The 64,358-nt window shown below is 38.8% G+C and overlaps 3 protein-coding genes and 1 pseudogene across 3 annotated transcripts; all 4 read right to left on the bottom strand.

Moving 5' to 3' along the window:
• Positions 1–19,031: 19,031 nt before the first annotated feature.
• LOC111345811 (uncharacterized) lies at positions 19,032–20,507 on the bottom strand. The gene has a single exon (XM_088737020.1). The coding sequence runs from the start codon at positions 20,505–20,507 to the stop codon at positions 19,032–19,034; it is 1,476 nt and encodes a 491-aa protein (XP_088593146.1).
• Positions 20,508–25,275: 4,768 nt separating this feature from the next.
• Positions 25,276–30,224, bottom strand: LOC148722220 (uncharacterized). Its single transcript, XM_088737019.1, has 4 exons — positions 30,210–30,224; positions 29,838–29,946; positions 26,941–27,044; positions 25,276–26,261 (listed from the first exon to the last, which is right to left on the bottom strand). The coding sequence occupies exons 1-4, from the start codon at positions 30,222–30,224 to the stop codon at positions 25,917–25,919; spliced, it is 573 nt and encodes a 190-aa protein (XP_088593145.1). The 3' UTR covers positions 25,276–25,916.
• A 9,482-nt stretch (positions 30,225–39,706) lies between these two features.
• On the bottom strand, positions 39,707–41,365 carry LOC111326024 (uncharacterized; annotated as a pseudogene).
• Positions 41,366–56,639: 15,274 nt separating this feature from the next.
• Positions 56,640–58,302, bottom strand: LOC148722219 (uncharacterized). Its single transcript, XM_088736627.1, has 3 exons — positions 58,120–58,302; positions 57,421–57,483; positions 56,640–57,233 (listed from the first exon to the last, which is right to left on the bottom strand). Exons 2-3 carry the CDS (start codon positions 57,436–57,438, stop codon positions 56,805–56,807), a joined length of 447 nt encoding a protein of 148 aa, XP_088592753.1. The 5' UTR covers positions 57,439–57,483; positions 58,120–58,302; the 3' UTR covers positions 56,640–56,804.
• Positions 58,303–64,358: the final 6,056 nt, after the last annotated feature.

Here is a 64,358-nt window from a genome sequence, read left to right as displayed (position 1 = left end):
TTTTTATATCAACCAACTTAACATATATTGTAATCAGCTGCTGAGATATATGCTCTATCTGCATATCCGGCATAACAGGGTCATATTAGTATATTTACTTTATGAACTTACTACGCAATTGCTATTAGTTGTTTCGACGGAGCCTTCAAATTGTCCTACATAAGTTTTGAATCCGTATATGCGAAATATTCATCTGTAAATTACTTTGTTGTGTGAATAAATTTATACACCAGGCGTCAATAAAGTAATTACATTTTTTCCAATGCATGTTAATAATCTCTCTTCACTTCACTACAAATGAAGAAAAAGTGTTCTGAACAATTTGTAACTGCATGAAAAAATAGGAAAATAAGCCGAATACTTTCCATTCAACGATCGGGTAAAGTGTCGCCAATGTGGTCTTAAAAAACGACTGGGCACTAGTGAGCTGTGAAGAGGTACGAAGTTGCTTGCTTTATCGATCGATAACATGTAGATCTGTCTTACACTGATCCAGGGCAACAGAACCTGTCTGTATCTGACATTTGAAGCTGATCTAACTTTCACAAATATGAGATATCGAGACCGTCTTGGCGTGATTTAACTCCTTTTTTTATCAAGCTTAAATGAATGGACTGAAAACAAGTAAGGTGATTTCTACCCACCATAAGAGCCTGCGCTAATAATTATAAGAGTGGACTGGTAATCGATAATGCAATTAGCAACCAGCTATAACAATGCAACCGACAACCCTTTCCCAGGAGGTCCTGCTTTCAGCAAGAAGATGTATTTATCAATTTATCGGCATCATTCCGTATTTTGATGAAGCTTTCTATTTATACGCCATGCGCCAAAAACTGTTTGAACGACAGGTTTAAACGTGAAAGTTAAAAGGGAAAGCGAAATGACACAGAACATTGCAGAATTCCTTATCAATTTACTGTAGACTCCTTGAATGATCCCTTGCGCTCAACTGCATGTGACCTTTGACTTTCTTACCTTCCTGTGATATGTTATACTGTCATGCTGCTTCTTAAAATAAAGCAAAGTCTGATTTGGCTCGTCAATAAAGACAAAAAAATTCTTAGGAGTCGCTTAATAGACAAAGTAACCCATAAGGGGAAAGGCGGCGTTAATGACAAAGTAACCCACAAGGGGGAAGGCGGCGTTAATGGGAGGTCGTAAGGTGAGGGCGGTCCTAGTCTTGAAACATTACAGACACTTTAAAAGGCTGAGACGCTTAAATACAGGGAAATGCTATACCTTTCAAAGATATTGAAATAAATACTGCTTTCAGCGAAAAGATTTATTTATCAATTTATGTGCTTTTAATCATTGAGCCGATCAGGTATACGCAAAATTTCACAAAGGCATTTTCACAGGATTTCTGAGATCTCCACCACGTTTCCAATCAGACCGTTCGTCCCCAAAAGAAACGTTTCAATGAGAAAAATGTTCATAATCAATTATCAAAAAGTATTTTAGAAGGAAATATTTTGACTGCTTGATTAAAAGGTGAGGGTTTTCAATAAAATGAAAGAAGCTTTGATAGATATCTATATTCCTTTGTTATAGCATGTAATTTTGTTGTCAGCAACTTGAAAAATGACTTTTGCATCTGGAAATACCTCGAGGATTTCTTGAAACCAAAACGCTGCTGGAAGATCAGTCACTACGTCAACATTGTTGTACATGGCGGCAAAGTCGGGTGTCTTGCCCCCTGTGAAAAATATGCAGCCACTCGTCTACATGAATGGTGTGCTGTTCCGGCCAGTCGTACACGTACAGCGAAGCCGAGAATTCGCAAAGCTGCCGCCATGGATGTGGTTCCTGTTTTACTCAGTCCTGCACAGATCACTTGCATGTTTATGAACGACTTTCACTTTGAAAAGAGGGAGTATAAGAAAAAAACCAAATAATCTTTATCAACTGACCTTGGCGAGCTTGGGTCAGTCTCGTGTCAGAAGATGATGCACTCATGATTTCCCAGCAGCTACCCTTTGATCTTCTAAGACTTTGAAACTAGAGATAAAAAAGTACTATAGTGATATAGTTTTAATTCAAATAATGGGGGCATTTTAATCAAAGATTTATGTTACATATGTCCGTTTTCGCGCAATTGTAACTACTTAAGATTTACACGTAAAAGTAACATCACCTCAAGTTTCTTGCTGGTGTTACATCATACCCTTGTTAACATCTGATTGCGAATTGATGGTAGTCCATTAGTTAACTCATGTAAGATTCCACCAAATCACCAGACCACCTTATTCTCTTGATGGTAACTACTAAAACCACAAGACAAATGACTCGAGTGAAATTTAATAAAATACAATGTGCAGAGTAATAATTTATACAATGAGTAATGTAATGATATAATGTAATGGATAAGAAACTTTTTTTTACAATTTTTCAGTCAAGAATGGCACACTTCTTTGTGTCATCTTCAAATGGCCTTCAAACGGCCATTTAGGCGTATTTTGAACTTTTTGATATTTCGGTGAAAAAAAGCGAGATAGAGCTCTTAGGACTGGACTGGACTGGACTGGCTAGTAAAACGCTGACTAGTAAAACGAGGACTGGTAAAACGCGGACTAGTAAAACGCGGACTAGTAAAACGTGGACTAGTAAAACGTGGACTAGTAAAACGCGGACTCGTATAACGCGGACTAGTAAAACGCGGACTAGTAAAACGCAGACTAGTAAAACGTGGACTAGTAAAACGTGGACTACTAAAACGCAGACTGGTAAAACGGGGACTAGTAAAACGTGGACTAGTAAAACGCAAACTAGTAAAACGTGGACTAGTAAAACGCGGACTGGTAAAACCATGACTAGTAAAACGCGGACTAGTAGAACGCGGACTAGTAAAACGAGGACTAGTAAAACGTGGACTAGTAAAACGCGGACTAGTAAAACGAGGACTAGTAAAACGAGGACTAGTAAAACGCAAACTAGTAAAACGTGGACTAGTAAAACGCGGACTGGTAAAACCATGACTAGTAAAACGCGGACTAGTAAAACGCGGACTAGTAAAACGCGGACTAGTAAAACGTGGACTAGTAAAACGCGGACTAGTAAAACGTGAACTAGTAAAACGAGGACTAGTAAAACGAGGACTAGTAAAACGCGGACTAGTAAAACGCGGACTAGTAAAACGCGGACTAGTAAACGCGAACTAGTAAAACGAGGACTAGTAAAACGTGGACTAGTAAAACGTGGACTAGTAAAACGCGGACTAGTAAAACGAGGACTAGTAAAACGCGGACTAGTAAAACGCGGACTAGTAAAACGCGGACTAGTAAAACGAGGACTAGTAAAGCGCGGACTAGTAAAACGCGGACTAGTAAAACGACGACTAGTAAAACGCGGACTAGTAAAACGAGGACTAGTAAAACGCGGACTAGTAAAACGCGGACTGGTAAAACCATGACTAGTAAAACGCGGACTAGTAAAACGAGGACTAGTAAAGCGCGGACTAGTAAAACGCGGACTAGTAAAACGCGGACTAGTAAAACGCGGACTGGTAAAACCATGACTAGTAAAACGCGGACTAGTAAAACGCGGACTAGTAAAACGCAGACTAGTAAAACGCGGACTAGTAAAACGTGGACTAGTAAAACGCTGACTAGTAAAACGCGGAATAGAAAAACGCGGACAAGTAAAACGAGGACTAGTACAACGCGGACCAGTAAAACGTGGACTAGTAAAACGCGGACTAATAAAACGAGGACTAGTAAAACGCGGACTAGTAAGACGCTGACTAGTAAAACGCGGACTAGTAAAACCATGACTAGTAAAACCATGACTAGTAAAACGAGGACTAGTAAAGCGCGGACTAGTAAAACGCGGACTAGTAAAACGACGACTAGTAAAACGCGGACTAGTAAAACGCGGACTAATAAAACGCGGACTAGTAAAACGCGGACTGGTAAAACCATGACTAGTAAAACGTGGACTAGTAAAACGGGGACTAGTAAAACGCAGACTAGTAAAACGCGGACTAGTAAAACGCGGACTAGTAAAACGCAGACTAGTAAAACGCTGACTAGTAAAACGCGGACTAGAAAAACGTGGACAAGTAAAACGAGGGCTAGTACAACGCGGACCAGTAGAACGTGGACTAGTAAAACGCGGACTAATAAAACGAGGACTAGTAAAACGCGGACTAGTAAAACGCTGACTAGTAAAACGCGGACTAGTAAAACGCGGACTAGTAAAATGAGGACTAGTAAAACGCGGACTAGTAAAACGAGGACTAGTAAAACGCGGACTAGTAAAACGCGGACTAGTAAAACGCGGACTAGTAACACGCGGACTAGTAAACGTGGACTAGTAAAACGCGGACTAGTAAAACGAGGACTAGTAAAACGCGGACTAGTAAGACGCGGACTTAACAACAACAACAACAACAACAACAACAAAACAATTTCATACGAAGGCGATCACAAGACTTAATGGCGAACCAATTTAGTGAGTGACAATCCCTATTTGACCTTTAAGCTACAAATGGGTTTGACATGCGCCAGACACAAACGATTTTATATCTTTGGGCTAATAAAGAAAGAATTTTATTCAACAGCAGTTCAAAATCTTAAAATACACTTTCGTCGTAAATTTCGCAGCAGAAACGCAGGTATTCGATGAATAAAAGTCGCATTAAATCTCCTTATGTCTAGGTAGAAAGAGTCGCATTGACGTCAGCTTTTCGGTGGAAGAAAAATCGATTTACACACGCATACGTCATTAAAGAAAACAAACAAGCAGACTGACAACTCCAAAACACATATTTGCATCCACTTACAATTTGACTTTCCTTGACATTTTAAAACGGAACAGAGGTAAATCTTCGAAGATTAATCGTCGTTCGAAATAAAAATTACCTTCCGTAAGATCTCTAACTGTTTTTCTTTTTACGAGAAAATCGTCGCATGATCATTTAACTCGTGTGTGTTTGTCACACCAGTACTGCTGTTTCTTTTAAAAGCGTATGCTTCTTTCCTCTTCAATTGACAGGTGTCACATCGTGACAGTTACTTATCAAAAAAATGTTTCACAAATAAAAATGTCTCGTTGAAAGCATTCTCTTTAATTTGAATAATGTTTGTTTTCTTTATAACTCACTCGCCATCAAATTGTTAAGTTTAAGGAGGATTCTCCCGTAATTAAACTCGTAATTGTAACCCTAAGTCATTCGGGTTCTTTTAGCAATCAATTTTTTATGTGTTAGAAAAAAATTAAAATGTTGTTCACCAGCATAGGTCGGTCCGTATTGGGAACTTCTGAACTGTTCGTATTTCTTAACTGTTCAGAGATTTGTGTAGCATCCCGGATTGTTAGTTAAGGCGCGGGTCGCATTACAACCGAATTGTTTACTCCAGGGATTAAAATCTGTCAACACAAGCATTTTCTAATGCGACCCAATTTTTGCAGTTTCCAAAAATGTTCAAAATTCTAAAAATCATCAAAGCCGCCGGTGTGCTTGGGTGGTGCTGACCGATTTTGCCAAATTTTTTTGAAATAGAATGAACAGCGTCCGTTGCGGTCAAAGTTGTCATTTGTGCGCGCGTATGAAAAAAGATTAAAAACCAAAAAGAGCGGGAAATTTCTCCATTTCTCAATTTGTTCATCTCTCCATCAGCAAAACAAAAGCAAGCACTTGATTGTGTTTTTGTTGAATAACTGAAAACAACAGCACTATAATCGCCATGCAAAGTGTTTTGTTTCGCCGCATGGTTAGTTCGCGGGAATGTTTATTTTTGCCGGATGTGAGATTGCCTGCGTGAGTGATGTTTCCATTTTAACCCGGTTAGGGAGGGTGCCACCCCCCTACCATCTTTTGATAAACAGACACTTCTATGAAATGGGCTGCAGCTGTACCTGAAAGTCTTTCCTAACCTTTTCAACACTAATGATCTACTAATAATGATGTACTGCTCCAGATTGCATTGGAAGTGACTAGCTGAAAGTACTTTTGCATGAACAGCATTATTGTAAGCATAGTTGCAGTTTATTATTATTGCCATTGACAGTGACAGGCCAGTGAAGGTTGTTTTCTGGTCAGTGTGACATATGGGAAAACTCATTATGAATGGCCGCAACTCAGTTATTGTAAAGATACAAATAGGACTGAAAAAATTACATATGTTCACTTTATAAGCGTACAACTCCCATGATTTGAAATCTCTTCCTCTAAAATTTTTTTTAACATTGTTTTCTGCAGCATTTTATAAGCGGAATTCAACCTATTCGAGGGCATTCAACTTAGTGGTCTGTCACCTGGACCTCATGTTGAGGCTGTGGGGAATGGCTCCTTCAAAGTTGTTGGGCAAGTTATGGTTATGTCAATTATCCAGGAGGGTCCACCACCTGCCTTTTTAGCCAACTGGGTATACCGCTATCTGTGTACTGCTGATGTCACAGTCATATCACTAATAGATGATGACATTGTTAATCCAGACATCAAGACTTTAGTGAAAAGGGTAGTAATATGTCTTGTAATAACTGTACAAGAAAGTTGCCCATTTCTATGGGTAGAATTGATTTGAAATGATCCTTTCAATGATTTTTTGCAATAATTATTGTTACAATTGCCTTTATATAGCCTTATGATTTAGCAAAATAATCTCCAAGCAAGACTTTCAAATTTTATGCTAAAGATCTGTTTAGGGAAAAGTTGATGGCAGTACTTACCCTTTTTACCAAACTCACACTAGCAGATGACAAAAGCAGCCATTTTAATGCTAAGAAGCAGCAGAACAAGATAATCGAAGTATGCATGTCTAAAAGCTTAACAAACTTAACACCAAAGGAGGCTCACAACAGTTTCCAACACATTCGAGCTTTTATACTTCGATGGGTTTTTAGCGTGATAAACATTTATACATGAAAGTCACTTGTACAAAAATGGTATCAAATAAATGCCCTATCATTTATAAACAAAGAGTGGTTATTTTCTTGACATCAACAGTAACCATAGCAATGGTAAAACCTATTAAAAACAACCTTAATTTTAGCTTTAAGTGCTTATAACTCAAAAAAAAAAATTCTAGTGACCACCATTTTTATTATCGAATGATGATCAGCATGTTAAGGTACTGACTTATTGCAAAATTACAAAACTGGTGACGTAAAGAAAATAACCACAATTTGTTTATCAATGATTGGGCATTTGTTTGACATCATTTTTGTTGCGGTAACTGATAACATTAATGCTTTTAATCTGTTTTTAACCTCCCTAAGAGGCCGTGACTGTAAAATATCGAGAATTGCTGGCCAGGCTAAAAAATTCGAAAATTCTGATAATTTGCCTGGCAAACCTCTTGAGGGAGATGTATTAAACACGAAGGCGCGCTATAAAAAGAGCCTTAGGTCCCACTGGACCCTTTGTCAATCAACCGTCGTGTGATGTAGAACTCTTAGAGTCAAGTCAGCTTGAGCTACAGCTACTCCAAAGCAGTGAACAGTGGGCGCATTCTTCAAAATTGTTTTATGTCTTCATCACAATACAAGAATTTTTGAGATTTGTGTTTCCTTTCTCCAATGGAAACTGTCTTTATTTGTGGCGGTAAATTTGGGATCGAAGTAGGTGGTTCGCATGTTACCTCATATCACCATGCTGGCGGAAGTAAACAATAGATATCTCATTAGCTCCTCTTGTTTGTCTACCAGCATTTAAATTTGACCCGCACACGTCAATGGTAGGCATTTATAGATTATGCTAGCATAATTTTTGGCATAATTCGAGCAAACTGGCATAATTTCTGCCAAGTAGCAATGCTAGCATAATTTGCGCATTTTGATAATCATCAGATCATTTTTGATGCCATTATTGGATAATTTTTTGTCTCTAGTCCCAAGCACTTGGTGACCTTAATCGATATGTAAAGTTTTAGTTAAACTAGTAGCAATTGTAGTTCACTGTGAAGCACTGAGCCCGGGTCTAACCTGAACCACATGTTTATTTGAAATTCATTGTGGATTTGTTGCGTTTCTTTCCTGTAGACGAACGGCTCCTAGTTAAAAAATATATATTTTGGACTTATTTACATTTTTTCAAAGAGCATAATTTAAAAAAACAGTGGCATAATTTGGAAAAAAGAACATAATGTTAGCATAATTTGGCCAAAAAAAAAGCAATGCTACTAGCATAATATGCCACTTTTACCAGCATAATCTAGAAATGCCTAGTCAATGGTGAGTGACAAATGAGCCTAGGTCTTCCCAGGGAAGACTTCCTTATATAGCGCGCCTTCGTGTTTAAAAAAATATTTCAAAGTTTGAAAAAATAAAATGTGTCCGAGGAAATGGGAAAAAACGAAAATTCGGGTTTTACCTAATTAATTATGCAAAAAATACAGTAAAATTAAGCAACTTTAGCGTGCTAGTACTAAAGGACGATGTTTCGTAAGAAATCGAGGGTGTTTTTACTTCAAAGTATAATTAATGTGACTTTTATATGTGGCATTTTAAGGAGCTTTGGTTTAATTTTAAAATTCACATGATTTTTTAACTAAGTGCTGTCAAATGCTTGTTGCAAAAAGCGAAAAATCGACCAGCGTCAAACCTTCAAAACGTGTCTTGGTATGTGTGGCATCATGTCAAACTACATGCTGGCACAAAGTTTGGTCCTTATACTAAAATAATATGTAATAAAAAATTTGAGTAATTCAGAAACGTGCCGGCAAAACATAAAGCTTTGCGACGCACTGTGGCCAGAGGTCACGAATTTGCATGATGCAAATCAGTTGTAGAAATCGTACCGCCTAACGGTTCTGGTGTAGGAAGGGCTCTTTTGACGGCTTCAACATAAAATGTACAAGAATAATGACCAGTATTTAATAGTGTTTAATTATTTTTCAAGCCAATGAGGTTTTTGTCTTTTATCTCGATACTGTCTTGAGGAAAAGGAAAATGTTTCAATTGCGTGACAATTGTCGCGTTGGATCAAAGGTGAAGTTGCCGAGTAAAGCGGACACGATCCTTTTTTTCGTCAAAACTCCATTCTAAAGCATCCAGTCCTATATATCTCGTTTTAAATTATTTGTATAAAATCTTTAATGAGTCTTTCTCGAACAACATCCCGCCGGTCTGATCCCGTTTGACTTCAGGCTGACGGCCATGTGCGGTTCGAAGGGGACTTTTTCATTTCCGGTTTGCGCCTTGAATACGGGGACCGCGGAGCTATGGGGTTGAGTGGGCTGTAGCCCCACCAAGAACAATTTATTATTATCATTATTATTTATTTTAATCTTTGTAATTTAAAAAAAGTTGACAAATTTTTCCTAGGACTGAAGCGCGTTTCCTGTGATTTCAGAAGCTCTAGATTTCAAAAATTGCGGGGGGTTGGGGAGCATATCCCAGGACACCCTATCTAGCAGTCTTTCTGAACCAAGAAAGGCGTACTAAGAAACAGACAAAAGGAGGCCCCAGGACCCTCATAGATAAGTTGGTGTCAATGAGCTCACACTACGCGGGAACTAAGATAGCTCCTCCGATCTAAAATATGCTCCATGGCCCCCATTTTATATCAACGTTCATATAAAACTCAATTTTTTTTATGCAGCCTTTTGCCATTTGCCTTTTGAACTGCACTGCATGAGTAGCATCTAACAAGGTCTTCGAGCAGAGCGATGTAAGATGTCTTTTTTCTCTGATCAACCCCAGGTTACATCTGAATTTAACTGCTCAAAAATAGACTCCTTAGCGTTTGACAAATTAAATTAACTCTTCTTCCATAGCAACCAAATCTTCCTCAGTTACATCTTGTGCGCAGAGGGCTGTCTGCTGTTTCACTTTTGGTGCCATTCTGGAAAAATGAAGCTACTTATTGAGTCGCCAAAAACTCGGAGACACTGAAAAAGCGCTTCCCTTTCGATCCCTTTGCTCTTCTCATTTCTGTTGCAACCATTTCCGCGTCGACCTTTTTGCCACTTTCTTGTTTGATGGTAAATCTAACAGTCAGATATTCTCCTTGCTTTTCGTTAAACTGGTAAGCTTTCTTAACTTGTTTAAAAGCGAAGCCTTCAGTGCTGCGAGGACAGGTTTCAGGAGGTAGAGGAATAGTTGGCACGGAACTTGAACCTTCTTCGAGCCTTGCGGCATATTTAACCTTCGCTTTATCAAGAAATGTCTCCCTTTCAACCGTCTTTGTGCATGTTCCGAACGCGAGATGCTTTTCCAGAGAAGAATGCCTTTGGAAACTACGCGTGCCGCCCTCTTTTGGACATGGAAACACTTGAACATCGCCTTTCGCTTCACGGAAAGTAGGCTTCACTTAGTAGGCTCTTTAAGTTTTCTCCTTGGGGCGATCTCTTTAAATTCGCCGAGGGAATATCTCGGTAATGGCGTTCTGTGGAAAATAATAACATGAAAGATGATTAAGGACAAAATCAAACACACCTAAAAATTGTCCAGAGCGAGATTTGGTGCGTTTCCCACAGCGAAAATAGCGTTAGGTGCAGCTTTTGCACTGCTACCTTAATGAAGTCAAAGTTTCTTTTTGCACTATAGCGTTCGAAATAAAAAAAAAACTTGAAATAAATCATTATAACAAAAACTAGCGCCAGGTTTGATGTTTTCAAGTGATCTTGATTTCAAGCTTTCCCTCGCTGAATTTTTCAGTCTCAAAACTAAAGAGAGATCATGCTACATTATAGCTAGAAACTGGAAAGAGAATATAACGTAAGGTTTACCATTTGTTCCTTCCAAAGAGATGCATTTGCCGGGGCCTTTATCAAATGTCTGCCACACTCTCATTCCACTAGGATAAAATCTGAAGTTGTTCAGTAACCTGATGTCATTAATCTTCTTTTGCGTGGGGAAACAGTTTCGCGTTTCCCAAGACTGTCTAAAACTAGTCACTACACGAATCCCAGAACTTGCACCACAAGCCGCCCCCCCCCCCCCGCCAAGAAGAGAAGCAAAGCTACAGAATGACATCGTTTTCTTTTTATGCTCTGTGAAAAACCTCGCACGTGTTTACCTTTAAGAAAAAGACCGTGATTACATCATAGAGAATTATCGCCCAGACTGCAACACGGTATAATTGTTACCGTGACATAAGTCCTTTTTATCAAGTTTTATGTCAGAAATGTGGCCCTTTTTCCGAAAAAGATATTAGTAAATAGCATAAAAAATAGTTGGGCTGTTATCTTAGGTGAAAAACTACACAGCAGAAGCTAGCGGTGTTGCGTGACTTAAGCTTTGTTTACTCCCACAACATTTATCAAGATATGCAAGATATTTTAAAAGAAATATTATCGCAGTTGCGGAAACGTAGCTATTCAACTAAGAATAATGTCGATAATAAACACCTAGTCAACAAAAATGGTGAAATATACAGCGGCCCTTATCTATAGTTAGGTGTAGGTAGTGCTGTTGAAATAGCGAGTCAACAATAACAAAGTCTTCTGCAATTAAAATTAACAGAAAATTTCGTATTTACAGCCCTCTTCAGCAATGTCTATGGATTTTTTATTGTATATTTTCATATCATTTCCACATCAAATAATTGTTTTAACTATCTTTGACTATCTTGTTTACTTCGTAGCTCTCAAGTACGATTTCTAGAACTGATTTGTATCATGCAAATTCATGACCTTGGCCACATTGCGTCGTAAACTCTTATATTTTGCCGGCACTTTTCTGAATTACCCAAATTTTTTATTTGATATGATTTTAGTATAAGGACCAAACTTTGTGCCAGCATGCATTTTGACATGATTTCTCACATACCAAGACGCGTTTTGAAGGCTTGAAGTTGCTCGAATTTTCGCTTTTTGCAACAAGTGTTTGAGAGTACTTTGTTAAAAAATCTTGTAAATTTTAAAATTAAACCAAATATCCTAAAAGTGCCAGAAATAAAAATCAAATGAATTATATTTTCAAGTAAAACATCCCCGATTTCTTACGAAACATCCTCCTTCAGTACCAGCACGCTAAAGTTGCTCAATTTTACTGTATTTTTTGCATAATTAAAGGTGGAGTATGACGAATTTATTCAACGCGGGCGTAGCGCAGTCTCCTAGTATCCTTTCTTTGCGCCTGGTGGATGGCACGTATAAAAATTCAGGTATTCGAAGGTCTTGGTCTCTTTGTAATGCGTTTGGACTTCAAGAGTCGATTCCAAGTTAAACCTCTCATCATTAGCTGGGCTAATTCACTGTTTTCCGTGAAAGGCATCGCTTGGTGGCCGAGATGAGGGAATCATCTGACTTCTCACTAGAATATGCCTTCTCCAGCAGGCCAGGTGTAGCCGAAACCAGGCTAAAATGTTTCAAAATAACAGCTATTGGTAGAAGAAACTGTGAAAAAAATATCTGTTGGATTGAGTAAGTTACTGAATAGAATGGCCCAGGATAAGAATCATGTATACCCACAACTTTGGAAAGGTGGTGTCACCTTTCCATGGTTTGAGACGATAGAATGGTTTAGAACAACTGCCATTGATAGCAATAACTTTGAAAAAGAAGATTCGATTCTTTTTCGTAAAACAGGTTTTTGTTATTCGTCGCGGTAAATAATACTTTAAAAGAGAAATGTAATCCTTTGTCTCACGGTGTGGTCACTTGGGATGTGGATCGTGACGTTTTGGCTGCATACTGCTAGTCTTCTTCAAGCTATGGGGTGGCCTGAGTACGCGTGACCTATTTGCTATTGTCCTCAGCTGCGATGGAATGGAATTCCACGGCTGTGATTGATGTATCTTCACCCTAACAAGATCAGCAGGGACATTGGAATTGAAATCCCAAAAGCCTGGATGCCGACGATCATAAAACACAACAGCAGAAGAGCGTTGCTTTAGCGGACTACATAGGGAACTTGTGAGACAAATGATTCACTTTTTTTAAGATTCAGTTTGATTAAAGAAAGGGATCACCCACTTTTTACTGGACGTCTCAGTTTAACCCACAAATAACCAACGCCATTTGAAATTAGGTACCTTTCTTCTTTTTGATTCTGGCCCTACGAACTTATATGACTCCTTCTCATGGCTGTTTATCACCTAACCGGCACTGCGTTTCAGTACTCACTTTCACTGCAATATTTATCTAAAAATTCAAGTGAAGGTCTTGTCTCATCCTCAAGGTGATTCCTCTGAAAAAAAAAATTATTGAACAAATTTTTTTAACTTTCCTTAAATGTTCCTTACCAACGTCTGTTTCGAAAAGAGAATTACGGAAAAGGTAGTTCATTGTGCTTGTTTAAGTGATATGATGGGGCAAACTTAGCCCATTTCGGACTGTTCTGGTATTTCATCGGGTTACGGTAGATTTTGCGGTAGCTGGAAGCAAGGGTTTTTAAGGTTTTTGAACCCATGCTCTCTGCGATACCGGTGCAGAGCTCTACCAACTTAGCTAACAAGCCAACTGGGAGCTGGTAATTAGGCTGGCTCGTAGAGAACGACACCGCGGAAATACTTTTTCGTGACGTCACAGTAACTGGTCAGTGGTCATCAACTTTAGGCTGGCAAGCGCTTCCATATGTTTGTAGACTGAGTTCGACGAAAACATCGGCCTTTTGCGTGGTTTTAAGTTGGAAAATATGCATGATACTTCTCCTTGTTTGTTATATTTGTTCCTTTGAATGGGTTTTTAATACTAAAACCACGTCTTAACAAATAGCGGTATAGGGGAGTCATTTTGTTTGGAGTTGTGTGCTGTTTGCTGACTTAGGCTGGCCGTCCAGTTACGAAGCGCGATCTTGGTTCTTCAGTCGCTCTCGCCTTCAGAATTGTCAAAAACAGCGATAGTTATCCAGACAAAGCAGGAGATTAGTTTTGTAAGATACTTTTCCAGTGAGTCTGAAGACTGGTTGGATTTTTAAGTGTTATTAGCATGAAGTGATACAGGTAATTATTGTGTTGTGACAATATTCATACACTCACTTTGCGCCGACGTGTGGTGCCTTTTCATTTTGGTAATTATTCGCTTGGATGAGAATTTTACCTTTATAGACTGATTTTTCACCATTCCACCCTTCTGATTTTCTGTGCCTTTAAGAACGGGTGTCCGTAATCAAAATATGAAAACATTTGTTCATTTCATATACTTGCAGTTTTATCAACAAGTTATCTCGTGAACAGGCACAACCAAACGTACTAAAGACATGTAATAGAGATCTACTATCAACTGCTGTCAATAAAGGCTTAATTCAAGATAAATTATAAATGAACCGATCATGTTGAACGGTCTCAAATATTGCATATTTTTAGCGCCCTCAATCAATCGCCTATATAATAATCTTTGTCGAGCCTTAGCGCAGCAAACAATTCACAATTTGTTCGATTTCCACCTCCTTTGTAAACATCACTAAACAAGCGTTATTCTTTTGCAACAACAGCTACTTTAATTTCCCAAACAGCTCTAATTGTTTTACACGAAAGCATTTTCAATGAAACCCACTTTATTGTTATTATTATTATTATTATTATTATTATTATTATTATTATTATATTTTTATAACTCAGTCATTTGAGACTTTTACAGGCACATGTATGTTTACCTGAAGTATATAGACCACTTTCATAAATGGCTGCCGGATTAATGTATTCTTTTGAATTTTGTACTGGAGAACGAGGCCACCCAGGCAAATTTATATGTAAACAAAAGAATTTTAATCCGGCAGCCATTTATTATGAAAGTGGTCTATTCCACTATCTTGCATGTGCATTGCATTAATTTATGCAAATAATCAACTACCCTTCTTCCATTCAATTTTTTTAAGATTAGCTTTGCTTTGCTTTACATACACATCACATGCTCTGCCCCTGTAAGGATAGTTATGATCCCCATCAGTAATATTACATCATATTCCTACAGAACATTGTTATGAAACATTCCTATTTGACTTGTAGCCATTTTCTTTCAAGGTGGTAAAGTATATGTATATTGCTGAAATTAGTAAGAATTTCTTATTGACTACAACTAGTGTAGTCATACCAGTGCTCCCCTCCCCAGTAATAAGTTGGGAAAAGGACATTTGTATGGTGCTATCATTGTTTACGTTTGGGGATATCCCATCCCTGATTTTTATTTGACTGGATAGGCACAGCAGTACATAGGCTAATTACAAGCTTTTGGTTACTCCTCATGACTTAGTGTTAACTGGGAACTGACAGCTGACTTAATCTAATCAATTTTCTCCTGAACATTTTTAACAAACAACTTTGACTTCAGAAATACTTCTGATAATTTCCCTCTGACATTTCTAATTTGGAAGATTAATCATCATAATCATTATGTTCTTTCCACCTCCATAAACACCCAACATAAGTTCTTTGTTTATAATTCAGGGAGCTTCTGAATATAAGAAATCAAGTTTAGAAGGTAGTTAATTTATTCAAGGCTGTTGCAATATGAGAAAAGACAATACGGTGCTTTATTCACATAAATCGATTAAATTATATTATTATAATTATTTTACCTTACAGTACTTTTGTTTTTAAACATTTGTTTTTTTAAAAATTCGTTTTCTAGTAGGACCAAGATGGTAATGTTACTTTGTGAATCAGGGAGCTATATAAACCAGAAGTATTCTGTTAGCTTACTACATTTTATGTTGCAGATGGCGGTAAGTTAGTAAAGAAAGAAAAGGAAAAGCAAAAAGAAAGAAATAAAATAAAACGATTAGTGAGGGAAGAGCATCATAAAAACATAGACATACAACAAATTATTCATAATTGTGATGGGAAACAAATACTTGTTAGGAAAGTAAAATTATTGCTCGGAAAAAAAATTACAGCTTAGAAAAAAAAAATTACAAACTAAGGTGGAAAGTGAAAACTTAATTTATTACCATCACAATGGACATTTTGTACTTAAACATACCTCGGTTTATTCTTCCTCTGGTTGAGCCAATTTTTGTATTTTTGGGGGCTTCAGTCCTATACATGTTACAGTCATAGGTTTTTAGCCAACTACGATACATACAATAACGAGAGGGGATAGGGTGTCCGTGCTACACGGGCATGTTTTGTCTTCTTGGCGAATCTGACTGGAATGCCGTTGACATGTCGATTCATACGGCTCGAGCCACTGCTTTACAAAGCTGATGGTGCAGCGTCCTCGGATCACCGCTTCAGCCAATCAAAAACCGTCTCATTTTTAGCCTTAGTGCTTATGCTCTTCTATAAACAAAACTTAGTTGCCACGGAGCCGCCAGCGAAAAACAACAATTTCATATCGTGTAGCAACTTCAGTTCGGCATTGGCAAATTATATAATTGAGCTTGAGAAGTATCCAAAAGGTGAACGGAGTTTCAAAGCTAAGTTTACAGTATTCTTTCTAAGTTTTGCCTTTTTACCCTGTCGATTTGACTCACGGCGAAAACATTGTAAAAGTTAACGGCATTTTATGGTTTCGTTGAGGTGTCCGCTGACCAATAAAACACTGTATCGTGTCTTAAAAAGCGTATTTCCGCGGTGTCGTAGAGAACTGGGTCACAGGTTCAAATCCAGGGCAGAGCTGAGTTTATCTTTTCAGGCCTATACACGGAAGTTACAGCCAACTGTCCGATTACAACTCTTGCAAGATAATTGGTGAAAAACAAAGCAGCGAATGCACCAATTTGAAGAAATTGTAATGGTTTTGATTAGATTTTAAATCCCAAGTACGTCTTCAGACAAAATAAATTGCCCGACACGAAGTTCAATTAGCAGTTTATTGCATCCATGTTCAAATCGCAAAATTCATTCAGAATCAACAGTAAATGTATTGTAATTACCATATTGACACAATAAATTTACAGATGGATATTTCACAAATACGGATTCAAAAAGTTGTGGAACAATTTGAAGGCTCCGTCGAAACAATTCTTAATTGCTTAATGAGTTTATAAATATATAAATATATACGAATATATGACACTTTTAAATATGCTAATAAATACCAGCAGAGTTATAATGCATGTAGTTTAATATAAAAAATCTTCTTTTTGGCGCTCCTTACACATTTTTGACTCGTTGTAGAGTTGAAAAGCCTCGAAATTTGTACTTATCTATGGTGCACATGAACCAGCAGTGTTATATCTCTTTCCTTCCTCTGTGATGACGTTGGACGGCACACATTTCCTCTGGTTGTTGTTGTTTGCCATCGAACTGAAACATGATGTTAAGGAAGACGTAATCCTCTTACAAATGGGAGCAGTTACTGTTTTGCCACTTGGCAAAGTATAGGAAAGAACTCTGCCAGTGTAACAACTGGGCTCGTCACCAGGGGACCTCTTTTGTCTCCATGCGACAGCACCTTGCGCGGACGAGACTCCGCCATCTTGAATTCTGTGCATGACTTTGTCAACATCAGTTGCCCGGCCGTTTCCACGGTGAAGATAAATTGCGAGGATAACGACGAGAACCTATAATATGGCATTTTTGTCAACTTTCTATCAAGGTAATAATCTGGATATATCAACAAAGTTGAAATGGTAAATTGGCCGCCGTAACGATTACAACAGCTGACGTTTCGAGCGTTAGCCCTTCGTCGGAGCGAATAGAGGAATTGTGGGTTGTGTGTGCTTTTAAAGGCAGAAAATGGAGCTACGTTACTGGTGGGAACATGGCAACGAGAAAAACACGAATAAATTAGTGGAATGAAAAGCGTTCGTTGATCCTTGTGGGATTTAGACTGCCGGTTTGAAAGATGAGCTTTTGTTCAAGAGTTTTACGGCTTTCCGTGCTACCTAAGTGTAAGGAAAGACCGCAGATTGCCATCTGTTGCTTAGAATGATTAAGTAAATTAAAATGTCTAGCGACTGGTTTCGATGTGTCCTTGTCATTCCTTTCCAAGTCTCGAAGGTGTTCTCGGAATCGGTCACCTAGTGTTCTGCCTGTTTCGCCGATGTATATCTTTTTGCAATAAGTGCAAGTTATGCAATAGATTACATTGGCGGAGGTGCACGTGAAATGATCGGTGATCTTAATGGATCGTTTGGGTCCCGATATTTTCTCAGTGTTAATGAAAGGACACGTTTTGCATCGTGCACGAGCGCATTTAAAAGTGCCTGGTTGGTCATTAGTCTGAAAAGAACTTCTGACCAAAAAATTGCCTATGTTTTTGTCGCGTTTGAATTAAATGAGCGGAGGCTGAGAAAAGATAGTGCTTGTCTCTGGCTTGTCTCTTAAAGTTTTTAAGAATGATGGATTTAACTGAGTGGTTGTGAGGGTGAAACGTAAGAGTGAATAGAATGCGGTCGGAACCTTTCTTTTGTGACGTTTGTAGTGCTGAATGTCGATCAATAAGTTGGGCGCGGTGGTAACCCGCTTGAACGACAGAAACAGGGTAACCACGTTTATCGAAAAACTGGCACATTGACTCTGATTTTTGGTGGAAATCAGAGTTATCACTACATAAACAACGACGTCCTAGAAACTTAGAAAAAGGAATGGAATTCTTAACGTGAGATGGATGCGAAGACGAGTATTTTTTAATAATTTTTTAATAATTTTTAAATAATTTTTTAACAATTTTTTAACAATCTTTTAATTATAGACTAGTGAGCAGCACTTCTGCGAACAGTAGTTGTAAAACTTCTTGTAGTTTCCCAAGCGTTTCGTCTAACTGTCGTAGACTTCTTCAGGGAGTTTTAAAAGTATGACTAAACGCCTGTATTTATAAGCCAAAGTTACAGGGGCCTATGACCGTAAAGGCTCGGCCGGACTTACGAACAGGAACAGGCGAAGCCGTGAAAAATTTGTGAAAAATTTAACACGTGTAAGGCAAGGTGAGAAAAATATTTTTTGGGGGCCACGGTTTTAGCTAAAACCGTGGCCCCCAAAAACTTACTTAGATAGATTAGCTATTGTCACAGTTTTCTTGTAACACACAGTACAATTTAAGTCTGGCAGAATATTACTGATAACCTTCTTAATACGGGCGTGACTGCAGTTGAACGTAGTCTTAAAGGCAAGAGTCCTGCTTGGCCGAGATCTATGTTTAGGTGGCCGGGAGATCCAGGTCTCCCTGTCGTGGTAACGCACACCGTGAAACAGCGGCAGTAAAAACTTAAAAGGATAGCCTCTATGTCGCAGTCGCTTCCAGAACTTATCCCTAGTCTCACAGAGACTTAAAGGAAAAACTGTTTCTAGCATATCTCATAAGCTCCCCTTTTATAAAAGCTTTCTTGTTGCTAGAGGGGTGAAATGACTCGAAAGGTATGTAGAGATATTTGTTAAGAGGCTTCTGATACGTAGAAAATTGCAGCACGCTTGAGGAATTATCCTTATACAGACAAAGATCTAGAAAAGAAATACTACTGTCGCTAATACAGTGAGTGAGCTTGATTCGATCATTTTTGGTATTAAGAGCACCAAGAAATGTCAGGAGGGTATCCCTGGGTCCACACCAAATAACAAAAATGTCATCAATGAAACCCTTATAGAGCACGAGAAATTGAGAGTACTGCTCCACAATATCTTTTTCGTGGAAATACATAAAAGCGTTTGCGACTGTGACGGCGAAAGGAGTGCCCATAGCAATACCAAACACTTGGTGAAAAATATCCGGACTGAAATCAGATGATAAATAGTTATTGTTGAATACAATTCTGGCGAGCTCAATCAGTAGTGGAGTTTCGGGAGCCCTTGCTTCGCGAAGGAGCAAGTCGAGAGCCACTAAGGCTTTTATGCTGTCTACGTTGGGATATAACGATGCAACATCCGCGGTGACAAGAAGACAGCTTGAGTTAGGCAAGACTGTGCTCTCAAGTAATTGAATAAGCTCACCAGAATCCCTAAGGACCGTAGGCAGATGTATAGCGGGCTTAAGAAGCTCGTCAACAAAAATGCTAATTGACCTAGTGATATATGAATGGGAAGCAGCAATTGGTCTCCCCATCATGGGGTCTTTATGAACTTTAGGGATGATGTAGAACTTAGCCGGGTTCATAAAATGATCGAAACTACGCAAAAAGTGAGCAACATTAGCGGAGATAAATCTGCTGTAAATTAACATGAGCATTTCGCGAGAATTAATTACATAAGCACGATTAGCATACCAGTCCTGTTGCGTGACTTTGTGGTATGACAGCTCGTCATACAGATGTCTAAGTGTCTCCGCTTGAACCCAATCCGTTGACAGAAGAGCTGGTCCAAGGTTTTTATCCGTGGGCAGAATTTTAATGTCAGGATTGGATTTCAACTCGTGGAGGTCTTCTCGCTCTTTCTTCGAGAGATTGTTTCTCCAGTGCGGTTTTTCAGCCGTGATGCTCTTTTGTAACTCTTTGCGAAGCGCGAAGAGTTTGTCTTCAAGATCTGGGTTTTTCCTCAGTGGAATCCAGCCAGTTGGAACGTACAATCTGGGATTGAAATCACTGCTTTGAGGTTGTTTGTAAAACTTATCTTGGAGGCGAACTCTTCGGCAAAAGTCTAGAATTTGCTGGTCGAACTGAGGAACAGTCGGAGGGCGCAGGGAAGGTCTGAACTTCAGGCCTAGGCCCAGAACCTTAGACTGCCGCTTAGTCAGCTCAACAGAAGTAAAGTTGTGGATTTCCGAGTTTCGTGGAAGCAGGTCAAATAGAGATCGATTGACCATCTTAAATAACCATTTCTGGAGTGTAGAACGTCTGTCTACTTTACGTGGCCGGAACCTTTGCCTCGGGCGTTTTTTGACGGCGCTCGAGAACTGTTAGAACTTGATTTTGACCTCTGGCGTTGGTTGGCCTTTCGGTGCTCGGGTCGGCTTTTCCGCGGGTTGCTGTCGCGCCTGGCACGGATTTTACCAATGCGCTTGGCACCGATTTGAGTGTTTTGCTTTCCATGAGGACCGGAGTGGACGATAGATACTTTGCGCTGTCGACCTGTATCGACTCCGTTTGTTGTGCCAGAGGAAAGACGGAGTTCGTTTCGAACGATCTCTCTGATCGAAGTTTCCGAAGGCACAAAACCCTCGCTAACGTCCATGTTAACAAGACTTTTATGTTTTTCCTTGCGGTCTATCTCTGTTTGAAGAGCTTTAGAAGCTCTAGAGACTGCACTGTCTTTAGAGAGCTCTTCTGCGAAGGCTGAAGCGGTGACACAGAGGCTGCTAGCTTGATCTTCCGAAATATCGGTTTTCCGGAGCTCAACCTTCGATCGCGCAATCGTCCCTTCGATATTGGCAGTAGTGGAACGAACGGCCTCCTGATGGACTTTCACTTCAGCGCAGAGATGATCTTTAGCAGCTTCCAACAGCTTCAATTCTGCCTCGCGAACAATTTCGTCAAATTTGGCTTGAAGCTCGTCGACATTATGACTTTTGGCTTGGATTCTCTTGATCCTAAGAGCAGATGGAGTAGTGCCTTGGCCCGCGTGAGTCTCTAGAAATTTGATTCTGGCTTGGAGAGAGGAGTAGGCTTTCTCGGCATCTGCTCGCATTCGAACTGTCCTTCGGAGGATGGTTTCGATAGTGGGGTCGAGTCTGGAGGAACTGCTTACTGGACGTGGTAGCTCTGGATCAAACAAGGCTGAAGATCGGCGACGCTTTGGTCCGGAGCGACTATCACCAGTTTTGTTCGCCATGTGGCTTCTTCTAGTATTGACTTCAACAATTTTTTAATCATAGACTAGTGAGCAGCACTTCTGCGAACAGTAGTTGTAAAACTTTTAGTTAAAACCGTGGCCCCCAAAATATATTTTTCTCACCTTGCCTTACACGTGTTAAATTTTTCACAAATTTTTCACGGCTTCGCCTGTTCCTGTTCGTAAGTCCGGCCGAGCCTTTACGGTCATCGGCCCCTGTAACTTTGGCTTATAAATACAGGCGTTTAGTCATACTTGTAAAACTCCCTGAAGAAGTCTACGACAGTTAGACGAAACGCTTGGGAAAATACAAGAAGTTTTACAACTACTGTTCGCAGAAGTGCTGCTCACTAGTCTATAATTAAAAAATTGTACAAGTAATTATGCCAGTCTGTAGGATTGCAATACACACTAGTGCATAAACCGTTGCCTTCAAGTGAAACTTTCATGTCTAAAAAGGATAAAGAATTGTCAGAAATTTCCCAGGTATATTTCAGAGCCGGGTGAAAAGAATTGACTGCGATTATGAGGCGAGTGAGCTCCTCTCGGGTAGAGGAGGTAGCGCCGATACATGTCGTTGATGTAGCGACCATAGAGTTCAGGTTTGGAGCCGTTATATTGGCTGACAAATCGATGTTCGACAAAACCTACAAATAGATTGGCATAACTAGGTCCCATTTTGGTGCCCATGGCTACACCATTTGTTTGTTTGAAGAAATTGTTTCCGAATGTAAAACAATTGAGTGTGAGCACTAGTTCGGCTAAGCGTCAGATTTAGGTTCCTTAACAGTACGTTGATCAAAAAAATGTTAAGGGCCAGAAGGCGTTCGCCATTAGGAATGACAGTGTAAAGAGACGTAATATCCATGGTGAAAAGAAGTTTGTTTGGCCAAGGAAATTAAGGTCGCGAAAAATTTGAAGAGCGTGTTGGCTGTCTTTAATATATTATGGTAAGGTTTTGACGATGGGAGCCATAATTTTGTCTAGCTAGCTGGAGATAAGTTCGGTAGGGCAACTGCAAGCCGAGACAATGGGCCGACCCGGGTTGTTAGGTTTGTTTAGTTATAAATTGGTTGATCGTATTCTTGACGGTGTTTTGATTGCTGGCAGTGAGGTCTTTGTCGACCTTTTGATAAAAAGAGGTGTCAGAAATTTACCATTTCAACTTTGTTGATATATCCAAATTATTTCGTTACCCCCACCGACGCAACCCCAAACAGTTTCTTTAGAAACTATAAGCCTTTATTCATGTTTATTTTTTAGTTTATTTTCTTATGATCTTTTGACACCGTTCATTGAGACTGTCGTTAGCAGTGTTTAGAGAAACTTGTCTTAAACTCGTAACTATTCATTATTCGATCTTCGCTCCAGGGCCCAAACGATTCAATGTATAATCAAGGTGATAAAGCTTTAGAACGTGGCGTTATGGTTCATAAATATCTCAGGCAGATAGAGACCCAGATTCTGTAAAAATCGAAAGCTAACGACCAGGGCAAAGTATTATCATGTCGTATTGAAGATTTGAGACCAAAAACCAACACGAATCCTTAAAACTTAAAGCAATTGTTAGCAATCGAAATGTGTCGTTTGTTAGCAATTAAAACTATAGGCAATTAATGCTTTGTCAATTGTATTACTGTCTTAACGAGGTAAGGAAGAAACGTATTCACGCGAGAAATTTCCACTTGATTATTTCTGACGCAGTCGATGTTGACTAAAGCATATTAATATTAGTCATTTTACCGGCTAATGTGTCATTCCTGTTTTTTTTCAGCCGCAAAACTCGAAGAGTTTGATTGAGGAAGTAAAGATTACGCGCAAACTAGTGGGCAAATAGGTCGGTGAGGGTTTTTTTAATATAGCTAAGTTCGTGAGTATTTACATGTATATAAATATGAGACACATGGACATAATACGAAGATAAATGACTCAACGGTCGACATAAATAAAGTCCTTGCTTGTCTTCCTGACACTTTCTTGAGGGCAAAAGTATTCAGCATTAATTTTTCTATGGTGCACATGAGCAGGCTGTACTAAACGCCATTCCTTCCTCTGAAGTCATATGGGACGGTACACATTTCCTCTGGTGGTTGTTGTTTACCATCGAGCTGAAACATGCAGTTACGGAAGACGTAATCTGCTTACAAATGGGTACAGCAACTGTCTTGTTGCTTGGCAAAGTGAGTGACGCATGTGCGCCAGTGTAACAACTTGGCTCGTCACCAGGGGACCTCTTTTGTCTCCATGCGGCAGCAACCTTCGTAGACGGGACTCCGTCATCTTGAATTCTACGCGTGATTTTGTCAAAAGCAGTTGCTCGGCAATAACCACAGTGGAGAAAAATTGCAAGGATAACGACGAGAAACTAGAATAAATAGATCCTTTGTAAACTTATCATCAACAATATTTATTGTAATAGTATTGAATAAATACCCTTAAACTGCAGTTCAATAGAGGATCTTAAGAATAACTTTAGATTATAAACTATAATATCTTGTTTCAATAGTATTTCTAAATTATTTAACCAGATAAGGTCATCAAGTCTGCCATGTTGCCACTCACATAAAACCATTTAAAAAATATCTCATAGAGGAATAGAATTGAAGAAATGAAGGAAATATTCTAAGCACGTTGTCGTTTAACAAAAACTAAGTTACTTTGTCTCACCTTGTAAACCTCCATAGCTCAAATCCTTAGAAATTCTTGTTGGCCTCTGTAAAGATTCTTCACAGCTTGTTTCTATGTTTTCTTTTGTTCTTGAAGTTGATTTTGATGCTGAGAAAAGATTTCTTCCTCCTTACATACAATTGAGTGTTCCTAATTTGGCGCTGAAGTAAATCCCTAAAATTGGGAAACTATCGCTTTTCTTCCTGAGTTTATTTATCCGTTTAGCAATTCCGTTGTATGCATGCTGCATCCTGACTCACGTTGCAGAAGTGCAGTTTCGATGATGAATTAGGTTTTCTTAATTTTTAAATGTTTGTTTGAGAAATCGAGTAAACTTTATCAAAAGAGTAGTGATCTGATTTAAAGATCAGCAGATAGAACTGTTCTATTTTAAGATTAAGGGGAGTGTTTTCAGTCAAATCCTACGTAAAATAAATGGAAGCAGTTTTACCGTTAGAAGGTTGTTTAGTGTACATATGTTCTTTAGTATTTATTAAACTCTTGAGTTGTCTCTGCGTAGAGAGATTCTCCGTCACACCACACGAGAAATAAAAATCACTTTTAGACGCTGCCTATGCTATTTCAAGATGCTAAAAAAGTGAGCCATTCTTGACTGAAAACCCATTACGTTATATCATTACATTACTCATTACATAAGATATTACTCTGCACGTTGCATTTTATTAAATTTTACTTGATCATGAGTAATTTCTCTTGTTATTTTAGTAGTTACCATCAAGAGAATTAGGTGGTCTGGTACCAATGTGATTTGGTGGAATGTTACATGGGGTAGCTAATGGACTACCATCAATTCGCCATCAGATGTTAACAAGGGTATGATGTAACGCTAGTAAGAAACTGGAAGTAATGTTACTTTTACGCGTAAATCTTAAGGGGAAGTAATTACAGTTGCATGAAAACGGATATATGTGACATAAATCTTTGATAAAAAAAAACCATCGTTATTTAAATTAAAGCTATATTACTATAATGCTTTTATGATCTGTGGTTGAGCAGTCTCAGAAGATCGAAGGGTAACTGCTGGGAAGTCATGAACTGAATACAAAAAAGTGATATAAACTGTTTTGTCTGCAAGATCGACACTGTGTTTTATTTCACGGCCAAGGTGATCTTCGCCTTTTTTTTTTTTTTTTTAATAAGAAGTCCTTAGAGGGGTTTTCGAAAGTGTAGAAACTGAAAACTGGAAGCACGGATAGCTCTGCCAGACAAATATGTGCACGTAAATCTTGATATGATTGTGAAACGTGAAAAATGATCTCTCCCTTTTGCTTCCATGACAGGATCTAGTTCGAAGATGTGTTTCCCGTTCTAAAACCTCAAACTACTTTCTACAATTCTAAAAATTATATAATTTCTAAAATTGTACCACAATGTACATGGAGCTCTTATCAGAAATAAAAATATTCCTTCCTCAAGATCCTCATTCACTTTGCATTTTTTTCGCTTCCATTGATTGCTACTTTTACAACAGAAACATAGTTATGAATCAATATGTATCAACTTTAAGTGTGATAATATATTCTCGCGCAACGAATTAATCATTCATTTAAGGGTCGAAATGCAATCAAATACTCGTTTTTATTATTACAGGAGTGTATCCCGCCAACACTATTTCACTTCCCTTTTAGCTCAAACGTGTTTCGGCTAAAAGACACCAGCGCTGCAAGTGTACAGAGAAGCTCTATAAGAAGCTATTACAAAGAAATCATATGACGTCATGTCTTCTATTCCAAACAAATATGACTTAAAAAAATCTTTAAAGAGCGCACGAGCAGCTTCCGTTAATAACAGTTCCATTAATAGTGAAAAAATTGGATGGTACACATTTCCTTATGTTGTTGTTGTTTGCCATCGAACTAATACAGGCCACGCCAACAGAGGTGCTCTCTTTACAAATAGGGGATGCCATAGTCACGTTACCTTGTAACGTGATCACCATATGATAGCCAGTGTAACAGCTGGGCTCGTCTGGGGATCTCTTCTCTCTCCACGTGGAAACATGTCCTTCATCGGGAAATTTTTGAAAGTTGTCGTTGCCAGGAGAATAAATGACCTTTCCATTTCCATTGTGAAGACAGAGAGATAACAAAATCACGATAATCTAAGAAGAAATTGTACCAATCAACACAGCAGTTTAAATGAATAAATAATGAAATAAATGAGGAAATGAATAAATGAACCTTTGCTAACTGCACTGACCTTTTGGAACTCGATAGCGTACCGAAAAATTGACTCAAAAATGCAAACAGTGTTTTACATTGTGTACATTGCCCTCACTGTGCTCGAATTACAGCGATTTACTTTAAAAGTAAACTTGATAGAGTCAAGAACTAAGTCAGTTTTAAAGGGCATCGACATCTTAAAACGTTAAAGTCAGAGAGTACAAGCTCTACGTGGGAAAGAAATTCTACTCAAAACAGTTTATGCGGTCTCAGCCATTTGATTCCAAAAAGTGAGTTACATGGGGAGCAGTCCCTTTAATATCCATACTTTGTTCAGCAAACAGGTAATGAGAATACTCAAACTTATAGGGCAGAAGGTGTTATATCAATCTAACATCAAATTCTCGTAAGTAACTTAGAAGGAAATGTGTTGCAGCGAGAAGAGAGAATTGAAAATCACACCTTGGAGGGTTACAGATTTTGCGTGAAAAAGTTTTCCTTCTCTTCGTCCCCTTTCTCTTTTTCTATTTCTACTGCTCTAATTTTCCTTCTTATTCCTTCAATTAGTTATTTCCCATGCTCGACGAACTGCGGAATTCGAGTCTACTAATTTCTGACTTCCAATTTATAGTTCCCATTTCCAATTCTGATTTTCCAATTCCTGAGCTTGGAACCCACGTATAGAGGGGCAAATTTTCGAGTATATTTCTTGTCTATTTCATCTACAGATCAAAGTATCATTTATTCTTACTTTCACTGCAATGCGGTCCATTCCGTCGCCTGCTTTCTAAAAAAATTTCTAATCACTGGAAGAAAAATGTCATTTACATGAGCAACAGACACTATTAAAAGTTCCCTAGTGCATCCCCCCCCTATAGTATGGGGGACGGAAATCCCACAGGAAGAGCTTACCCAGTGTAAACAAGAAACCGTAGCATGACTTAATGATGTGTCATTTAAAAAAGGTATTTAGGACTTTGAATCTTCGTTATTTTAAGTCTTAAATGTCCTCTTATTCCAGCTTTTCTATCCCAGGAATGCATTTAGGAGTAATTTGAAGCGTGACAGTGTTTACGACTATAAGAATGACTTCCTCTGCAACAAACAGTTAGTAGCTGGAGCTATATACCGCCTGTAAGCTTTTTATCAGTTTATTTTAATTTGTTATAAACCCCCAAGTACGGGACCTTAAAGGAATAGAGAAATATATATATATATTAATTTTTTGTTGATTCTTCTCACAGTTTCACAACGTACGACTCGCGAGATTTCTATGTCAATCAAAACTTCCAAAATATTACTCATGTCCGCAAGAATAAGGAAACATAAACAGTCTTTCCTTCTGCTTATAACCATTGCGAGGAAAAAAGGGGAACTAAGATTCATTCTTTCTCCCTGTATCTTTCCCCTCCTTGATCCTCCTTGATATGTCAGTGGTATGATCAATTGTTCAAGTTTTATTTAACAGAGAGAAGTTCCCCTGCTGTATCTGACCATTACTGGTCTAAGTATAATGGCCCTCTCGTTTCTCTTTCTAAGAATGCCTCGTAATTTTTAGATGTCATAACAACCTCAGTTGCTCTTGCGCCAGGTTAGAAATCGCATGGCTGTCGGGAGGGCTAACCAATGCAGTCATGCCGAAGTCCGTTTAATTGCGGCAGAAAGCGCCCTGCCGTAGGAGTCAAGCTAAAGAGTGTAACGTTTAACCTAAGGTGGGGATCAGAGCTGGAGAATTTCACAGGGCTTGAAATAGAAGGCTCGAAAAGGCTAAATAAGAATTTGACTTACCTCTGGAGTAGCTACACGATCGACTCTTTAAAAGAACTCAGGTAGATACAGTTGCTACACTTCATGTAAGCCGGGGCGCTTTCTAGATCCCTATTTTGGGCCTAACAGCTTTCCACGCGAGAAAATTTGTTATCATATCTTAAGAGGGTATAAAATTTCACTGTCTAAGATTCAAACTTTTGAGCGTCTGTAATCTCTTTTAACAGCCGATCCCGTGGCATAGCCTGCATTCCTGGTGGGAGTAAAGAGAAAGCCTTGCACCACTCTTACTCTCCAACCCGATCCCCCTCCCCTCCCTCAAGTGAATTTTTTTTTGCCTATTAAGTGACTTTCTTCTTATGTAACATTTCTGTATGTATCGTGCCTGTAGAGTGGTTGCCTTTTTCATATCTCTACACGCGGATATGCACGTAATTCCATGAATGAATGAGTGACAAACATTAAGCTGTAATTTGAAGCGTGACTATGTTTATCATGAGGATAAGAAAGACTTCCTCAGAAACAAGCAGGTAGTAGCTGGAGCAGTATCACGCCTGTAAGCTCTTTATTTGTTCCATGGATGAATGAATGACCACCTTTAAACTGTAATGGGAAGAGTGATTATCTTAATCATGATGATAAGAAAAACTTCCTTTGGATGGATGAATGATGACCACCATTAACCTGTTAACTTTGTCACTAGCGTGGGACCACGAAACAAAAGTTCAGTAGTGCTAACAAGCGTGGGTGTTCACTTGCAAAACCTGAATTCATGACTGAGAAAATTTCACATGATTTCGCTAAAGCCCCAGGGTGCCTAAACATGCATAGACATGTAGATGAGAAAAAGGATTGGAACAAACGCGCAAGGTCAAATTTGGTTCCGTGACATAAGTATGATAGATTGCTTATTTAGTGAAGCGCTTTTTGTTGTTTAGAAATGTTTTCGTCTTTATCGTAAGCATATGTCAGACTCCGTTTTATTTTAAGAAACAGTAGGGTCAGACTCTGTTTTATTTTAAGAAACAGTAGGTCACTTAAACATATTACAGGCAGCCAACAGAGTCATAGGTCAGTTGACAGAAAGTGATCATTCAAAGACGGCTACAATAAACTGATGAAGAATCCCGCACAGGTTTTTGTCTTGTTTTCGAATTCGTTTTCACTTTCCCGTTTATACCTGTCGATGAATTTAGGTTTCATTAAAATACGAAATGATGCCGATAATTCGATGACTACATCTTGGCAATGGAAGAAGGGGAAATATTCTTAAAACGAGGGACTACATTCCAAGGCACAATGCCTAACAATATAAAGAACCTTAAAACAAATTTTCAATTTTCTTAAAACAGATTTCAAACATCAAACAAGTTCAAAAAGTAAATATACCAATACATGTGACACTGTTCTGCCGGGTATGCGGATGCAGTATACATCTCAGCAGTTGATTACAATATATGTTGGTTGATATAAAAATCGTTCATGTGCTCCTGACAAATTATAGAATTGAAAAGACTCTAGCCTTAACTAATCTGTGGTGCACATGAACAAGCTGTGTTGTATCTCTTTCCTTCCTCTGTAATGAAATTGGACGGCCTTCATTTCCTCTGGTTGTTGTTGTTTGCCATTGAGCTAAAATATGTGGTTGAGGAAGACGTAATATTTTCATAAATATGAGCAGTTACTTTTTTGCCGCTTGACAAAGTGTAGGAAAGAAGTGGATCTCTTTTATCTCCATGCGGCAGCACCCTGCGCGAACGGGACTCTCCCATCTTGAATTCTGCGCATGACATTGTCAGAATAAGTTTCTTGGCCATTTCCACAGTGAAGAAAAATTGCGAGGATAACGACGAGAACCTAAAAAAATAAAGCTCTCTTCTCAACTCACTATCAACATTATATATTACGATAGTATTCACGGCCAATAAATTGCTTGTGAGTAGAGATCTTTGCCTTTTAAAAGTATTTCTTAATCAAACCAGACATGATTAAACCTTTGCCTTATTGCCAGGCAAAGTGATTACAAAAATATATATATTTGATTGAAAAATAATAAAACAAAAGAGTCAAGGTATTCTTACAAATACGTTATATAGGAAGAAAGGGCATTAACATTTTACCTTGTAAACCTCCATTGCTTCGCAACTCCTCTTTATATACCTCTGAGAAGTTTCTCTCCCCTTAAATACAATTTTGCTTGCTCCCAACTAAACTATTCCGTTCAGCATTCCATCCTCTTTCATGTTGTTTGGTACAGTTTCGATGATAATAACATTTCTTTGATCGATCAAATAACTTAGTTTTTAAACGTATGTTTAGAAAAAAGGATCAGCAAATAAAATTGTTCTATTTGAAGAAGCGAGAGCGTTGACTGGCACATTTTAACTAATAAAAATGAAGGCTGCAGTTTTATTGTCAGAAACCTGTTTAGTCAGTAAAGATATTCTTTATGATGTCTTCAGCCTCTTGAGCAGTTTCAGCGTAGAAAGACTCTTAATTACATGACACAAGAACACAAATCGATTTTTAGTGCAGTTCATTCTATTTGTTCATTGATTTCAATAGTGCGTAAAAAATTTGCCATTCTAGATTGAAAAATTCGAGACCGTATTCTAAACATTTAAATGTAGGTATTTATTTGCCATCATCAAGAGGAAACGGTTGTCTTCGTCGTATCATGTTAGTGTCAGATTGTGATAAGTGCATGATGTAGCGCTTGGGCGTAATTGGTGACGATGATACCTTTAAATCTTACTGGGAAATAGCAACAGCAGCACCAAAATGGACATATGTAACATGAATCCTTGCCGATTAAGATTCTCTCGGTGTTGTTAAAATTTACAATAAAATACACAATTGCAGTGCTTTTATCATTTATAGCAAATCACTCTCTGATTGATAAAAGGCCAACTGCTGGGAAATCATGAGCTGAGTTCGAAAAAACTGATGCAAGATTCAACCCGCTACTGAAATAAGTTCATGTCCGGTTTCTTTTATTTACGTCATTAGTGGAATTTTTCGAAAGTGCACCATCTTAAAACTGAATGCATCGAAATCTTCGGCAAAGACCGAACTTCTCAAAAGTTTTGAATGTCAAACAGGATGAAAAGTTGTGACGATTGTAAAACGAAACAAATGATCTCTCCTTGTCGCATCCATGCCAGGATCTAGTTCGGGGTCCTGTTTCCAGCTGTTAATTATCTTTTAAACTGGTTTTTACGTTTAAATCAGAAACTATGCGTTTCCGCTGATATAGACAGGGTTAGAGATGATATCAAATAATCTCTTTCTAATAGATTGAGAGTAAAAACTGGCAACACAATCCCGTGTTTTTGTTTATCTCAAAAGTGTTTCGATCAAAAGTTCGTTCATCAGCACAGCAGATGCGTAAGGATCTGTAAGAGACTAGAAGGCTGATCACATTTGACCTCACGCCCTCCATTTCAGACAAGAACGAACTGATAACACTGAGATAGCCCTTTGGTCTTCAAATCGGCCTTTACAAATCGGTACATTTACAATCAATAGGAAAATGAATGAATGAATGAATGAATGAATTCCTTATTTATATTGCGCCCTTTCTATACAATATTCAAAGGCGCAGTACCCCCCATCAATTGATGACACAAAGATAGACCACAACACCGCCCTACTCTTTTCGAACAGTGTGTGGATTCTTTAACGTCCCACAATTTTTTTTTTCACTTACAAGGCCTTGTGAGACGGGACCTCCATTTATCGTCCCTATCCGAGAAGACTAGAAAGTCTAACCATTTGCAGATATTACTACAAAGGCAGCACTTTCTTCTCAGTTATTTAAAGATTCTGAGTGTTGGTCCGGCCGGATTTGAACTCACGACCTCCCGCACAACAGTCCGGCGCTCTACCAATTGAGCTAACCGGGAGGCGGTTAAAAACTGACAAATATACAAGCGTGATCTCCTGTTGAGCCATAGACATTTTTGTCCTTGGATCTGTTGTGAGGTGAATTGGAAGTTGTTGTTTTGAGACTTCTCTAGTTAAGCCTTTTGTTTTGTTAAGCCTTGCCTTTTGCGCATACGTGTTGTTTTGGTAGATTTATATTTTTTGGCTCAGCTCACGGATTTCCTTGTTACCGTGTTAGAAATTTAGACAATTAGACAGTTTCACAGGTGGTCGTTTTTGCGTTGATAAAGCTGACCTTGAGTTCTACCCACACTGAAGTTCCTGTTTGTGTGCGCAATTCCTGTGCGCAGCTGTTAGCGTTCAATTGGTTTGTGTACGCAATTCCTGTGCGCAGCTGTTAACGTTCAATTGGTTTCTTGGCGCTCGATAAGTGCTTCGGTGAGGGCCAACCAGTTTCCCCTTTTTTGAAAAATAAACGGATACACTGTGGAAACTCTCACGGTCAGCTAACCCAATCGTGTCTAAGGTTTTCCTACTTAAAGCGTTAGTACCACTCGCTATACATACATACATACATACATACATACATGCATACATACATACATACATACATACATATATAAGTTTATTGCAACTCCCGAGCCGGGTTTTTCAGTTACAAAGCCTACATTGAATTATTGTAATATTATAGTAACATTAGTAACATTGAGATACAATGAAATATATGAAGTTCATATATATTGTACTGCGGTATTAGATACATATGATGCACGATCCTCGCAGTAGATAGCGCTATTTAAGCAATAGCGAAAATCAGACCTGAAAAAAATCAGGCCTGTATGGCATTCGAACCACTGACCTCTGCGATACTAGTGCAGCGCTCCACTAATTGAGCTAACAAGCCAATTGAGAGCAGGCCGTTAAGTTGATTCGTAATAAACCCGTGAAAGTGATAAATGAGATACAATGAAATATATGAAGTTCATATATTTTGTACTGCGGTATTAGATACATATGATGCACGATCCTCGCAGAGGTCAGTGGTTCGAATCCCGTACAGGCCTGATTTTTTTCAGGTCTGATTTTCACTATTGCTTAAATAGCGCTATCTACTGCGAGGATCGTGCATCATATGTATCTAATACCGCAGTACAAAATATATGAACTTCATATATTTCATTGTATCTCATTTATCACTTTCACGGGTTTCTTACGAATCAACTTGACGGCCTGCTCCCAGTTGGCTTGTTAGCTCAATTGGTAGAGCGCTGCACTAGTATCGCAGAGGTCAGTGGTTCGAATCCCGTACAGGCCTGATTTTTTTCGGGTCTGATTTTCGCTATTGCTTAAATAGCGCTATCTACTGCGAGGATCGTGCATCATATGTATCTAATACCGCAGTACAAAATATATGAACTTCATATATTTCATTGTATCTCATTTATCACTTTCACGGGTTTCTTACGAATCAACTTGACGGCCTGCTCCCAGTTGGCTTGTTAGCTCAATTGGTAGAGCGCTGCACTAGTATCGCAGAGGTCAGTGGTTCGAATCCCGTACAGGCCTGATTTTTTTCAGGTCTGATTTTCGCTATTGCTTAAATAGCGCTATCTACTGCGAGGATCGTGTATCATATGTATCTAATACCGCAGTACAAAATATATGAACTTCATATATTTCATTGTATCTCATTTATCACTTTCACGGGTTTATTACGAATCAGCTGAACGGCCTGCTCTCAATTGGCTTGTTAGCTCAATTGGTAGAGCGCTGCACTAGTATCGCAGAGGTCAGTGGTTCGAATCCCGTACAGGCCTGATTTTTTTCAGGTCTGATTTTCGCTATTGCTTAAATAGCGCTATCTACTGCGAGGATCGTGCATCATATGTATTAGTAACATTATATATATTTGATGAACGCTTTCGTTTTTAGTACAATGTATTATTGTTCAACTGTATGGGCCAACACATGTCAAAGAAATATAAAGAAGCTGCAGCTAGTGCAAAACTTCACTGCCCGTATTGTATTAGGTCTTAAGAAATTCGACCACGTCTCCCAAGGCATCAAATCTCTTAACTGGCTCACTGTTCAGGAGAGACTTTATTTATACGATGCTGTAATGGTATTTAAATGTGTAAATAATTTAGTTCCTGAATATCTGGCTAACACGTTTGTCCCACGATCTCGTATTCACAGTAGGGTAACAAGATCATGTAATCTGCTCCATATCCCACGATGCCGCCTGTCCTCTGGGCAACGTGCATTCACGTAGCGCGGATGCAAACTGTGGAATAACCTCCCAAAGGACTTAAAAGCAGCTGACAATGTAAAAGCCTAAAGCTAAGACAATATAAATACAAAAGGCCATTACACGTTAAAAACACTAGTGAACTAATACAAAAATTACACAAGAATAGAGGATAGAAACGATTCATCTTTGCGCAACATTTCCGCTAAGGAGCGCATTCAGTAGGCGGAGTTTAAAGGCGTTTACATTCTCAGCTGCTTTTAAGTCCTTTGGGAGGTTATTCCACAGTTTGCATCCGCGCTACGTGAATGCACGTTGCCCAGAGGACAGGCGGCATCGTGGGATAAGGAGCAGATTACATGATCTTGTTACCCTACTGTGAATACGAGATCGTGGGACAAACGTGTTAGCCAGATATTCAGGAACTAAATTATTTACACATTTAAATACCATTACAGCATCGAAGAAATAAAGTCTCTCCTGAACAGTGAGCGAATTAAGAGATTTGATGCCTCGGGAGACGTGGTCAAAATTCTTAAGACCTAATACAATACGGGCAGTGAAGTTTTGCACTAGCTGAAGTTTCTTTATATTTCTTTGACATGCGTTTGCCCATGCAGTTGAACAATAACACATCGTACTAAAAACAAAAGCGTTCATCAAAAGTAAGAGAGTTTTCCTGTCCAAAAGGTGTTTGATCCTGCTGATCTGTACTAGTTTGAAAATACATTTAGAAGTAGTTTTAGCAATATGATCGTTATATGTTAAGGAGTGGTCGATGTAGACTCCAAAGTCCTTTGCCACGGTGTTATTTCCTTTCCCAAGAGTGAAATTGACGTTGGAGGCAATTTCCGCAGTAGTTGAGGAACACCAACTAGTAAGATTTTAGTTTTAGCTGGGTTTATTAGAAGGGAATTCTGACAGTAGCATCGGCAGATTTCACTCAAATCTTCGTTCAGATAGCCAAAGACGCGAGCGATGTCAGTTGAGCGAAAGGACAGGTATAATTTGCAGTCGTCGACGTAGCAGACAGACTTGCAGTGGGTTGGAACGGACAAGAGATCATTTACATAGATGGTAAATAACACGGGCCCCAAGATAGAACCCTGAGGAACTCCGTATTTAAGAGGGAGCTGGTCTGAGATAGCATCCCCAATGCGCACTCTCTGGCTACGACCAGACAGGTAATTATGAAACCACTCCAAGCTCGAAGAGGCAACACCTATACTCTGTAACTTCTGAAGGAGAATATCATGTCTGATACTGTCGAATGCCTTAGACATGTCTAGTAGCACGACAACGGACACTTCACTCTTATCAATAGCCATGAAAAAATCATCTGTTACGTGTAAGAGAGAAGTTTCCGTGGAGTGACATATTCGATTAGCGCTCTGATTTTTAGATAGCTTCTTGTTGGTGGTTATATAGTCAACGAACTGACGGTGAGCTAATCTCTCAGACACTTTAGATAGTAATGGCAGTAATGAGATGGGCCGGTGATTACAGGGATCTTCGGTGTTGCCAGATCGACTTCAACACAGGAGTAACCTCAGCCATTTTCCATACTTTCGGGAAACAATTAGATCTAAATGAGTTATTCATAATGCTTGTAATAACTGGTACTATGACTGGCAAACAGTCCTTGAGGACGCGGGTAGTAATCTTGTCACGACCTGGTGCTTTTTTGGAAGAGAAGCCCTTAATTACACCTTCGACATCCTTCTCCAGTACGGGGTGAAATCGAAATAAGTCAGGGCAATCATCAGGCATTGGCAAGAGGGTTGGCATAGTGGGATTGATATGATAATTATGTACACATGCAAGATCGTAAGCCTCCTGAGCTGCTGAATTTCCAACAGATGTAAAATATTCATTGAATCTATCGCTAAATCATTAGATGCGTAGAACATTAGGTGCATAGAGCGTCGCTGTGGTAGCTCTCGAGAAGAGAATAAAAGAAGAAGAGTACAGTGTCTTGGCACCTCTCGTTAATTCGGCCAAGCGAGCTGTAAAACCCCCCAACATATCACACGCTAAGTTTACGACATACGCTATTGATAACGTCTTTGTTTCTGCAATGATCTTATTCCTTCACCTTACATAAAACACGAGGATGAGCGCTTCTTCTAGCTTTTTTTTCTCACACTATGCTGTTTCGCTGATCTCGGTCAAAGGCATCGCTTTGTGGCGGAGACGTCAACTCATCTTGCTTGTGTTGAGGATAGAAGAGATGTGGCGGAACCCAGGCTAAAATGGTTTAAAATGAAAACCATAGATAGCAGCAGCTGAGAGATAGAAGACTCAGTTTGACTGAATAACAAGCTAGAACTGTTCAGAACAACTACCACTGATAGCAGTAATAATGCGAAGATAAATCACTTAAAACAATTTTCGGAACAAGTAATGTCTGATAAAATACTCATTGAAACTCTCACGACCTGAAAATTTCAAAACGATTGAGAAAATCCTGTCAGTTTACCTACTGTTTTTCAAAAATATCGTTAACCGTGAAGGCGAGGAGGTCTAAAGTGGCAATTTTTTAAATAAAATAAGAACTGCTTTTTTTTTCTCTGGGTTGCATGGGCTTTAAGTGTGTTACTGACTATAGAAGTCATGAAATAGGGCGGCTCTGGCGCTTTGATCAGAGCTATTCTTTTCGTTGTGACTACTTGACAGGATTGTCAGTGACAAAACCAACACAATTTCTCTTTTCCATTCCCAGTTTTCTCGGTCTGATGGAAGTTACAGAGTGCGATGTAATCGGACGGTGGGTAATTCTATATGTAAGCTGAACCTTAATGTCGTCATTATCGCGACATGAAGCTCCTCGCCTTAACAGATATCAGCTGCTTACGCCTAGAAAAATCATGCTTCACCTACTCTTACTTTTCCTCATAAAGGTTTTCTCTTCAACCTCCAGCCATGCATAGTATTTTTGGATAATACTTCGGATGCGTCCTCTTTCTTCAAACCGATCTTAGGATAAGCACATATCATACTTCCGTTTAGGTATTATAAGTGCGCCGCTTTATGAACGTTTCATCCGGAATTCCTCTCGGACGTTTGTCATAAAAATAGGATAAAGACAAAGTTAATAATCAAAATAAACACTTTCATACAAAAAAGTGGAGCTTTTTACTGAAATATAGCGAATAATCATTACTTGTCAAGATTTCCAACGTAGAAGGAGTATATCATTCTTAAGCTTTCTTTTTACTTTTCTGGTTCTTAATCTGAGCTCGGAAAAAATAAATGAGGAAGTGAAATGATGAAGTATTTGTGTGACCTTTCCATCCAAAAAGCTCCTTATACTTTATTTTCTTCTTCGTTCTTGCGAGGAGCTGAATATCTAACTCACATTGCGCCCTTGTTCTACTATCTTAATTTCCAAGATATTTAAAACATTAATGCTTTCATTGTAGCTTGTTTCATGTATTCCTATCATACTAACCCCCTTTCTATCACTTTTGATACTCTTTTCTCTACTCATCATCAAGTTTATACGTACTGGAATACACGAAATACAAGAAACTATCGTCCACATTATTGTAGAACTAATATCAAGCAGTTTACCATGAAGCGCATCACATGATAACGTTTTCGTTCTTCAGAATGAAAATATAAAAAAAGTTTGGATATGTGTGGGTATTTCATACCAGAAAAGGAAACAAAACACAGCTATACAATTTTTTTTAAATGCCAATCTAATCCCATTTTATTTCTCCCTTCTCATTGAAACTCTCAAGGGACAAAAAAAACTGATGGTCTCTAGCAAAACAAATGGGCTCTGCCTAAAAAGATCAAAGCCAAACTTCATTCGTACTTGGAGTTCAACGATTTATCCATGCAATATTTACTTAGGTTTCAAAGTGACAGATCGACTGAGGCTCAGATAATACGGTCTGGAATCCGGCAGAATATATGTAAACAGGTCTGCTCTCAATCCTGGCATTCCCAGAGCGTAAATTAAGCCTAATCCCATGCAAGTTTTTAAGTGACCTGTCACTCCCAATGAGATCAAAGTCAAAGATATATTTCTCCTAAATTTCATCTTAACATCGTCTATTCTTTAAGCGTGTTTTGAAACAGTGTACGTTTTAATTAAACGTGGAGCATGACGAATTTATTCAACGAGGGCGTAGCGCAGTCTCCTTGTATCCTTTCTTTGCGCCTAGTGGATGGCACGTATAAAAATACAAGTATTCGAAGGTCTTGGTCTCTTTGTAATGCGTTTGGACTTCAAGAGTCGATTCCAAGTTAAACCTCTCATCATTAGCTGAGGTATTTCGCTGTTCTCCGTGAAAGGCATCGCTTGGTGGCCGAGATGAGGGAATCATCTGACTTCTCACTAGAATATGCCTTCTCCAGCAGGCCAGGTGTAGCAGAAAGCAGACTAAAATGTTTCAAAATAACAGCCGTTGGTGGCAAAAACTGTGAAAAAAATATCCGTTTGATTGAATAAGTTGATAGAATGACCCAGGATAAGAAGCATAGATAGCCTCAACTTTGGAACAGAAGTGTCAAATTTGACTGTTTGAAACGATAGAATGGTTTAGAACAACTACCATTGAGAGCAATAACTTTGAAAAAGAAGATTCCATTCTTTTTCGTAAAACAGGTTTTTGTTATTCGTCGCGGTAAATAACACATTAAAAGAGAAATGTAATCCTTTGTCTCACGGTGTGGTCACTTGGGATGTGGATCGTGACGTTTTGGCTGCATACTGCTAGTCTTCTTCAAGCGATGGGGTGGCCTGAGTACGCGTGACCTATTTGCTATTGTTCTCAGCTGCGATTAAATGGAATCCACGTCTGCAATTGATGCATCCTCACCCTAAAAACATCAACAGGGACTCTGGAATTGAAATCCCAGAAGCCTGGATACCGACGATCAGAAAACATAACAGCAGAAGAGCCGTGCGCCAGCGGACCACAGAGGGAACCTGTGATACAAACGATTCACTTTTTTAAGATTTAGTTTGGTTAAAGAAGGGGATCACCCACTTTTTATTGGACGTCTCAGTTTAACCCACAAATACTAACCAACACCACTTGAAACAAGGTACCTTTCTTCTTTTTGATTCTGGCCCTGTCAACTTATGTGACTTCTTCTCATGGCTGGTTACCACCTAACACTGCGTTTCAGTACTCACTTTCACTGTAATATTTATCCAGAAATTCAAGTGAAGGCTTGTTTCACCCTCAAGGTGATTCCTCTGAAAAAAGAAAAATTATCGAACAAATGTTTTTAAAACATTCAGTGATAAAAACGAGCGATAAAAAATATGAACGACGTTTCGACCGCTCCACAGTCATTTTCAAGTTATATAGAGTTCATGGGTAAATTTCCGCATTTATACGATTTCTGTAACAATGGAATGAAGGTAAAAGCAAAGTATTTACATATAAACAATAGAGCTAATAACTAATAACAAAGTGCAAAAATGAAGTGTAAATAGGCGGTGAAAAAGATAAAAAATTGGATTTATATGAAGTGATAAGCAAACAGCTTCACGCGAATAGAATCGCTCTGTTTGTTCAGTTTTGGCTTAAGGTTCCGAATAAAAAAACATTTCGAAATTCAAACAATCGAACTTGTTTGAACATTTCCTCAGGACCATAAAGTTCTTTGCGATTTCATTTGGTTCGATTCCATGTTCTCTTACATGGTTGCCGATTACCGATCGTTTATGCTCCTCCACACGTTGATGTAGGTGTCGGCTCGTAAAGCCGACAAAATATATATCGCACAGATCACACCTAAAGAGATATACCACGTTTTGCAGGTTGACAATTGGAGGTTTAAGTTCCTTAGCTTTGAGCTCATCTTTGACCTTGCGGCTTGTAAAGATAGGATGTACTTATCTAGGTATTTATCTTCCGGCTAAGATCACCAAGTTGTTCGCGTAGCCTTTTTCTGTTTGCTGATCTCTGATCCTTGAAGGGCTGGGGTATCCTAACGGAAATTTCACCTACTTTTTGCGGGGGACGCGTGCTCTCCATCATCTTCATTTCAACAAAAGACCTGATGGTGCTTTGTATGAGGGGCTCTGGGTAATGCAAACGTGTGAAGATTTCCTTTAAGTGTTCGCATTCTTGATGAAAAAATTGCCAGTTTGAAGAAAGTTTAAAGGCGCAGTTCAGCATTGTTTTTAACAGAGAATGTTTGTACTTCATATCAACGTGGCTATTATAATGCAGAAGCAGCCCAGTATCTGTTGGTTTTCTGTAAACTTTTCTGTCTAGCCGGATGCTATTTCTGATGATTTCCGTTCCTAGGAAAGGAAGTTTCCCGTTTTTCTCGAGTTCCATTGTAAAACTAATGGAGGGGTGGATTTCATTTAACGTTGAAAGAAATGTAGAAGCAGCTTGGACATCCGGCATTATGATGAGAGTATCGTCAACACATCGTTTTTAGAAAGTGGGCATCTCGTTTTGGTGTATTAGCCGTTCTTCGATGTTACACATGAAGACGTTCGCCATCAGCGGTCCAAGGGGAGAACCCATGGTGACCCCATGCACCTGCTCGTAGAGAACACCCTGAAAATGAAACAGCTGGTTTTTGGTAGAAACTTCTAACAATTCTTTCAGGTCCGCTTCAGTGATATTAAGATTGTACTCTTTATTGAACCAATCATCTTTGAAGGCTTTTCTCGCTAGGACTCCAATCGTCTCGTCCACAGGTACGTTGGTAAATAATGCGGAAACGTCATACGATACCAAAGTGTCATGGTCGCTAATTTCTATCTCTTGGAGATTATCGGCGAAGGAGAAGGTGTCACCAATGGAATGGTCATTGGTAGATAGAGGTTTTAGCTTCTCGTCTAGCCACTTGGCGAGTTTGTAGTTATAGCTCCCAGTTGATGACAGGATGGGACGCATTGCCAACGTTTCCTTGTGTGTTTTAGGAAGGCAATAGAGGTGGGCAAGCCTTGATCCTCTCTGGACGAGTAGGTCGGCAATGGATTTCGGTAGAATTCCTCTTCACAATGGAAGCCAGTTCTTTCTCTTTTTTAAGTAGCGGGTGGTAGTGCTTCGGAGGTCTGCCCCTGGTATTTGGTCTCTCAAGGCAAATGTGTACGAACTTGGTTTCATCGTTGATAGACGCTTCTTTCAGAAGACGAACATACTCAGATTTGTCCATAACAACTAACTCTAACTTGAAAATGACCGTGGAGCGGTCGAAACGTCGTTCATATTTATTATCAGATACGATGAATATATGAAGTTCATATATTTTGAACTGCGGTTATAAATACGTATGATGCACGATCCTCGCAGTAGAGAGCGCTATTTATGCAATGGCGAAAATCAGACCTGAAAAAAAATCAGGCCTGTACGGGATTCGAACCACTGACTTCTGCTATACTAGTGCAGCGCTCTACTAATTAAGCTAACAAGCCAACTGGGAGCAGGCCGTTGAGTTGATTCGTAATAAACCCGTGAAAGTGATAAATCAGATACAATGAAATATATGAAACAACAACAAACATATGAAACATATGTATGAACTGCGGTTATGAGACGTATATGTGAACGATCCTTCGCAGTAAAGCACTATTTGAGCAATAGTGAAAATCAGACCTGAAAAAAATTTCAGGCCTGTACGGGATTCGAACCACTGACCTCTGCGATACTAGTGCAGCGCTCTACCAATTGAGCTAACAAGCCAACTGGGAGCAGGCCATCAAATTAATTCGACATAAACCCGTAGATGATAAATCAAACAACAACAAACATATGAAACATATGTATGAACTGCGGTTATGAGACGTATATGTGAACGATCCTTCGCAGTAAAGCACTATTTGAGCAATAGTAAAAATCAGACCTGAAAAAAATTTCAGGCCTGTACGGGATTCGAACCACTGACCTCTGCGATACTAGTGCAGCGCTCTACCAATTGAGCTAACAAGCCAACTGGGAGCAGGCCATCAAATTAATTCGACATAAACCCGTAGATGATAAATCAAACAACAACAAACATATGAAACATATGTATGAACTGCGGTTATGAGACGTATATGTGAACGATCCTTCGCAGTAAAGCACTATTTGAGCAATAGTGAAAATCAGACCTGAAAAAAATTTCAGGCCTGTACGGGATTCGAACCACTGACCTCTGCGATACTAGTGCAGCGCTCTACCAATTGAGCTAACAAGCCAACTGGGAGCAGGCCATCAAATTAATTTGATGGCCTGCTCCCAGTTGGCTTGTTAGCTCAATTGGTAGAGCGCTGCACTAGTATCGCAGAGGTCAGTGGTTCGAATCCCGTACAGGCCTGAAATTTTTTTCAGGTCTGATTTTCACTATTGCTCAAATAGTGCTTTACTGCGAAGGATCGTTCACATATACGAAATATATGAAGTTGATATATTTTGAACTGCGGTTATAGATACGTATGATGCACGATCCTCGCAGTAGAGAGCGCTATTTAAGCAATAGCGAAAATCAGACCTGAAAAAAATCAGGCCTGTACGGGACTCGAACCACTGACCTCTGCGATACTAGAGTGCAGCGCTCTACCAATTGAGCTAACAAGCCAACTGGGAGCAGGCAGTTAAGTTGATTCGTAATAAAATAGCGCTCTCTACTGCGAGGATCGTGCATCATACGTATCTATAACCGCAGTTCAAAATATATGAACTTCATATATTCATCGTATCTGATTTATCATCACGAGTTTATTACGAATCAACTTAACGGCCTGCTCCCAGTTGGCTTGTTAAATAATAATAATAATAATAATAATAATAATAATAAGAATGGACTTTATTTAAAGAGGGTATACACATAACAGCTTGCGCTGATAAACCAGTGGCCCTCAAAAATAAAGTTAGTAAGTAATACATTCTAAGCCATAGAGATTAACAATAGAACTTGTCGAACAATGTAACTATTCAAAGATTATAAATACAATAAAACTAGATTATAATACAGCTTCAAAAGAATCAATGTCTCTATAAGAATTTATAAAATAGTTCATCAAATCTTTGCTAAAAGAGGAGATGCTACGTTGTTTCCTAAGCTCATTGGGAAGACTATTCCATAACTTAATACTACTAACTTGGAAAGACCTTCCTGCCTCAGTAGTATTTCGATACTTGGGACAGATTAGGTTATACTGGCCATGCCTGGTCTCTCTACCATGCAGGGAGTGATTTGTAGTTAAAGTACTTTCAATATACGTGGGGGATTCCCCATGCAGTGCCTTATAGATTAACACGCACTTTCTTATCTTGACTTCATCATAGAATGGGATCCAATTTAGTTTCTTAAAATTTTCCACAGTTCTTGATCTGATACCTGTACCTAATATTGCACGCGCTACACGTTTCTGCAACCGGAACACTCTCATGAGATCTTCCTTAGAACAATAGGTCCAAACATTACTACCGGCTTAATAAGGGCATTATAGAAGAGTAATCTTTCCTCAATGGGTAAATAAGTACACAAATTTTTCAGTAGGCCAATGTTTTTGCTAAGCTTCTCACAAAGTTTATCTACATGTTCCTTAAAAGTTAGTTCTTGATCAGTTGTAACCCCAAGCAGTTTCTGATGTATAACTTGCTCGATAGCTGTTTCATCTGCTTGCAACTTCAAACTAGGGTCAGCTACACGTGACTTGAGACGCTTGCCAGTTACCAGAATAGATTTGGTTTTCCCGGCATTTAAGACCATGCGATTTTGAGTAGACCATGCGCAAAGACTGTCAATGTCCTCCTGAAGTTTTGCTTCAACTGCGGTTGTCCCCAGAGTACAATGAGCACTAGAGGACAAGGTAGTATCATCGGCATAAACATCCACAGTAGAGTTTGAGATCACTTGTGGGAGGTCATTGATGAAAGTCAGGAACAGCAAGGGGCTCAAAATACTTCCTTGTGGAACACCATGGGTGATACCTAGTGGGGATGAAGTGCACCCATTTATATTAACATATTGTTGACGGTTAGCCAAGTAGCTCCGAAACAATTGTAGATTTCCATCATCGACACCATAGATCTTCAGTTTAGCAAGGAGAATATCATGATTTATCAGGTCAAAAGCTTTACTATAATCAATGCACACAAGGCCAGTTACATATTACAGTCAATATCAAAGAGGATCTGATCCAAGTGGCGAATAAGGGCAGTTTCAGTTGAATGATGCTTTCGGAACCCTGACTGTAATCTATACAGAAGGCCGTTTCTAGACAGGGGCGCGTACAATGAATCATATATATGCCTCTAGTAGATCTTTGACAAAATGGGAAGTACCGAGATTGGACGATAATTTTGTTTATCAGTCTTAGAGCCTTGATTTTTAAAAATTGGTGTGACTTTTGCCATTTTCCACTTTGACGGAAAACTGTGAGTGGAAATGCAATAGTTGATAAGGCTCGTAACCGAGCTGGCAATACCTGGCGCAGCAATTTTTAGCACTCGAATGCCAAGACTATTCGCTCCTGTCGCTTTGCTAGAAGGAATTTCCTGCAGCATTTTCAAAACCTTCACAGGGGAGATAAATTGAAGTTCAAATGCAAGACATGGTTTCAGTTGGTAAACATGAATCAGAGGAATCCAATATTTTTGTGGCCTGATTTACAAATGTTGAGTTAAACAGTTCGGCAATATGAATGTCTTCAGTGACAATTTCCCCGTCTTCATCAAGCTCTCGAACATGACAATCCTTTCCTTGCGAATCTCTTGTGAGATCTCTAATCAATGACCATAGATTCTTTGGACAATTCCGATTTTCCTCAACTTGAGACTTGAAGAAGGCTTTCTTAGTATTTCTTATGAACTTGGTAACTCTATTTTTCGCTTCTCTAAAAAGCATCCATTCCCCCGGATTTCTTGAGTTTCGAGCCTTTCTAAGGAGACAATCTCTCTTCTTGATCTCGTCATTTAGATCGCCAGTAAACCATTTAGGCTGACTAATTCTCTTGATTCTTTTTGTTTTAGCTGGTGCGTGCTTGTCCAAGATGCCATTGAAAATATCGTACCAGGTGTCTATAATGTCGTCGGTTTCTTCGAAGACAAAGGCTGCGTCCCAAGGGGCCTAACTAAGGTCTTTTATAAAATTGTCTTTGTCAATATTCTTGAGATTCCTATATTTAAATGGAAGATGTTCCATTTTACTGCAAGGGCCTTGCTCCTGCCACTGATTATAACGCCTCAATGCAAAAACTGGCAAATGATCAGACAAACCGACATTAACTACAGAGACATCATGTATCCTCTCAGAATCAGAATGACTTACGTAAATATGATCCAAGCACACGCCAGAAGCAGGTCTGGTGACTACGTGTACCATCTGGTTTAGGTTCAAATCCCTCAGGACTTTATTTAGTTCTTGTTTGTAAAAACGTGTCGAATTTAAAAAGTCATAATTTAGGTCTCCCATCACAATCAACTCCGCGTTTGTCAAATAGGCGTTTTCGATGTTTTTCCCTAAATTGATGTTATATTCTCTTTTCGCCGATGGAGTAGATAGACCCCAGAGATCAATAAAGATCGTTTTGATTTATGTGGATAAACTTCAAGCCACTAGGCTTCAATGTCGTTAGTCTCAAGGTCTAAACGGCGTCGAATGCATAGATTCTCATTTACATAGGCGAGGATTCCACCCCCAAGCTCTCCTTGTCGGTCTTTCCTACATAGCTTATAAGCGGGAATACAATAGTACGAGTCCGGTACTTTACTATCACAAAGGACTCCGTTAAGATCAAGATGTCAAGCTTGCAGTCAGGTCGAGCTTCGCCAGTAAGCGATTTAGAGATCTCTTCAAATTTTGGAACCGTAAGCCTTTGAATGTTCTAGTGACAGAGCGATAAGCCATTCTCGCATTGCGAGGCAATGGCGGAATAGCTCAATTGGTAGAGCGCTACACTAGTATCGCAGAGGTCAGTGGTTCGAATCCCCTACAGGCCTGATTTTTTTCAGGTCTGATTTTCGCTATTGCATAAATAGCGCTCTCTACTGCGAGGATCGTGCATCATACGTATCTATAACCGCAGTTCAAAATATATGAACTTCATATATTCATCGTATCAGAGTTAAAATAGTAATGCTTATTTGACATGAAAAAAAAGAAAAATTGAAAACAAATTTTACCTCGAAGTTCTATCGTATCCTTAAGTCATTTTCCCTCTTTCGTTTCAACTTCCGCCATGAAAACGATTGAAAAATGACATCGCCATTTTCGTTCGTACCTATTGCGGTTCCAAATGTTTGTTTCTAACAAACCCTTTCCTGCGTGTTTTTTTTTTTTGTTTCTTTTTTTACCAGTATCGGTGCTTTGAGAGGTTTGTAGTGAACTCGGTTGTCGAGTTGCATTTTGGCCGCTTCTTCAACAAAGCGAAACCAAGCCAAGAGAATGAAAGTGTTACATTGACGACGTTTTCTCCCTTTGGGATTGAGACAGAATAGAGATAGATCGGTTTATTAACGAGCTATTTCCACCCAACTATTAAATTCACGGCCAAAATATCAGAGAACCAAATCACTTTCTTTGATACCACAGTGTTTAAAGGGGAAATATTCTAAAAAGATTCCATTTTGGACATCAAAACCCATCCAATTTACGCATTTCACCTCTTGCTACCCACCAGTCGTCAAATATGGTTTTATAAAGGCGAAGCAACAAGACTGCTACGAATGAACTCTTCGAGAGAAATAGTTGAAAAAAGTCTTTTGAAATTCAAACAACACCTCAAAGCCAGAGGGTACCTACAAAACATCATAGAAAAGTCTTCGTAGGGGGTCAACTTTGGCATCTTTTCCTCTAGACAATAAGCTCTTACACATGCACAAAAGCAAAAAGATCATGAAAGTTAAGTGCCTTTTGTACGTTACAGACTATCTGTTTGAAATCTTTCATTTTTTCTTGCACAAAAATAAACAATTAAAATGAATTAAAAGCCGAACACGGATGTGTGATCAAGATCCATCAGCTGTCTTCACCACAAGCAACTTCTTACTACTTATTTTATCTTTCAGACAAATGAAAGAATACAATACAATATATAGCTTATATAGCGCAACGCTTCTCAAAGATCCAGCAGCGCTTTACAATGTTAGTGATAGAAAAATATAATCAACTAAGAATTAAAGTGAATTAAAAAACTAGTGAAAAATCAATGAATGCAAAAACTACAACTGCCTAAATGAATGGGTTTTAAATTTAGACAGAAATGTTGTTAAAAGGTCCACTTGCCTAATATCATCCGGCAAGGCGTTCCACAGAGTAGGAGCTCTATGAGAGAGTGCTTTGTATCCAAATGTTTTAAGATTGCATTTAGGTACCATTAAGAGTTTTTTCTTAGAAGATCTTAGGTTTCTATTAGGAATGTGCGGTCCTAACAGTTCACTAAGATACAGAGGACTCAGACCATTTAATACTTTAAAAACGAGAAGAAGTATCTTAAAATCAATATGGGCGGACACAGGCAGCCAATGTAGGCTTCTAAGTATAGGCGTAACGTGATCATATCTGCTGGTGGCTGTAAGCAGGCGGGCAGGCGGGCAGCTGAATTTTGTACATGTTGTAGTCTATTAATTTGTGACTGCTGTAGGCCAGATAGAAGAACGTTACAATAATCCAACTTCGACAAAATAAAGGCATGAATAAGTATTTCACACTGACGGTGCGAAAGGAATTTTCTAATTTTGGCTATGTTAACAAGGTGGAAAAAGGCAGTTTTACAGATGTTATTTATTTTTTCATCCATAGAAAGCACACTATCAAGCCAAACACCAATGTTCTTGGTGTTTGGCTTGATAGCTTGATAGAAAATCCAATCTACAGGACGGATCATCGGATTATTAACTGGTTATTTGTATTTATGAATATTTAGACAGGGTAGCCCAGTTCAGCTAATGGCTGGTTTAAATGGAGCCCTGTGATACCCACCCATCCCATCCCAGGGGAGGACATCAACTACACAGTAATCTCGTGCGTGGGAAATTAACGTTTCCTTCCCCTAGCCCTGCAGGAGACGGAGCCTACGGTTTATTCGTCCTTATCCGAGAAGAATAGAATATCTATCCATTTCTTGATATTATAGAAAGGTAGCAAGTTCTCCTCAGTTATTCTAAGACCATGAGTAACCAGTTGAGCTAACCGGGGGGCGGTTCTTCGAGCTCGAGATAAATTCGCCACAAGCTCTGTGATTTTTACGTAATAGTGTGATACGAAGCGGGCAGAAAACTTACTCACCATCCACTGCAAACTTATCATCTAAGGGTGCTTCTTTGATGTAGTACTAGATTCTCCTAGCTAAATGTAACTAAGCAGGAAACGTGAAACAGCCAGACAGGCGAATTACCGGCCAGATTGTGATAGTTAAGAGTTATTGCGATGGAATAGAGCATTATCAATGTTTGTTAGTCATAAAGTTCTGGCTTTAATGACCATCATGCATTGTTTACCATTAGTATTTTTTTCTTGAAAACAGTGTTCCGTTTGAAAGCCATTCTTCGAATAGCTTGATTATTATAGCTTAAAGGTTGCTTTGAGAACTGGGATCACGGATTTCCTTCTTTTGATAAGTTTGACCTTTCACACAGTTCTCCACGTTTCCCAGGGACATTCAAGATAACATTTTTCATGAAATTTGCGGAGAACCTCACAACGTCTCAGTATGGTGCCAGCTCAGAACTTGGAGAGCTTCATTAACTTTATTTTCTCCAAGGCTCTTACCTGCAAGACAGATCGCAATGCAAGCTATCAGTAAAAAGATCTTAAGAAACATCTTCTGCTTTTAATGAGCCTACAAATGATCCAAAGTGCATCACTGAGTTCATTGCGAGTTCATCGCCATGTGACACACTGACAGCCAGCATGCACAGTTTTAACCAATTTAATTATTTTTATCAGCTTAGCTATGAAAAACTTTTCTGTTTAAAGTTTCAACAATAGAAGCTTGGCTACGTTAAGGTATTAACGTCAAGTTAAAGGTGCGTAAAGAACTGCCATAACTGCTCTCCGTTTTCCCGTACATTTATTTAGTGGCCGTATGCGAAAAGAACACTAATCAGCAGAAATATTATTGTATGTCCATACAGTACATGTTAGGGGAGCTTTCGTAAAACGTTACAGGGTGGTTTGTCTAAATTCAGCTCTTCGAAAATTTGAGAGGAACAAATAAGGCTGAAATAGGCAAAAATGTGGCTACCGAAGAGGTGCATGTGGTGTATTTGTAGAGACTGAGTAGTATTGGTTCCAGTCTCCCCCTACGTTTGTTGTGAGGTTGTGAGGCAATGCCATGTGCTCGTGAGTTGTAAATATATTGAAACCTTTTCCCCCGTTGAATACGCTTCAGTGCACATCCTATTAGACAAACTTATTTCTATGAAGAACCTCAAACCTTCAGATACAACAGACTTTGAATGGAGTGTAGTACTTACACAGTATTTTCTGTGTAGTTGAAGTTTGTCAAGTCTCATAAAATCATGCCGGCACCTCTTGTAACGTTCGAGTTTTACTTAAAAAATCACTATGTGTCTAGTTTCTCAGAGCCCATCGTGATTATACGCGCTATTCAGCTTCTCAGCTTCAAAGTGTTCTGTCAATAAACATATCTATCTATATTTTCCTTTCAAGTCTCCGTGATCATTTAATCATTCGACAGTGGCGCCGGCATAGTCTGCATACCAAGGAGGATTTGATGGACAGCCAAGGTCCACCCTCCGACCTCAACTTTCCCCACTTCCAGGGTTTTGTTTGTCTACAAAGTGACTTGAAATTTTTCGTCTTTATCGAAGAGACAACTTATACTCTGTTTTATTTATTGATAGGAAATAAAGTAGTTTAGAAGTATTACAAGCAGCCTAAAGAGTGAGTGATCATTCCAAGCGGCTACAATAAATTGTTTAGGAATCCCGCATAGGTCTGCGTCTTATTTTCCCTTTTCCTTCTCACTTCTATGTCTATACAAGTCCTGTGGTAAAAACTGTTTTTGGGCGATGTATGAATAGAGTAGAGTGCAATTTGGTAATTAAATAGAGTAGAGTGCAAACTTACCAAGCAATTAGTAATTTGCAATTACTAATTGCTTGGTAAGTTTATAGTTATATAAATATATACGAGTACATGACACTTTTGTGGTATGCTGATAAGTATTATTGGAGTTCTAATGCAGGCTCGGTTTAATATAATAACCGTTCCTGCGTTGTTGGCACATTGTAGACTCATTGTAAAGTTGAGAAGCCTCGAAATTTGTACTATTCTATGGTGCACATGAGAAACCTGTGTTAAATCTGACTCCTTCCATTGTGATGAATTTGGACCGCACACATTTCCTCTGGTTGTTGTTGCTTGCCATCGAACTAATTAACACAAGCGATTCCGAAAGACGTAACCTCCTTACAAATGGGAGCACTTACTATTTTGCCACTTGGCAAAGTGTAGGAAAGAAATTTGCCAGTGTAACACCTGGGCTCGTCATCTTGAGTTCTGCGCATGACTTTGTAAACATCAGTCTCATTATACGCTGATTTGATCTCAAACTCCTCTTTGCCACTCGGATCATCATTCTCAGGGCTACCGTCGCTGCTCTCGATCAAAAGCTTCGCCTTGTGGCCGATGTGACAAATCACCTGACTTGTCGTGAGAGTATGCCTTCTCCAACAGTCCAGGTGTGGCCAGGCTAAAATGTGTTAAAATGACAACCATGGATAGCGGCAACTTTGAAAAAGAACATTCATTTTGATTAAATTAAAGGAGGCGATTTGGGGAGCAGGGATGGCGAAGTGGTGAGAGCACTCGCCACCCAGTTAGCCCAATGGATAGTGCGCTTGACTGTTGTGCGGGAGGTCAAGGGTTCGAGCCCCGGCCGGACCAACACTCAAGGTCTTAAAATAATTGAGAAGAATTTGCTACCTTTCTATAACTTCAAGAAATAGTTAGATATTCTAGTCTTCTCGGATAGGGACGAATAAATGGAGGTCCCGTCTCCTGCAGGGTTGGGGTAGGAGACGTTAATTTCCGTCCCACACACGAGATTACTGTGTGACGGATGTCCTTCCCTGCGGTGGGATGGTGGGTTTGTATTGTTGTGAAGGCCGTAAGTTAGATAACTCATTGGGTTAATTACACCACCTCTGCGGCCGGGGTTCGATTCCCGGTCACATGTGGGTTGAGTTTGTCGTTTGTGGTTCTCAGTCCTTGCTCCTAGGGTTTTTCTCCGGATCCTCCGGTTTTCCTCTCTCCGCAAAAACCAACATTCCAAATTCCAATTCGATCTGGAAACAGTGGACAAAAAGAGCCACCCAGTAGAATGTCCATTGCTAAATTATTTATTATTTATTTATTATTATTATAATTATTATTTATTATTAACTGTTTCTTACTGAACGCCTCAAAAGGTTTCCCCCCTGAGAAAAAAGAATTAAAAAAACTAATGACGAGTGACTTTACTGACGCACCAGAGGTTGAAGGCAAAGATGATTAGACATTATTTCATTTACAGACTTCTCTGAAGGTACTGAGGTACATAATAAGTCTTTTTCTTAGTTAGGTATACAGTTGCCGTTATTTCAGGTAAACTCTCTTAAACGGAGCAGTTGATTCAGTAAAAAAGGAATTGTCGCCGTATGAAGGAAAGTATTAGAATTGACCGGCTTTTTCAGTTCGTCTTACGGACTCAGCGATTTAAATTTTCTTTTCTTCTTTGACCCCTCTTCTTAAAAAGATTTTACTAACCTCTGAAATTGGCAAACTGAAGTTTTGGTCCAAAAATCCAACTAAAGAAGTCTCTCAGAATCGGTTGTAGTTATTTGATAAACGAATCATGACAAGAACCGTTGACAACCAATTAGGGAAAATTTTTTTACGTCTCTTGGTGAAAGAGCAGATTGCTAAAACGTTCATTAATCTCTTTAAAAAAATAAAAAATGATGTAAAAGCATTACAGACAATCTCTTTGAAACCTTATCATTTTTTCCCGCACATAATTGAATAACCAAAATGAATTTTAGGCCGAACTGGGATGTGTGGGATTCTTTTTTCTCATGGGGGGAAAACCTTTAAACTATTCTATCTCTGTTTTTCTTTAGGTCTATTGACTCTCAGAAACAATACCTGAAAAATACTATTTATGCTTAAGGCAAGCAATAGGGATCCATAGAACAACCTTTCTTTACCTCAAGCCACTGCTTACTAGCTATTTTTCTGACAAATGATATTTAATCCAATTCACCAGCTGGATTATCTGATGACTGGTTGTTAATATCTCGAGATAAATTCACCACAAGCTTTGTAGTAATTACGCAATAATGTGATTGAAGTGGGCAGAAAACTTGCTCTCCATTCAATGCACACAAATGCGTTTCTTTGATGCAACACGAGAATCTCTAAACTAATTAAGCAGGAAACGTGTAGCAGCCAGAAGGGAGAATTACTGGTCTGATCATTGAAGGTAAGGGTTATTAAGGTAGAACTGGGCATAAATATCAGTCAGGAATAACTTTCCCGCTAAGAAACGGTTACAGTTTTTTCCGGTGAAACGTAACGAACTTGCTCTTGAAAGTGGATTCACGGAATTCCTCCTTTGTACTCCTTTAGATAAGTTTAACTTTGCACACAGTACTCCAAATTTCATGCAAGATAAAATTTTATATCAAGTAAAACTTAACAAAAGATATCACATCGAAACTGAGGGATGAATAATGAATTTCTACTGTTTTATTCCCCTAGCCTCAGAGGAATTTTTAGAATTTTGATATATCGAAAATGGCTCATTGAAAACAGTGAGTACATAAGCCACCCTTTGGAAATGCGAGGGCACTGGGGTCAACTGGGCACATTTGGGTCATGCGCATTAGCTTGGGGCGTCAGGTATATTAGCTAACAAACGGTATTGGAATTTTTCACAGTTCAATCTATTGACTTACGAATTCCATTCTTTGCTATGACACGGTAATTGAAGACAAAGCTTAAAAAAAGGAGCCATTATGGGCTTATGATTAGACCTAAATTTGTTTTTCCTAGTAAACGATGACCTCCTTCAATGGAAAATAGATAAACTTAAATCAGATAACATGAATACCTAACAGAATTAGCAGGGCTTAGTTTTTAACTGGAATGATTTCCATCGGCAGTTGTACTTTTGACACAAGGCAGCCTTTTGCTTTACAAGAAGCTCTTAAGTCGTCCTAATCCTTTAGGCTCAAACACACAAACTAATGATCCATAAACCACTTTCATAAATGGCTGCCGGATTAATATTCTTTTGTTTAGTTTAAATTAGCCCTTCTGGCCTCGTTCTCCAGTGCAAAATTCAAAAGAATACATTATCTCAGGCGAGGCCAGAAGGTCTAATTTAAATTGAAGCAAAAGAATATTATTCCGGCAACCATTTATGAAAGTAGTCCATGCCTCCCTCAGAATTCTTTCCAGAGAATTCTGCACATGTATCGCTGTCCTCGCACTGTTTTACAGCAGCTTTAGCGAGACAATCTTTTTTGGCATCCATTGGAGTATCTCCATTGCCATTACAAATGGCATAAAATATTCGTCAGTTGATAAATTAGTAAGGTAGAAGACCAGTAGAAGGAAATACATAAAATGACCTCGATATATCATTCAGTTACACCTTGTTCTTCATTAGCATTATGTTTGGCCATTGTATCTATCTAAACCTAATTCACGATGAAAAGCTAAAAAAGCTGAACTATATTTTCACCAAAATGAATATAATGAATTTATAACACTCTTAACATGTGTACTGGTTTCTTAATAAACCAAGCTAAGTTAATGGCATGTACAAATACAGGCGTGTCGGGATTCCAATCAGCCCACTTTCGAATTGAGTGATCTCGCTACTAAACTAGAGAGAGTAAACAACATAAGAAATAGTTAATGGTCTCTTAATTTAATTCTATTGAAAATATCTTCTTTTTTACTTCTCTCTCTTAATTTTGCAGGCTTTGCTGTAAGACAGATGGCAGTACAAGCCATCAATACAAAGATCTTGAGACATCTTCAGCTTTTTAATGAACCTACAAATGATCCAAAGTGCATTACTGAGTTCATGAGGTTTCATCGTCAATTAATCAGCTAACGGCCAGCAGTTTTAACCAATTAAATTACTTTTATCAGCTAAGCTATGAACAACAGAAGCTTGAGTAAGTTTAAGTGTTAACGTCAAGTCAAACACAACGAATATATGAAATTCATAAAGAACTGTCATAACTGGTATCCATTTTCCCGCACATTTATCTGGCTTAGTGATGGTGAGATTGTGCGCACCTTTGCATCTGGCAATCGAAAAGAACACTAATCGGCGGAAATACTTTTGTAAGTATGTCTACACAGTACATATTAGAGGAGCTCTCGTGAAAAGTTACAGAGTGGTTTGCCTAAACCCAGCTCTCAGAAATTTTGAGAAGGGGAAGTCAAGCTAAAATAATGCAAAAATGTGGCTGCCGAAGAGATTTTCATCCAGTTGATAAATTTGTTTCTACAAAGAACCTCAAACCTTCAGATACAACAGACTTTGAATGAAGTGTAGTGTAGGTACTTGCACGGCGTTTCCTGTGCAGTTGGAATTTGTCAAGTCATATAAAATCTGCAGGCACCTCTTGAAACGTTCAGAGTTTTACTTTAAAAAAATTATTATGCGTCTGGTTTCACAGAGCCCATTGTGATTGTACGTGCCATTCCGCTTCTCAGCTTCAAAGTGTTATGTCAATAAACATATCTTTTTATATTTTTCATTCAAGTCTTTGTGATTATTGAATCAGCCGACAGTGGCCGGATAGTCTGCATACCTGGCGGAACAGCCCATTTCCGAATTACCCTTGGCCTCATTTTCAAAACGAGTCCTGGTGCTCACCCTTTCATATGATAATAAGTTTTCATTCACACGCAAATTAAACTCATTTTCACAAGAATGGTTGAGCACCAGGCCTCCTTTTGAAAAAGAGGCCAAGGATAATTTGGAAATGGGCTATTTGATAGACAGTCAAGCTCCACCCTCACCCTCCGACCCCACTCCCCCCACAAAACAGCAGAAATCGCCAAAAAACACGACGGACACACAAGCAATTAGTAAGTTTTATTAATCTAACATGTAAAGTGTTCATACTTCGGAATATTAAGTGTTTTAAATGGACCATATCATATTTTGTTCCTCATACTATTCCTTCTAACGCATTTAAATTCTCAACGGTTGTTTGCGTAACTTAACACACTTCTGATATTTTTTAAAATAATATCAGAAGTTATGTGATTCTCTTGTATGTTTTTTCTCTTATATTGATGGCTGCTGCAGAGATAGAAAACTGTTATTAGTGGGACAAATGGTTACAAGTCTATTTAACAATTATTCCACGAGCGCGCGTTGGATATGAGATGATAGATAGCCAACGAGGCGCTACGCGCCTCGTTGGCTACAATCATCTCATATCCAACAAGCGCGAGTGGAATAATTGTTTTATTAAAAACGCCCCCAAGATATTAGACAAATCTTTATATTAGACAAATTTTTTAACTCCCTTTTACTTTTAAGCAAACGCGTACGCTTACCATATTTGTAGATTATGGTATATTGGCTCATATACTATAATGGCTAAGCCAATAAAAAGTCTTGAATTGCATTATCCAATGATCCAGTTTTTTAATAATATATGCTCCAGCGATTATTAGATTAATTGCTCCTGCGATTATTAGACACAGAGAGGGCTCCTGGCACAGAGCGAGTCAAAACCAATGACGTTGTTTTACAGGTTTCTTTTTTTAAATTCAAGTGTTTCGATTAAAAGTTTGTTCATCAGCGCTACAGGTGTATAAGGACTGTAGGAAGCTAACATGGTGAAATCATTTGACGTCACGCCCTTCATTCCAAACCGGAATAATGGTCACTCCTGAAATTGTGACGATGCTGGACAGAATCTCTACTCCCCGCAGCAAAAAGGAACCTTGAGTGCCCTTACCTAAAAGGAACCTTGAGTGCCCTTACCCTCCGCTGACCTAAAAGGAACCTTGAGTGCCCTTACCCTCCGCTGACCTGAAAGGAACCTTGAGTGCCCTTACCCTCCGCTGACCTAAAAGGAACCTTGAGTGCTCTTACCCTCCGCTGACCTAATAGGAACCTTGAGTGCCCTTACCGTCCGCTGACCTAAAAGGAACCTTGAGTGCCCTTACCCTCCGCTGACCTAAGGTTTCGTTGTTTGTTTTTACAAACGATGAAACCTCGGGGCAGACTAACAATTCTATTTCAAAAATTTTTCAATCGCGCATGAACATGTACAGAGATTGCTCCTAAACTCTCTTGATGTTGATGGATAGAAAGTGAATAGAGTAAATGCTTGATTGAGTGAGGGGATGAATGAATGAATGAATGAATGAATGAGATGTTTCTCGATATTTTTGACGAGCTTGGGGCAACGAAAAACCCTATTTATCACTTTAGTTGAGATAAATGCGTAACATATACAAACCTGAATCAATTTATTTAGTATAGTGACATATTCATATGACGGACAGGTCAGTTCTTTATTAGAGAACAAACTCGCATTTTCATACTTAGAACAAAAAAACTGCACATTGCAACATTAATAATTTCTCGTTTTTATGCGAGGTTACATCTTGGACTCTATCAATCGGCGCATTTACAATCAACAGGCAGTGGAGGGCATTTAACAATGAACTGGCCTGTTCTAGCATACACGGTTTTGCACTTGGGAAATCCGTGTTTGGTTATGCTATTAAGACACGCCACATGACTCCTACGGCACACGTATTTTGTGACAAATTTTTTTCTGCATGAATCGTATTCATATATCAGATGAGAAATGCAGGGATGACTCCCACTCCTGACAGTGTTATTGTGCGCTGTTTTGATCTCAAATTCCTCTTTGCTGCTCGGATCATCATGCTCTGGGCTACGTCGCTGTTCTCGATCAAAAGCTTCGCTTTTTGGCCGATGTGTCAAATCATCTGACTTGTCTTGGCGGTATGCCTCCTCCGACAGTCCAGGTGTGGCCAGGCTAAAATGGCTTAAAATGACAACCATGGATAGCAGCAACTTTGAAAGAGAAGATTCATTTTGATTAAAGGAGGTGATTAACTTTTTCTTACTGAACGTCACACTTTTATGCCACACAACGCACCTTTGCTCTCCTTGATGGTTACCCTGTGAGCTTAAGTGACTCCTTCTCATGGTAGTTTATCGCCCAATTTAGTATGTATAAAATTGCCTATCAACAACTTACTATTAGCGCAATATTCATCTTGAAATTCAACTGAAGGTCCTTTCTCGTCAGAACTGTGTCACCCTAAACGGTACAGATCAAAGTCATAGATAATTTTATGGAACCCTACTGGTTGCCTTACACGTAAATAGTATTTTTCTGGTATTGTTTATAGGAGTCAATAGATATATATATATATATATATATATATATATATATATAACTGCAGACAGTACTGTTTCGGCCTTCTGGGCCTCATCAGTGCAGTGCTAATGCTAGGATGGGGGAGAACCGAGACGGTCACCCCAAACGACCCAACCTTTGTGGTATCGTATATATATATATCGTATATATATATATATATCGTCTATATATATATATATAAACAGAGAGAAAATAGTTTAATGCCTCCCCTCTTAAAAAAAGAATTTAAAAAAAGTAATAACGAGTGACTCTACTAACGCACAAGAGGTTGGAGGTAAAGATAATGGGAAATTATTTCAGTTACAGACTTCTCTGAAGACACTGAGTTACATATTAAGTCCTTTTGTTAGTTAGGTATACAGTTTCTTGAACGTAGCAGTTGATTCAGTAAAAGGAATTGTCGCCGTGAGAAAGAAAGTATTAGAATTGACCGGCTTTTTCAGTCCATCTTACAGACTCAGCGATTAACATTTTTCTTTTCTTCTTGACCCCTCTTCTTAAAAAGATTTTACTCACCTCTGAAATTAGCAAACAGAAGTTTCGGCCCAAAACTCGTGCTAAAGAATCCCTCAGAGTCAGTTGTAGTTATTTAATAAAAGAACCATCAATAAATCATGACAAGAACCGTTGTCAACCAATTAGGGAGAAGAGTTTGACGTTTCTTGGTAAGGGAGCAGATTAATAAAGCGTTCAGTAATCTCTTCAAAATATTTTAAAATGATGTAAAAGCATCATTATCAAACCTCGTCATTTTTCCGCACAAAATTGAATAACCAAAATGAATTTTAGGCCGAACTCGGATGTGTGATCAAAATCTATCAAGTGTCTTTACCTCGAGCCAATTCTTGCTACTTATTTTTCTGACAAATGATATTTGATCCAGTTCACAAGCCGGATTATCTGATAACTGGTTGTTAAGATCTCGAGATAAATTCACCACAAGCTTTGTGATAATTATGTAATAGTGTGATATGAAGTGGGCAGAAAACTTGGTCTCCATTCAATGCACACAAAGGTGCTTCTTTGATGCAACACGAGAATCTCTAGAATAATTATGCAGGAAACGTATGGCAGCCAGAAGGGAGAATTACTGGTTGGATCGTTGGAGGTAAGGTTTATTTAGGTAGAACAGGGCATTATTATCAGTCAGTTATAACTTTCCCGCAAACATACAGTTACAGTTTATTTCCGGTGAAAAGTAACGAACTTTTGGTTACTTTTAGAACTAGATTCACGGAATTCCTCTTTAGGACACGTTTAACTTTTCACACAGTTCTCCAAATTTCATGCAAGATAAAATTTCATATCAAATTTGAGAACCTGACAACGTCTCAATATGGTACCAGCTCAGAAGTTGGAGTCAAGTTATAAATTAACCACGTGCTAATCGTGAGTGGTCGAGGAAGTTCCGTAGGGAATCCTATTTCGCGGTTTATTCTATAAAACTAAGAATAAGCTTGTCTGTGAAAACATCGTGACATAAACAAAGGGCAGTTGAACGCTCCAAGTAATGGGCTCCTGGCCTTTTTTACATTTTTTTGTGGTATTTTCGGGGTAAAAAAAACCGATGTTCCTACAAAATGAACGAGGGATTCCTCCTGAGCTAAGATATAAAGGAGTAATTTACTGGTAGCAATGGCGACGAAGTGCGTGATGATCATTTTTATTCGTTAAAAAAATTGCAGTAACCGACAAGGTACTGAAACACACAAAGTACGACTGTGCATGTCAAAATTGCGCGCCCAGGGTAAATAGTCCATTACAGGCACTGTAACACAAAGGAAATACAAAGCATTCACTAAGAATGGCGCCATCAATTAAGATAACAATGTGTTTACGTAAAAGACAATAGGCCATTTACGATATATTAAAATTCAAACTTGACTCCGAGCCTTGGGAGAATAAAACAAAATAAATCACTTCGAGATTGAGGGATGAAAAATGAATTTCTTTTGTTGATTTCCCCTAGCCTCGGTGCCATTGTTAGAATTTTGATATATCGAAAATGGCTTATTGAAAACAGTGAGTAAATAAGCCAACCAAGGGAATGAGAGGGAATTAGGGTCAACTGGGCACACCTAGGTCATGTGCATTTGCTCAGGGCGTCAGGTATATTAGCAAACAAACGGTATTTGAATTTTGTACAGTTCAGTCTACTGACTTACGAATTCCATTCTTTGTTATGACGAGGTAATTGAAGACAAAGCTTAAAAAAGGAGCCATTATGGGCTACTGATGAAACTTAATTTTTTTTTCTCAGCAAGTGATGACCTCTTTTAATGGAAAATAGATAAACTTAAATCAGATAAAATGAATACCTGAACAGAATTAATAGGGCTTAGTTTTTAACTGGAATGATTTCCATTAGCGGTTGTACTTTTGACACAAGACAGCTTCAGACACAAGTAGCTCTTAAGTCGTTCTAATCCTTTGGGCTGAAATATACAAACTGATGATCCATGCCTCAGTCAGAATTCTTGCCAAAGAATTTTGCACATATATCGCTGTCCTGCACTGTTTTACAACAGCTTTAGTGAGGCAATCTTTTTGGCATCCGTTGGAGTATCCATCGCCATTACATTCTGGACAAAAAATTCATGGAACTACTACAAACGGCATAAAATATTCGTCGGTTAAAAATTAGTAAGGAATAAGACCTTGATATATCATTCAGTTACACATTATGTTTGGCCATTGTGTCTATCTAAACCTAATTCAGGATTAAAAGCTTAAGAGAGCTTATGTATGTTTTCGCCAAAATGAATATAATGAAATTAGGATTGTTGAAATGCTTTCCTGGTATTTGAATAAACCAGGTTAGGTTAGTGACAAATACGGGCGTGTCGGGATTGCAATAAGCCTACTTTCGAATTGAGTGATCTTGCTACTAAACCAGAGAAAGTAAACAACATAAATTATTGGTTATGATCTCTTGATATAATCGTATTGAAAATACCTTCTTTCTTACTTCTCTCTCTTAATTTTGCCGGCTTAGCTGTAAGACAGATCGTAATGCAAGCCATCTGTACAAAGATTTTGAGAGACATCTTCAGCCTTTTAATGAACCTGCAAAGGACCCAAAGTGCATTACTGTGTTAATTGCGAGTTTATCGTCATGTAAGCAGCTAACAGCCAGCAGTTTTAACCAACTAGATTACTTTTGTCAGCTAAGCTATGAAAAACTTTTGTGTTCAAAGTTTCAACAATAGAAGCTTGAGTAAATTTAAATGTTAACGTTAAGTTAAAGATAAAAAGACTGAAAATTTGGTGCGCAAAGAACTGCTATAATTGTTATCAGTTTTCCCCGCACATTTATCTGGCTTAGTGATTAGTAATCAACAAGAACACTAATCGGCAGAAATAGTTTTGTAAGTATGTCCACACAGTACATGTTAAAGGAGCTCTCGAGAAAAGTTACACAGTGACTTGTCCTAACTCAGCTCTCAGAAATTTTGGAAGGATCGAATCAAGCTGAAATATGCAAAAATGTGGTTCCCGAAGAGTTTTATATTCAGTCGGATTAATATCTTTCTAAATTAAAGTGCAGTACTTACATAATATTTCGAGCTAGGCATATTCAAGGTGTTCGCAATACTCCCGCCGATCACATTTCCCGGTTTCAGGTCGACAAGTTCAAGGAACTGTGTCCGGGAGTGGACGAATTTCCCACGAAAGCGCTCGAGAGCCTTCTGCCGGAGAGTTGGTCACTAATTTGAGGGCTCTGCTACCCGGAAAATGTATCCGAGAGCCTGGGCAGTCTTTAACTATTTTTACACCCATTATTTTGATTCAGCTTCCCCTTCGCTCCCCTTGACTTGCGCTTCCTTGGCCCTTTTCATTTTCTTTCTCAACGTACGAAAATTGGCATCCGCAACGTAACGTCTTATCTCTGCGCTATTAGTTATGTACACAAAGTAGCCCGTGTACACGATCCTACCAAAACCTTCGTCATTCAAAAACTTTTGAGGGCTATTAGCCGCTTGAAGTCGGCTGAAGTTCGGCTACCTATTACACGATCTGTTCTCCATCAGCTGGTCCGCTCCTTGCACCATACCAACTCTTCGGCCTCTCGGCGCACAATGTTTTCCACCATGTTTTTATTAGCCTTTTACGAGTTTTTCCGCGTCGGAGAGCTAGCGACCAAAATCCGTGATTGTTCTAGTAGCGTTGTTTAGTACTGCAACATCAGCTTTTTTACGAGTTCAGCTGACATCCGCAGGGTCAAGATCACACGCACTCGTTTTAAACACAACACGGAAAATCAGACCGGGCACTTTGCATTTTATAACTAATTTTGTATTTGGGGATGAATGGGCCCTGGCGTAGTTCAGACATGGGCTGCTACTCTCTCCCATTTCTTGCCTGCGGTTCATTCGCCTTAACGTTGTTTATCAATGGTACTGCTCTCAATTCTTAGTATGCTAGTTCGCGTTCGCCTCTTCCTTTTAGAAAAATTTGTCCTTTTTCACGCTCGACAAGCTGACAATTGTTACTAGATTGCGTCCGGGATGAATTGAGTTAGACATTGGGCTGTCGGTTCATCCTCCGTCGGATTTCATTGTTATAACTGTCCAACGACAACGGACATTTTATTCGGTTACGTTATCTTTACTTTTTCCTCGATCTGGATAATGATATGCTTTCCAGACTGCTTTAATTATATTGTTTGTATGTTGCACCGGCTGTGCCCGCCACTGCTTATATTACGTATGATGCACCATCCTCGCAGTAGATAGCGCTATTTATGCAATAGCGAAAATCAGACCTGAAAAAAATCAGGCCTGTACGGGATTCGAACCACTGACCTCTGCGATACTAATGCAGCGCTCTACCAATTGAGCTAACAAGCCAACTGGGAGCAGGCCGTTAAGTTGATTCGTAATAAACCCGTGATGATAAATCAGATACGATAAATATATGAAGTTCATATGAAGTATGATATATGATATAATGATATATGAAATATATGAAGTTCATAAAAAAAATATATATATATGTTCATAAAAAAAAAAATATATATATATATATATATATATATATTTTTTTTATGAACTTCATATATTTCATATATCATTATATCATATATCATACTTCATATGAACTTCATATATTTATGTATATATATATATATATATGAACTTCATATATTCATCGTAACTACTTATATTATTTACACAGCTATATCGTTTTCACGTTGAACGTAACGTTGGTCAGTTATGGGCTCGCATCGTTACCGTTCGTCGGTTTGTCACCGGTGATCTCCAAGCTCTGCGGTCGTCTTAGTGGGGTTGCCACATTTTTGACAATCCTGAATACAAAGCTGTGCGCTCATTTGTGATGGATTTTAACAAGATGCTTGATCCTGTAGAAAATTACCTGTTGGGCAGCAGTTAGGTCTTGGTCCATTAATATTCAATGAGTACCTCAGTTTTTTCAAAGGAAGGCAGCGGATAGATGTAAATAATTGTTTTGTTGGTAAATGGAAACATGTAAACAAGGAACTGCACCGGGCAGTCTCAGTGGCCATAGCCCGCAATCATTCATCATTTTCCCTAAAGACCTCGAAGTTAACTTGACTAACGACTCTGTGTTGTTTACAAGCATTATTTCCCCTCTGCAAAATGGAATAGAGCACTCGGAAGGCTTTCTTGAACAGTTTCTGGAGTGGTCTAGCCGTGATTGTATGCCCTGCAACTCTAAGAAGTACAAGGAGCTTATTTTTTGAAAGAGGGGTTGTTCTTTTAGTGTCTAGTATTCCTCAGAGCAACGGTGTCTCTATTTAGGTGTAACATTTCAGGAAAAAAGTAGGTTTACAGATTATGTTCGGAGGAAGCTCGTTAAGGCCAATAAGAGCCTTGTTTGTCCTTACTTATTTATTTGTTTATTTATTTATTTACAAGATTTGCCGACAGGCAGGGACACCGCAACAGCTAATAATAATAATAATAATAATAATAATTTATTTCTTATATAGCGCTACTTACAATAACAGATCAATAGCGCTTTACAACTGATATCTCTAAAAATTAAAATCTCATCTAATTAAAAAATAAATAGATAAATAAATAATAATTACATATTATAGTTAAATTGGCTATATAGGATTCATAATTTATCTACCATTAAAAGGTTTGCCTAAAAAGAAGTCTTAATTGAATTCTTAAAAATTTCTACAGATCGAATATTGCGTAGTTGCAATGGAAGGTCATTCCATAGATGCGGTGCAGCTGCCTGAAATGCACGTTTACCCAGGGTTGCCATCATTTTGCCTCTAGGTGGCTCTAATAAAATACCTGAGTTAGATCTAAGATTGTACAAGGACTTGCGTTTGATAACTAAAAGATTGCTAATATATGCGGGTGCGAGGCCATGGATGGTTTTAAAAGTTAATAATAGGATCTTAAAGTGTATACGCCCTAGTACTGGTAACCAGTGTAACTCATAGAGTACTGGAGTAACGTGAGAATACTTCCCGATATCCATAATTAGTCTGGCGGCAGCATTTTGCACGCGTTGTAACTTAGCTATTTGCTCTTTGGGAAGGCCATACAATAAAGCATTACAGTAATCTAACCTACTCGTGATGAATGCGTGTACCAAAGTGAGTAAGCTGTCTCTCGATAAATACTTCTTAATGCGTCTAATATTATGCAAGTAGAAAAAACCCGCCTTACATACATTAGTAATGTGGTGGCGCATATTCAGGTTTGGATCAAGCCAGCTCCCAAGGTTCTTAACTTGGTGGCTAGATTTTA

Source organism: Stylophora pistillata, chromosome 10, assembly GCF_964205215.1.
Source record: "Stylophora pistillata chromosome 10, jaStyPist1.2, whole genome shotgun sequence".
Lineage (NCBI taxonomy): Eukaryota > Metazoa > Cnidaria > Anthozoa > Scleractinia > Pocilloporidae > Stylophora > Stylophora pistillata.
This window is presented reverse-complemented; position numbering and strand designations above follow the sequence as displayed.

What these genes read in the sequence shown, in the direction of transcription:
- LOC111345811 (XM_088737020.1), bottom strand. Translation starts at nt 20,507, where the DNA reads ATGGTCAATCGATCTCTATTTGACCTGCTTCCACGAAACTCGGAAATC.
- LOC148722220 (XM_088737019.1), bottom strand. An exon ending in GAGAGTCCCGTTCGCGCAGG is followed by an intron (nt 27,045 to 29,837) that starts GTGCTGCCGCAT and finishes TTTGATCTGTAG; the next exon opens with ATGAAATAGACAAGAAATAT. An exon ending in ATGGGAACTATAAATTGGAA is followed by an intron (nt 26,262 to 26,940) that starts GTCAGAAATTAG and finishes ATTTCTTCTTAG; the next exon opens with ATTATCGTGATTTTGTTATC.